This window comes from Miscanthus floridulus, chromosome 10 (assembly GCF_019320115.1).
Source record: "Miscanthus floridulus cultivar M001 chromosome 10, ASM1932011v1, whole genome shotgun sequence".
Classification (NCBI taxonomy): Eukaryota; Viridiplantae; Streptophyta; class Magnoliopsida; order Poales; family Poaceae; genus Miscanthus; species Miscanthus floridulus.
The window spans coordinates 70,989,463-71,061,551 of record NC_089589.1 but is presented as its reverse complement, the minus strand read 5'-3'; the positions used below and the strand labels follow the sequence as shown (position 1 = coordinate 71,061,551).

At 45.7% G+C, this 72,089-nt stretch overlaps 1 protein-coding gene and 1 long non-coding RNA gene across 2 annotated transcripts; both read left to right on the top strand.

Annotated features, from left to right (window-relative positions):
• Positions 1 to 44,952: 44,952 nt before the first annotated feature.
• LOC136484848 (chitinase 2-like) lies at positions 44,953 to 45,984 on the top strand. The gene has a single exon (XM_066481810.1). It carries the CDS (start codon positions 44,976 to 44,978, stop codon positions 45,834 to 45,836), a length of 861 nt encoding a protein of 286 aa, XP_066337907.1. The 5' UTR covers positions 44,953 to 44,975; the 3' UTR covers positions 45,837 to 45,984.
• Positions 45,985 to 47,982: 1,998 nt separating this feature from the next.
• On the top strand, positions 47,983 to 54,722 carry LOC136486718 (uncharacterized). Its single transcript, XR_010766931.1, has 6 exons — positions 47,983 to 49,167; positions 49,261 to 49,297; positions 49,381 to 49,505; positions 50,829 to 50,876; positions 51,023 to 51,116; positions 54,587 to 54,722. It is a non-coding gene; the product is annotated as an uncharacterized lncRNA (long non-coding RNA).
• Positions 54,723 to 72,089: the final 17,367 nt, after the last annotated feature.

Genomic DNA, 72,089 nt, shown 5'->3' with positions numbered 1-72,089 from the left:
TTGATAGCATATGTTTGATTACATCAAAACTAGAAACTATCATGCATTCGGCATTCAACAAATAGTGCCGAAATTTGGTACATGAGTAATACACACACAAGCAAAGTTTTTCTATAGCCGAATACCTTGTTTCCGGGTCTAGCAGCTTTCGGATAAGATAAGCTATGACTCTTTCTTTTCCTTCAAATTCTTGCATAAGGGCCGATCCTATCGTTAGGCTATCGGTCGTCACATATAACTTAAAAGGCTTGTCAAGTTGTGGAGGTACCAGCATAGGTGGTGCCTTCATATATTGCTTGATCTCATCAAAAGCCTTTTGTTGTATGTCACCCCATACAAATTTTTGATCCTTCTTGAGCTTTAATAAAGGAGAAAAGGGTAAAACTCTCTCTGATAGATTGGATATGAATCTTCTTACAAAGTTGATTTTGCCTAACAATGATTGTAATTCTATGAGATTGGTTGGTGGCACAACTTTGTCTATTGCTTCCATGCTCTTTTTCCCAACTTCAATTCCTCCTTTATGAACTAAAAATCCCAAAAACTCACCAGCCAAAACTCCAAAGGCACATTTGTTTGGATTCATCTTCAAGCCATGCTTTCTTGTGCACTCCAGAGTCTTTCTTAAATCGGCTAAATGTCCTTCATGATTTCTAGACTTGACCACTACATCATCGATGTAGATCTCTACAATTTTGCCGATCAGCTCGTGAAAAATATAATTCATAGCTCTTTGATAAGTTGCACCGGTATTCTTTAACCCAAATGTCATGACTATCCATTCAAACAAACCAATATGACCAGGACATCTGAAGGCCGTTTTTGAAATATCTTCTATTGCCATAAAAATTTGATTATAGCCGGCATTACCATCCATAAAACTAATGACTTCATAACCTGCTGCTGCATCTACTAGTAAATCAGCAACTGGCATTGGGTAACCATCCATGGGAGTGGCCTTATTAAGATTTCTGAAATCTTTGCAAACCCTCATTTTTCCATTTTTCTTGTATACCGGTACTATATTTGAAATCCACTCTGCATACTTGCATGGCCGAATGAAGTTTGCTTCTATTAATCTTTCAACCTCCTTCTTCACATCAGCCAATACCTCCTCTTTGTATATCTTCCGTGGAGGTTGTTTGTAAGGATGAAATCCAGGTTTAATGGGTAATCGATGTTCAACAATGGAACGATCCAATCTAGGCATTTCTGTGTAATCCCAAGCAAAACAATCTTTAAACTCTTTCAACAGATCTATCAACTTTGATTTATATTCTAGGTCTAACCTTGCACTAATATACATCGGCCTTGACTTAGAACCATCACCAACATCAATTTCTTCCAACTTATCAGCCGACATAAAACCACGTCCCAACTTTCCTTTGTTGCCATCGACAGGATTTCCCATTAAAAATTACTATGAGAGCCGACTGCTTGGATCGGCTGTTGGCCCTCGCTGAAAACATTTACAGGACCTTCTTTCCACACTTTTCTAGAGAAACAATCGACGCCTTCATATTCCCAGTAGGTAGATTCTGTGGCAGCAACACTTACCGAATCATCAGCATGTACAACTTCAACGTCATCTCCAATCCATTGAATGAGAATTTGATGCATGGTTGAAGGAATGCAGCAATTAGCATGGATCTAATCTCTGCCCAATAGTAGACTATATGCCCCCTTGCCATCAATGACAAAAAAGGTAGTAATCAGAGTTTTCGACCCAATAGTCAGCTCGACATGGATAGCACCTCGTGTATCGGAAGGGTTGCCAGCAAAGTCCCTAAGCACCATGTCAGTTTTCAACAATTCTTCATTAGTCATCCCAAGCTTTCTAAAGGTAGTATAAGGCATGATATTGATAGCAGCCCCTCCATCGACAAACATCTTAGTTAAAGGCTTGCCATTGACATATCCCTTTAAATAGAGTGGTCTCAAGTGACGATTCTTGATTGGTTTGTCAAAAATAGCCTGCTGTGTTAATACAAGCTGAGCCATCAAATCCTGACATTCACTTTCATCAAAATCAGAGTACACCTCTTCTTAGACATCTTGGATTTCGGGAGCTATAAACTCTGATGGGAGGAAGAAAGCCATGCAAGCATCAGCCGAAGGACCACATCCATCAGGCTTCTTCTTAGGACACCACATTTGCTTTGTTTCGGTAACTTCCTGTTCCAACTCCCTATTCCTCAACCGTTGAACTCTTCTTTTCTGACTTTTCCTCAAACCTGGAGGACACCACTGTCCTTTTTGCCATACGTATCTATAGGAATCAGCTCCTTCATTATGCACCCTATCATGAATCCAACCTTGACCTGCAAATCTTTTCCTTTGCTGATTCTCAAAATCATCTATTTCTAAGCGCCGATCATCTTCAGAAACCTTCGTTCCAAGTCTTTCATAGACGGGACGGCGGTTGACCCGAGATTGCCTATACTCAGAGTACTGAGCACTACACTCCGGACAATTATTCCTAGCAGGCAACCTCAAGCCTTCATTCCAACAATGCCTAAAGAATGAACAACCCCAATGAGACTGCTCTTGTTCTGTCATGTATTCTTCTTGCTCCCTTCGGTATACCTCTTCCTCATACCTCCGGTATTCTTCCATAAACCATTGCTTCTTATAGTATTCTTTCTCTTGCTCTCTCTGCCACTTGTTTAGCAAAATACATGATGTAACTTTGGGTTTGGAAGTTTGACCTCTCTCGGTTCGGCTATTTTGAAACCAAACTCGTTGTTGCAGCTCTCTACTGGTGACTTGCTGATCCGGGTCAACAGCACCACTTTCCTTTGCTCTATCAGAAGTCAACACCTTCATCTTGCCTTTACCTTTGAGATCATTGGCAGAGACCATATTCACAGAGAAAGAAATCATATTTTGTGGAAAGGGCTGATCATCAATTCTCATCTTGCCATCAAACTTCAAATGTCCCTCTTGGATAGCTTTCTGGATCCGTATTCTGAACACTCGCCAATCATTGATAGAGTGAGAATTAGTGTTATGGAAGCCACAATACTTTTTGTCTTTCACTCCTTCAGGATGTAGCATGGGATGTCCTTCTGGCAGCTTGATGCGTCCTTCCTTTATCAATAATGCAAAAAGCCTGTCTGCCTTAGTAACATCAAAATCATAGGTTCCCTTTTGTTGTTTCAACCAGTGTTGACTAACTTGAGTAGGCTCCTTTGCCCAATTCAACTCAGCTGCAGCTATCTCATCTTCATCAATATACTCAGTCGCTTCCTCTAGAAAACCTTGATACACCTCATTAGTGGCATTGTTCTTTTGAAAGCGATTATCTCTCTTGAATCCTTGGGCTTGATTACTCATAGCTGCTAAATGCTGTGCAAGTTGGCCAAGATCATCAAACTCCATGCCGAACAGCTTCTCCCTGATATTCGGCAACATTCCTGCTACAGCTATTCCAGGTAGTTGATCATCTGGTAAATTCAGAGAATAACACATATTCTTGGTCTCTCTAAACCTGCGAAGATATTCCAATGGTGTCTCATTTATTCTCATCCTCAGACTCATGAGATTGACCAACTTCTTCTCATTAGTACCCATGTAGAAATATGAATGAAACTTCTGCTCTAGTTCTGCCCACGTACCAATGGAATGAGCTGGTAAAGATGTGAACCACGTGAAAGCTGGTCCTGTAAGAGACAAAGGAAAATATCGAATCCTCCAAGCTTCATCTGAAGTAGCTTCTCCAAGCTGCATTAAGTACCGACTGACGTGCTCTATGGTACTAGTATCATCTTGACCAGAAAACTTGGTCAAATCTGTTGGAGGCTTCACCCTTGGAGGTAACGCCACTCTGTTGTACCACTCTGGATAAGGAGACTTGTATGAATAGGATTGATTTTTTGGCTTCAAGCCGAACTGATTCTGCATCATATCAGCCATCCTGTGCATCAAAACATCAATGTCTGAATCCTGATTTCCTTGTACTTGCACTCCAGAAGGCAATCCTGAAACACTCCTATACCCTGGATTTGGCACAGCATTGATAGCATTGTAATCAGTAAATTCTTGATACCCATCTCCATACATATTCTTCTGCAATCTGTTTGATGCTGGAGAAACTCTATAAGCCGAAGGTGGTACTTCTCCTGTAGTACCAAATGTTACCTGGCCATAGGTGGGATGAGATTGCTTTTCAGTGTGAGTCAATCCACCTATATTTGAAGTCGATGCTATTTCTTTTCCAACAGGCTTATCTTGATGCTTTGGAACATTGAAAAGTGTCGGTCCACTGAGTGGGCCAATATTTTCTTCAAAGTATTTATCAACCATTGGACCAAAAGTACTGATCATGATTGCCCGAAAAGTATTCAGAAAAGCTGTGTGATGGTTTGTCATGGTTTCTCCCATAGCTTTATAAACCAGGGCTGCCATCTTCTGAGCATCCTCCTCTTCAGTGTAATCAGTTTGATGTGGAAGAAGAACCCTTGGCATTGACTGCTTTTGAAACACTTTATTGCTCTTGTTTTTGGAAAAAGACATCAAACACTTCCGTTGGTATTGCTCACATGCTTGTAGCACTAAATCCCTGTAATTATCTGGCAATTCTGCCATGCTCACATCCAGAACATGATTATTGTTGATCTCAGACGACATCTTGAACTAACAAATTGTCCCACCGGGCGTGCCAAAAAATATGTTGACACAAAATGTGATGCACTGTGCCTCACACACAGCAAGCCAGAAAGCGTGGCTTCAATTGGGCCCCCGGGTGCTTCGTGATCCGGAAATGTGCCAGTCAGTTTGACCTGAAAAAAACTAACAAGGGATAAAACAGTTAAATGCCAAACTGGAACATGTCGGGTGAGACCAGACAGTTCCATATATACGGCCCTGAAGCCACTTACAATGACATACAACTATAGGAAGCTGTCTGCCAACAGGTTTATAAACCATTCAGCTAATCGTAAAATGAGCACACGTAAAAATCCGATTGCTGAATGCATATGCATGGGAAGACATGTCTGAACAAGTGAAATTAATTATGAGTTAACGCATAACCAAGCTCAGCAGTCCAGCCGAGTTGGGGTCCATGAAGAAGGAACATGCAAATAAACACAATTAAACTAATCTAAAACCTGCATCTGCTGCACGACACCTAGTTTCGTTAAAGCTTAAACGTAATTAACAGGCATGAACCCACAACATGTGACAATCTAGATTAAAATAATTCAGCCATTATGAGCATGTTATCTATTTGCAAAGGTAATATGAAAAGCAATGATCATTGAAGCGCGAATAAAACCATAAAAAGGGCCGAACAATATTAATCTAGATTGGGCAGAAGTGTGTTACAAATATATAAAATATTTAAAACATGCAACACAGGATAACTTAATAAATCTATTTAGATTTTGCCGTATCTAATAAAGCCGATAACTGTCTTGCTTTCACTAAGCATATTGAGCAAACGCCTACCGCACGGTGTCTACTCATAAACAAAGCATAAGCAAAGACTTCTTGATTGTCAAATAAAGATCCGCCGCACGACCATTGAAAACAAACAAGACTACTTGCATCACGTCTAAATCCACCGCATGATACTAAACATGATAACAAGGTTGTCGGAACTCACGGAGGTCGACAGATCGATGACTCCTCTCGAAGAACTCGACGACACGACAAAAGGACTTGAAGGTTGGCACGGGGCCGGTTGTATTGATTTGGTTGTGAACCCTTATTACAATGGTCGAGGGTCAATATTTATACCCTAGACAAAACACGAGTCCTAGAAGACTACGATTTACAAAGGAACTATTAAACAAACTTGGAAACTACGATTCCTTGCCCTAAACTCTCAGAGTCCTTTATTATTACAACTTTCATCTTTTCGACCGGCTTTGCCTACCATCTTCTGCTTTCCCGAATGGAGTCACCACCTTCTGGAGTAACCGACCGCATAAGTATTTAGCCGACCGCTCGTTTTGTTTGCCGAATATCCTTCTTCCCGCATGTAGGTCCACCTATCATCCTCCAAAGTCGACCAAAATCCAGTGTTAACAAAATCCTTTTGCGATCTCAGAGCGAAATGTCGGACTAGAGGTCATCCACTATGAGGGAGTCGGTGTTGAAGGCCTTCACCACGAAGGGGTTTCTGCCACCGAAGGAGGTGGCGCACAGAGGGCTCTCGGGAGGTGGTTTCCTTTCTTTCCTTCCATGAGCGCGGGTTGGGATACCCCGCGCACTGGTTCCTGCGTGGACTCCTCGACGAGTGGGGTCTAGAGTTGTAACACCTTAATCCAACGGGGGTGTTGCACATCACCAGGTTCATCACCATCTGCGAGGCCTGACGAGGTGGTTTTGGGATGGAGCTGCATGTGGACTTCTTTCGGCGGTTGTTCTCTAGGAGAGCTTTGATGGCGGGGAATCCATCCGAGATCACGCCGGTGGGGGGTTTCGCCGTGCAGAGGAAGCTGAGTGCGGGAGGCTTGTATCCCACATACATCCCCTGTGACTCCAATCGGGGGTGGCACGGGGAGTGGTTTTATATCAGGAATCCAGCGGCGGCGCCATTCCCGGAGTTCACCGATGGGAGGCCAGAGAAGCAGGATAGTTGGTCATGGGGTTGCCCCGTAAGGAGAAGAAGGAGGAGGAGCTCTGGAAATTCATGCAGCGTGGTCTTGATGGGGTGCGGGTGTTCCACACCCTCTACCCCACCGGGTTGCTCCGTTGGCGGAGAGGGCATGCCCGATGTGGAGGTACAGCGGCGCGTCGAACCCTGATCATGTGTCGCCGTAGGAGCTGCCGGACGATGAGGTCTGGAGTCGCCTTGGCCGGGTGCTGCAGCAGAAGCCCAAAGAGAAGGTCGAGGGAAAGCCCATACCTCTCAATGCCTCAGTGGTGTCCAAACGGGTATGCTCCATTTTCTTTACTTCGTGTTCTTTTTGCCCCTTTGTTTTCCTGCTTTTTTTTATCCTGAGCCGCCTGTTGTGTAGGGGCTTGATGCTTACAGGTCCCGGCCACACCTTCCGAAGCGGCCAGAGGGCGTGGCCCGGTAGGCCATCCAAAAGGAGGCGGCAGATGCTAGGAAGAAAAAGAAAGCCGAGGTGGCTCAGTGGAAGTACAAGGAGAAGGAGGTTGCCTGGCATGTGAAGGCCGGGGAGAGAAAGAGAGATGTCGAGTCCAAGCTCGAGTTGGAGGATCCCATAGATGTGGACGACATGATTTTCTCTGAGTAGGAGGAAAGTCCGGAGGTCATTTTGACCACGACAGAGTGTCGCGACCCTGCGGCGACGTCCGCTGGTGATGAGCAGGGGGCGGAGAGGCGCGTGGTGGTTCCCACGCCGTGGAAGCGTGCGGCGAGCACGGGCGCCGTCTATGAATGGGAAGCAAAGCAGGCGCGGTCACCGCACCCCTCAGTGGCATCGCCGGTCCTGTCCTCGCCTACCACGGACATGACCGAGCAAGGCGGGTGGTCCGAGGAGTGGACTAGCACCCGTGCATCGCCGGGACCGGTGTCGGTGCGTGACTTGCAGCCAGAGGATGCCCTGCCTACCGCGGATGTGGTCGAGCAAGCCAGGCGGTCTGAGGAGCGCACTGGCATCCGCATGTCACATGACTCGCAGTCAGAGGATGCCCTACTCGCTGCTCTAGTCAGGGAGTCTTGAGCCGAGGGTCATGGCGACCCACAGGCCAGGCAGGAGCTGGTTGGGATGACTCCACCCCTGGCTGAAGTGAGGGGGCATGGGTCATAGCCTGGGAGCGGTCCTTGCCCTATAGGCCCATTGACATCGGGTCTTGCCTTCAGAGTCATGCCGCTCACCTCCCGGTACGTTTTTCTTTGTTTATTTTTGATCTTTTGCTGTTGAGTCTTTTTGGAGTCTAACTTACCTGCACTTTCTATTAGTGGCAGCGCAATGATGGGGTTGAGCATCGCCCCAACTCCCGTGTAGGAGACTTGGAGGCCTACCCTGCTACGTGTTGCGGTGAGCGATGGGGGGAACAGGGTGGCGGTGGCGAGTCCTTCCCTTCTGGGGGTGGTACCCCCCAGGTCGGTTGCTGGCACGGTGGCAGCGGCGGCATTGGTGTTGGTGGCGATCCTGGTGCTGACGGTGGAGGTCACGTTGGAGGTAACTCTCGCGACCCCTCCTCCTCCAACTACTGCGGAATAGGAGAGGGAGACTGAGCTCCCTATCTCGCCAGGTGGAGGGCTGCATGGCTCACCCTTGTGGTTAGAGCCGAAGGTGCCGGGGAAGACGTGGCCGGGATGGAGTCGGAACGCCCGACGGTGGCCCGTGCAACCAAGGTGGTGGATATCCCATCTGACGATGAGGTGGATGTCATGGAGGAGCTACTGGTATCATTGTGGGAGCTGGTGGTGGTTTGGTCGGAGGCGGGGCCCTCTAGCGAGCTACCGAAGGGTGACCTAGAGTGGCCCTGATCCGAGGACCCGACAAAAGTGCGGTTCATCCTTCGGGATTCCTAGGAGCGTCAGCTCTGGGACATCCTTGGGGAGCAAGGACATGCCGCGGTGTCCAAACTTGCCAACCTATCCGCGAAGCTCAGGGACGCCCAGGAGCAAGTTAAGTCCACCTAGCAGTTAGTCAAGGTCGACCTACATCTCACCGTGGAGGTGAGTTTTCCGTATTTGTCCTTGACCTCTAAATCTTTTGTTGGTTGCCTTAGCATGCTTGTTTTTTGTAGAGTCTGAAGGGGATGTCGTCCCGCAAGTCTTGCTTCCTTCGAATGGAGCATGCCTATATGGCTGAGCTCGAGCGTTAGCTAGAGTTCGCTCGCCGTGAGTCCCAGGACCGGGCGACTGAGGTGACTGCGGCGCGGGCGGAGGGGCAGCGTGTAGTAGAGTGGGCGACTACCGCCAAGCAAGGGCTCGAGGCAGTGAAGGCCTGCTAGGCGGAGACCGAGGCGGGGTTGTGGACATCCCTAGCGTACACTGAGGTGGCGCTCTAAGAGTCCTTGGTGGCCCTTGAGTCAGAGCGGAGTGCCTTGGTGTTGGAGCGAAGCGCCTTGGAGTTAGTGTGGAAGGCCCGAGAGTCAGAGCAAAAGGCCCGGTTGGAAGCAGACTAGGAGGTGCTCGCGCTTCAGGGCTGGGTGATGGGGATGGAGGAGGCGAACACCCGGCTGTGCATGCAGGTGACTCGATAGGCGGAGGAATTCTTCGTCCTTGAGAACTTCCACGTCAGTACGTACCTTTTCTGTTTTTTGTTGTGTTGGTTTTTTTCCTTTAGCCTATTTCTGAGCTTGTCGCCCTTCTTTCAGAGCTGGGTGGAGGGGTGAAGATGCTGGAGCGGGACCTGGAGTCGATCAAGGCGACCTTTAGCTAGAATGCAGAGGAGCTGGCCAAGTCCCGTGAAGAGCAATGTGCTCTCGAGGGGGAACTTGACTAGATCCGCAACGTTGCCTAGCTCGTCGTCTTAGAAGTCTTCGGGTCAGCTCCAAGCACTAGCGCACCTACCGTCTAGCTGGCAGACATCCTGGATGCGGTCTGGGACGTTATCACGAGCGGACTGTTCTATGGGGCATCAGGGGTGCTGACTTTGGTGGCGATGCACCACCCAAACCTGGACTTCGCTACTATCTATAGTGGGTATGCTGAAGGATTGAGCACAGAGGACATCCAATCGATCGGGGAGAGCTTGCCACCGCACGCAAGGTCGGTGGCAAAGCAACTCTCTGCTCAGTGGGTGATGGACATCCGTCATGAAGACATGACTAGAAGCATGCGTGGGGAGGACGTTGCCCAGCCTATGGATGGCACGGAGCCTGGGTCGGAGGTGTATGTCGCCCTGATGAAAGGGTCGAGATGGCGACTAGAGGGGGGGTGAATAGTCCTTTTTAAAACTTAATCACGTTGGCTAACCGAAACAAGTGTGGAATTAAAACTATCGGTCTAGCCAAGACTACACCCCTCTATCTATGTTCACTAGCACCTTGCAAAGATACTAATCAAGCAACAAAGGTGCCAGGCTAGCTAGAGCTCACCTAACCAATTCCAGGAACATGGTCACACAAACCTATGCCACTAGTACTTTAAGCAACAAGGGAGCTCCTACACATGCTAGTAAGCAAAAGCACAAAGCCAACTAAGCTCACTAGCAATGCTCAATAACAAGGCAACCAATGCCAAATTAGAGAGCGCAATTACTTAGCTACACAAACTAAGCAATGTGACTAACAAGGTTACACAAACCAAATTAGTCACGCAAGGGAGCTACTTCTATGCTACACAAGCGAGAAGGTAACTAGCAAGCTACACAAGCTAACTAATTACAAAAGCAACAACACAAGCTCAATGTATATGAATGTAATCGCAAGCTTGTGTAATGGGGATGCAAACCAATGGGAAGAACAAGGTTGACATGATGATTTTTCTCCCGAGGTTCACATGTTTGCCAACACGCTAGTCCCCATTGTGTCGACCGCTCACTTGGTGGTTCGGCGGCTAATTGGCATCACTCGCCAAGCCCACATGTCGGGCACCGCAAGAACCTACCCCAGAAGTGAGGGTAGCTCAATGACACGCTTTACTAAAGTTGCTCTTTGTGGCTCCCGTGGGGTGAGCACAATGCCCCTCACAAGCTCCTCTCTGGAGCGCCGCACAAGCTTCTTGCGGGCTTCGATGGAGACCACCACCAAGCCATCTAGGAGGTGGCAACCTCCAAGAGTAACAAGCATCACCAGCTTGCAACTCGATCACCTAGTGCCACTCGATGCAACCTCACGATGCAATCACACTAGAATTGCTTACTCACACAATTGGATGATCACTATCAAGTATATGTGAGATGGAGGGCTCCTAAGCACTCTCAAGCATGGACACAAAGTCCCCCGAGGTGCTCAGCACCAGCCATGGACGAAGGCCACTTCTATTTATAGCCCCAAGGGCTAAACTAGCCATTACCCCTTCACTGGGCAAATGTCGGCTGGACCTCAGCGTCCGGTCGCCCGATGATAGCCACGTGTCACCTGTGCTCAATGGCATTCTTCCGATCTCAACGGTCATCGTCTAACCGGACACAGCAGCTTCAACTGACCGGACGCTGGACCTCAGCGTCCAGTCATTTACAGTAAGGTACCAACCTTGACCGGACGCGTCTGGTCGCACATGATCAGACACAGCCCAGCGTCCGATCATACACCAGCTCTTGCGTCACCATGTGTCAGCCTGACCGGACATGTCCTGCTAGTGTCCGGTCACTTCTAGTGCCAGCGTCCGGTCGAAGACCGACGCTGCATGCTCTCGGCCACCACTGACCGGATGTGGGACCCTAGCGTCCGGTCACCACGTGACCAGCATCCGATGCACTCTGTGAGACCCTGTCTTTTCTGTGTAGGGCGCCGGTGGCACCGTCGGACTGTCTACACTCTACAGGTGGACACTCCGCCAGTAGAGTTTCTTCACCAAGTTGATCCACATCAACTCCAACTCCATCTCCTTTGTAAATGTGCCAACACTACCAAGTGTACACCACCATGTGTATGTGTGTTAGCTTTTCACAATCATTTCCCAAAGGATGTTAGCCACTCAACTTGCCACGCCACTTGATCCTAGCGACGATGCAAAGTTAGATCACTCGAGTGGCACTAGATGACTGATATGCAAACAAGTTTGCCCCTCTTGATAGTACGGCCATCTATCCTAAACCTGGTCATCAACTTCTCTACACACCTATGACCAGTGAAATGAAATGCCCTAGGTTATACCTTTGCCTTGTGCATTCCATTCCATCTCCTCCAATGTCGATGCAACACATGCACCAACACAATCAACAATGATATGATCCACTTCATATCATCACGTGATCATATTGGTTCATCGATCTTGACTTTACTTGCTCTTTACCGTTGCCATTGTCCATCGGCGCCAAGTCTTGCTCAAGCTTCACCGCCATACGGTCCATCACTCCAAAGCCTCCGACTTGCCCTTCACGCTTGCAACCAGTCCATCAAGCCAAGTCTTTTTTTGATCTTCTCCACCTTGATCACATGACTCAATGTCTTGTCTCATGTGCATTTAAGCTCCTTCATCATCACATGTGTGAGCTTTGCAACATCTCCAAGCCATTTTCACCTTCATGGCATATGTTGCTCACACACATGTACCTATGGACTAATCACTTGTGTATCTCACATAAACACAATAAGTCCACCTAGGTTGTCACTCAATTACCAAAACCAAACAAGGACCTTTCACCCAGCTTCGGTCGAGCCAAATGTCGTGCCGCTGGGGAGTGAGCAGCCCGCGCCTTCGCCGGTCGCACCGACGACAGATGCCGCCGAGCCGGTCCAATAGCTTGATGAAATATAAGTAGTTTAGTGGACATAAAAAAGTTTAAGTTCATGAGGGAGCCCCCGTGTAAATGTACCTTTGTGCTTAATGACTACAGTTGGTTTCATTTTCTGTGATGGAGTTACTCCGTTCGGGGAAGCTTGTTCCCTTTTGTTCCTTAGTTTTCCCTTAGCATAATTTTATTTTTTATTCTTTCTCTCTCGTACTTGCCCATTTGTCTCATAGGCTGCAACCTTGGGAGCCCAGGCCGTGGCCCATGAGGCTTAGCTGCTCGTAACCGTAGGAAAAGGCGGGGTGCGATCGGTCGGAATGTTTTAAAGCAAAGCTACGTAAGGGAAATTAAAGGAACGAACTCCCCTTTTGATTAGGTAGGAAGGAATTCCACCATATGATAGTAAACAAAATAGAGAGGTAGTAGTGCCCCCTAGTGGAGCCCCCGAGCGCCCCGAGCCGAAAAGTGTTCACGTCGGGGTGCTTTTATAGGAGCATACGTTAAGTAAACAATGGTAAGACTGAAACTTAGGGGAAGAAAAATGACATAGTATTCCAAGCGTTCAGAGAGAATGTCGTTGTTGTTGTCCTTCAGTTGGTAGGAGTCCGATCGGATCACTTCAACCTTCAGTCGTCCGGATCCTTGCCCGCTACCCCCCTTTCTTGGTCACTGCTTCTTCACCTTTTTCTTCCTTTGGCCTGCTAGCCTACCACAGAAGGTGCTTGAGGAGCTGGCAGTCCCTATAGAGGTGTTTGACGGGGTAGTTGTGGTTGGTGCACGGGCTCTCTATGAGCTCGTGGAAGTGGCCCAGAGGGTCCTGCTGGGGCTGCGTGCTCACGTGATCAGCCGCGGTGACCAACGCGGAGTTAGCCGATCGGCGGTGATCCTTTCTATTCTTTTTCCCCCTTTGCGTGGAGGGGCCCTCGTCCTGATCCTAGCACTTGGCCTTGCCTTTGCCTCGGCCTCCGTTGGAGCACGACGAGAGCGGCGCTTGCTGGGGGTGTTGGACAAAGGTCCATGGTCCTAGGCCATCAGGGCTGGGACTCCGGTCACCGGCGTGTGTGTCTTGGTTCGGTTCGACCCACGTGTATACAGGCGGTCAGTGCAGAGCGGTCGTCAAGTCAAGATGAGGTGCCAATGTGGCCTCCTGTGCCGTGTGAAAGCTCTAGTTTGGTTTTGGTGAATTGATGAAACCCTAAGTGCTAACCTAGTTTATCAAGTGATCATGAGATAGGTGGAGCATTCCAAGTGGTGAAGCAAATGAAGATCATGACATGATAATGGCGATGCCATGGTGATGATCAAGTGTTTGGACTTGGAAAGAAGAAAGAGAAAAAAAAAGCTCAAGGCAAAGGTATAAATGGTAGGAGCTATTTTGTTTTAGTAATCAAGACACTTAGAGAGTGTGATCACATTTATGTTTGATAGCCGTACTATTAAGAGGGGTGAAACTCGTATCAAAATGCGATTATCAAAGTGCCACTAGATGCTCTAACTCATTGCATATGCATTTATGATCTAGTGGAGTGCTAACACCCTTGAAAATGTTTGTGAAAATATGCTAACACATGTGCACAAGGTGATACACTTGGTGGTTGGCACATTTGAGCAAGGGTACGAAACTTCACCGGCGCCCTAGATAGAAAAGACAGAGGACACTAGAAGTGATCGGATGCTGGGTCACTCAGCTACCGGATGCTAGAAGGCTATGTCCAGTCATGCTGTTAGGCAGTGCATAGAAGAGTTGCTGAGTGACCGGATGCTGGGTGTGTCCGGTCAAGGGCGACCGGACGCGTTCAGTCGAGAAAAATCATTTCTGGAACCTTACTGGAAACGACCGGACGCTAGGGGTTCAGCGTCTGGTCACTTTTGTTGCAATGTCCGATCATCCGATGACTGTTGAGATTGGGCATTCAACATTCAAATAGAGGGGACATGTGGCTCGCATCGTGTGACTAGATGCTGAGGTCCAGCATCCGGTCAATCTGACCGGAGCGTCCGATTGGCCCGTGTTCAGTGTAGTGAGGAGCCCAACGACTCTATTTCATGGGGGCTTCTATTTAAGCCCCATGGCCGGCTCAAGCTCAGCTTTTTAGCCATTTGCATTGACATAGCAACCTTGTGAGCTTAGCCAAAGCCCTCCCACTCATCTCCATCATTGATTCATCATCATTGTGAGATAGGAAGAGAATCCAAGTGCATTGCTTGAGTGTTTGCATCTAGAGGCACTTGGTGTTCATGTTTCGCTGCGGGATTCGCTTATTACTCTTGGTGGTTGCCACCACCTAGATGGCTTGGAGCAGCGAGGATCATCGAGTGGAGGGTGGTGATTGTCTCTAGCTCCGATCGTGGTGATTGTGAGGGGTTCTTGACCTTTCCTCGGTGGAGAGCCAAAAGATATTCTAGTAAATTGCTTGTGGCTTGTGTGATTCTCATCTTATGTTGGTTGTGTGGCACCCTATTGAGGGTTTGGCGTGCGATTCCAATTAGCGCATGAACCTCCAAGTGAGTGAATCGCCACAACGAGGAGTAGCTTGCCGGCAAGCAAGTGAACCTCAGTAAAATCATTGTGTTCATTTGATTCCGAGGTGATTGGTCTTCATTGGTATTCATCCTTGTGATTGATTGGTTCACTCCTCTACACGACGGTATAACTATCTTGCTCACTCTCTTTACATTACCACAAACTAGTTGTCAAGCTCTTTAGTGTAGCTAGTTGTGAGAGCTTGTTAGTTTGGTTAGTGTGGCTCTTTAGTTAGCCTTTGAGAGCACACTAACTTAGTGTAGTGACATAGCTATTGTGTGGATAGAAACTATATAAACTAGAATTGTGGTAGGTGGCTTGCATTTTGAGTAGGCTAGCGCAATACTTGCTTCGCCTCATAATTGTCTAACCATTTTGTTAAGTGTTGTTTTAGAATTTTTATTAGGCTATTCACCCCCCTCTAGCCATTAGGACCTTTCACCGTGCTCAGCGATTATAGCGGCGATCGGGTGGAGCGACCCATCTGCTGCGTCCCCATTCCCCTAGTGGGGAGTGAGGCCATGAGTCGGCGTCGCGATACAGAGCTCTCCACTTGTTGAACGGCAGCAGTCTCCACTAGCATCCGGAGGTTCTGGTGGATCACCTGTTCATGAGGGTCATTCAGCTCGGATAGGCCACGCAGAAGCATTGTCACGGTGGCGATGTTCTGATTGGCCTGAGTGAAATATGGGGGATCATTCCCCCTGTCCATGGTGTTGTGCTGGACCCGATGGGCGTGACCCCAAGCGTCGCTCACCGGTCTATGTGCATGGGGCGCAGCGTGGTGCGCCGAGTGCGCTGGAGCAGTCGGAGGCTGATGCAGCCACTATTGTCATAGTTCCTTCCCATGCTCACATGTGAGCTCAGGGGTCTCCGCATGAGGGTCCAGAGGGGCGTGAGTCTACAAGGACCCCATCACCCCTGGTGGCTGTCCCAGAGCATTCGCCATAGCCCACTCCCAGGACGAACGGTGGCTAGGTGCCACATCGCCGATGCTGGAGCCGTTACTCCCAACATCATCATCCATGTGGTTGAGGAAATAGGTGGGAGCGTAGCTCGCCATCCCCACGAATTCAGACATGAGAGGAGGCGGTGTCGGCATCCTTTGGAGCCCCTAGGTGTACGCGTCCGCAGGAGACACGAGGCCATAGGGGAACCGACCATATGGCGGCCGTGACGGGGACAACAGCATCCCTCTGGGTAATTGGCGAAAGATAGAAAATAGCAAGTAAATAACAACATGTACATTACTCACAGCGGGGTTTGAGCAGAGAGTTTGCTCAGAATGAAGCGTGGGTGCCGCGCCATTGAAGTCGTGCGTCCTAGAGTCGATGGAGGGCACCCTTCCGATGGGTGCCGGAGCGAGTGGATCCTCATGGAGGTGTAGTATGCCGAGCCGATCAGCGATGAAGTCCAGGCTTCCGAAGAGGAAGGCCTAGGATGGCTCAAAGACGGGTGAAACCCACATCCCAATGGGTGAGAGTGTGGGAAACACCAGTGAGCCGAAGCGAATCGTATCGCCTGAGCCCGCCATAGTGAGGGTGGCGGAAAAGTGGGCCATCCGATGACCAAAAAAGTGTTGAACGTACAACGTCTTCCCCATGGACGGCGCCAACTATCGGTGCAGAAAGTGACCAACACATAAATATTTGTAGTTTTGCCGTACGTTGTGATCGGAGGTGGCCCAGCACTCAATGACACAAGGTTTATACTGATTCAGGCAATGTGCCCTACGTCTAGTTTGAGTCGGTCAGTGACTTTATTCCTAAGCCTAGGTGCTCGAAGTTTGCCGTGGGGTTACAAACGAGAAGGAGAAAGATGGGGTGTATGAGAGGTCCAATCGGACTACGGTCGGAAGGGCCGAGAGCGACAGGAGCTCCGCTACGAGCTAAGTGTTCAAGCGTGTGCTTGAGCTTCGAAACCTGGTGGTTCTGTGTTTTTGAGCTAGTGAACCTGGTTGATCTAATGAATCTGGGATCACTTGGAGAGCCTAGATTGACCTTTTTTGGAACTGCCTATGTTGGAGGGAGCGCATCCCCTTTTATAGATGAAGGGGATGGCCTTACAAGTGAGAGGGAGAGAGTTCGTATGTTTCTAAGTCTTGGTGCCTACGACAACGGGTACAGGACGACTATAAACGCCCACAACACTATTGACGTCACTGTTGAATGTTAGATGCATGTGGGAGGTTTGTGTCATCTTCTTTGGGCGCGACAGACATCGGCGCCCACCATACTGTTGATTCCTGGAGGCATGCAAGGGGTTTTACCATGTTCCCGGTATGGTAAAAGTCGGTGCCCAAAACACTATCGATGCCCAGAGGCATGTGGGGGGCCTTACCGTAAGGGAGTCAAATGGCGCCCACAATACTGTAGGGAAAATATCGGTGCCTACAACACTATTTGTGTCAGGGTGGTTGCAGAGTACTATTCCTGCATGTGTATAGGGTACAGTCCCTAGCATCATGGTTTGACTTGTGCGCCTTGCCTCGCTTTCTTCATTCGTTTTCTAGTCCCTTCCGAGCGGGCATCTCCGGTCGGTTGGTCCCGGTCGGCTCTGGCTGCGCCAGTCGTAGAAGAGTAGCGGGCAGGGTTTCAGCGTACCCTGGTTGGAGATGTGGGGTCAGAGTCAGAGGTAGTGTTTTGCCAGGCCTTTCGGTCAGAGAGGCCGTCCGGAGGCGGCTGGAGTCAGAGGGAGTGCTCCGGTCAAAGAGGTGGGCCAGAGTAGGAAAAAACAGGTGTCGCTCCTCCTCGGCCAGACCTTCCAGTCGATGACTGGACTGCCCTTCTGACCTGTCATTCAGATACTTGGGCCGGCCCATGAGTCACCAACTGTCGGTGTAGAAAATGACCAACACCTAAATATTTGTAGTTTTGACGTACGTTGTGATCGGAGGTGGCCTAGCACTCAATGACACAGGGTTTATACTAGTTTAGGCAACATACTCTACGTCCAGTTTGAGTCGATCGATGACTTTATTCCTGAGCCTAGGTGCTCGAAGTTTGCAGCGGGGTTACAAACGAGAAGGAGAAAGATGGGGTGTATGAGAGGTCTGATCGGACTCTAGTCGGAAGGGCCGAGAGCGACAGGAGCTCCGCTACGAGCTAAGTATTCAAGCGTGTGCTTGAGGTCTGAAACCTGGCGGTTCTGTGTTTGTGAGCTAGTGAACCTGGTTGATCTAATGAATCTGGGATGGCTTGGAGAGCCTAGATTGACCTTTTTTGGAACTGCCTATGTTGGAGGGAGTGCATCCCCTTTTATAGATGAAGGGGATGGCCTTACAAGTGAGAGGGAGAGAGTTCGTATGTTTCTAAGTCTTGCTGCCTATGACAGCGGGTACAGGATGACTATAAACGCCCACAACACTGTTGACGTCATTGTTGAATGTCAGATGCATGTGGGAGGTTTGTGTCATCTTCTTTGGGCGCGACAGACGTCGGCGCCCGCCATACTGTTGATTCCTGGAGGCATGCAAGGGGTTTTACCATGTTGCCGCTATGGTAAAAGCCGGTGCCCAAAACACTGTCGATGCCCAGAGGCATGTGGGGGGCCTTACCATAAGGGAGTTAAATGGCGCCCACAATACTATAGGAAAAATGTCGGCGCCTACAACACTTTTTATGTCAGGGCGGTTACAGAGTACTATTCCTATAGGTGTATAGGGTACAGTTCCTGGCATCGTGGTTTGACTTGTGCGCCTTGCCTCGCTTTCTTCGTTCATTTCCTGGTCCCTTCCGAGCGGGCGTCTCCGGTCGGTTGGTCCCGGTCGCCTCTGGCTGCGCCAGTCATAGAAGAGTAGTGGGCATGGTTTTAGCGTACCCCGGTCGGAGACGTGGGGTCAGAGTCGGAGGTAGTGTTTTGCCAGGCCTTCCGGTCGAAGAGGCCGTCCGGAGGCGGCTAGAGTCAGAGCGAGCGCTCCGGTCGGAGAGGTGGGCCAGAGTAGGAAAAAACAGTACCGCTCCTCCTTGGCTAGACCTTCCAGTCGGTGACTGGACTGCCCTTTTGGCCTGTCGTTCAGATACTTGGGCAGGCCCATGAGTCACCAACTGTCGGTGCAAAAAGTGACCAACACCTCAATATTTGTAGTTTTGTCGTACGTTGTGATCGGAGGTGGCCTAGCACTCAATGACACAGGGTTTATACTAGTTCAGGCAACATACTCTATGTCTAGTTTGAGTCGGTCGGTGACTTTATTCCTGAGCCTAGGTGCTCGAAGTTTGCAGTGGGGTTACAAACGAGAAGGAGAAAGATAGGGTGTACAAGAGGTCCGATCGGACTCCAGTCGGAAGGGCCGAGAGCGACAGGAGCTCCGCTACGAGCTAAGTGTTCAAGCATGTGCTTGAGGTCCGAAACCTGGCGGTTCTGTGTTTGTGAGCTAGTGAACCTGGTTGATCTAATGAATCTGGGATGGCTTGGAGAGCCTGGATTGACCTTTTTTGGAACTGCCTATGTTGGAGGGAGTGCATCCCCTTTTATAGATGAAGGCGATGGCCTTACAAGTGAGAGGGAGAGAGTTCGTATGTTTCTAAGTCTTGCTGTCTACGACAGCGGGTACAGGACGACTATAAATGCCCACAACACTGTTGACGTCATTGTTGAATGTCAGATGCATGTGGGAGGTTTGTGTCATCTTCTTTGGGCGCGACAGACGTCGGCGCCCGCCATACTGTTGATTCCTGGAGGCATGCAAGGGGTTTTACCATGTTGCCGCTATGGTAAAAGCCGGTGCCCAAAACACTGTCGATGCCCAGAGGCATGTGGGGGGCCTTACCGTAAGGGAGTTAAATGGCGCCCACAATACTGTAGGGAAAATGTCGGCGCCTACAACACTGTTTGTGTCAGGGCGGTTACAGAGTACTATTCCTATAGGTGTATAGGGTACGGCCCTGGCATCGTGGTTTGACTTGTGCGCCTTGCCTCGCTTTCTTCGTTCGTTTCCTGGTCCCTTCCGAGCGGGCGTCCCCGATCGGTTGGTCCCAGTTGGCTCTGGCTGCGCCAGTCGTAGAAGAGCAGCGGGCAGGGTTTCGGCGTACCCTGGTCAGAGACGTGGGGTCAGAGTCGGAGGTAGTATTTTGCTAGGCCTTCCGGTCAGAGAGGCCGTCCGGAGGCGGCTGGAGTCGGAGCGAGTGCTCCGGTCGGAGAGGTGTGCCGGAGTAGGAAAAACAGGTGCCGCTCCTCCTCGGACAGACCTTCTGGTCGGTGACTGGACCGCCCTTTTGGCCTGTCGTTCAGATACTTGGGCCGGCCCATGAGTCGCGCGCTGTCTGCTTGGGTTGAGCCTTTGTTTGGGAAACCGGCCCGCAAGGGACCCCGGGTTTATGAACCCGACAATATGTGACCTGCAAAACTTATACGTTCGTGGACTGTTGTTTTTTTGCCAAATGGAAAAGTGAAATACAGTATAACTTAGCATAGTACACCCAAAATAATACACGAAAAAAAACTGAAACAAACAAGGCACAATATTCTATCTAAATTCTTCCATCTTTTTCCCTCGTGGCTGATGCAGTCGATGCTTTAGATGAACATAGCCTTATCGAACACGAAGCCATAGTGCAGTCCATATGTTGAATACAATAATCAACCCCAAAACATTGGACAAGCCGCAAGATCCAACGTTCTGGAACCAGCCCAAAATGCATCTGAGTCGATGAAACAATATCAGCAGTTGCATCGTCAAGCACAACATATGACGTAGATTCATCATCTTCAATTCTTGATTTCCTCTCCGTGACCATCGATAATTAGATCGACGATCCAGAGTAATTATCTTTATTGGGAGTGCCTAGAAGTACCCATCCCCTTGCAGATAATGGCCACAAATTGATCGTCTATCGATGAAATCGACGCCTACAAAGTGACATCGTCGTAGGGAAGAGGTGGTAATAATAATTGGGTGGAAATTGTGTTCTTAATAAAAGAAAATAGATCCTCACCATCCATTATAATTTGCCTTTTAATTTTTGCTCAATCCCTCCACACCAAACAGGGGATACGAATTCCCTCTTCAATTCCCTTTCTTATTTCCCTCCACGAACCAAACAAGGGATACAAATTCCTTCCTCACTCCCTTTCTTATTTTCCTCCACGAACTAAACAAGAAATTGAGACCAAAAGTCAATTTCCCACCTTAATTCTCTCTATCAATTAACTTCCATCACTAATTTTCATCCCAAACACACCCTAAAAACTATGGAACAGAGAGATGGTGCACCTCTCCTTTGTCCTCGCTACCAACGGCAGACGCACCTATCGCTAGGCAGCTTTGCCGGCGAGAGAACCAAACAAGCCCGACGTACCACAAGTACATGACAGCCGCATAAGCTGTGATGACCCAATTTTTTACAATTTAGCTCTCTTTTTCTTAAGAAAATTTATGTTGTGCCTCCTGGAAGAAATAAACACATCTTTGACTTTGGGGGTCGGCGCCAGGATTCATGACGCCGAGGTAACACGTCTCGGCGCCACAGATCTTGGCTCCGAGGTGCCTGGCCAAGATCCTAGGTGACGTTGACGTGACCGGTACCTCGGCGCCACATACTCTGACGCCGAGCATGGACGTCTACGGCGTCTGCCACTTTGTCTGGTTTTAATTCAAAAGCTAGCGTGGGTGGATGGATGACTGGATGAGACAGAGGCGCATGACCCAACAGGTTGCGTGCCCCGTTGGAAGGGTGCTTGATCGGCTACAGAAAAAGACTCTACTGCTGCAGTCTTTTTCTCATCTCTCAAATCACTGGTGGTGGCAAGCTACTGCAGCAGAACAAGACGGGTCATACGTCAGCTTGCGCGCCTGCGTCGACGCCTTCGCGTTGTTCGAGGTTGGCCGGAGGCTCTTCAACGGTGTTTGTGTCGACGAATCACGCGAATCATCGTACGCCAATGCTCCAGAGGAAGTTCAACGATAACGAGGACAAAGGACGGCACCAAGTAAGGAGCTAAAATGACGATGACACCGATCGAAGAACTAGTGGACTAGTAGTCGCGGTCGAAGAGCCTCCGGCCAACCTCGAACAACGTGAAGGCGTCGACGCAGACGCGCAAGTTGACGTATGACCCGTCCTGTTTTGCTACAGCAGCTTGCCATCACCAGTGATTTGATAGATGAGAAAAAGGCAGCAGCAACAGAGTCTTTTTTTCTATAGCCGATCACAGCATCCTTCCAACGAGGCACGCAACCTGTTGGGTCATGCGCCTCTGTCTCATCCAGTCATCCATCCACCCACACTAGCTTTTGAATTAAAACCAGACAAAGTGGCAGACATCCATGCTCGGCGCCAGAGTGCATGGCGCCGAGGTCGGCGCCACAGATCTTGGCGTCGACCTCGGCGCCATGTATTATGGCGTCGAGGTACCGTCCACGTCAACGCCACGTAGGATCTCGGCCAGGCACCTCGAAGTCAAAATCTGTGGCGCCGAGACGTGTTCATGGCGCCGACCCCCAGGTCAAAGACTCCGCTGTTCAACGCCCTATATCCGATATTCCGATCCCTAGGCCTAGCGAAGTCGACGATCTTGAAGAAGTCCTCGTGAAGCGAATATACGCCGGGAAAGCTGTTCAACATCGGAGGCTGCCATCAGCTGCGTGGCTTGCGGCGAGAGACGCGTTTCGGTTCGTTGCAAATCTTCTTTGTTAAAATTTCGTCAGCTTCGTGGAAGGGTGCATGCGCATCCCATTCCATGCACGCAAGGACGCGTGTGGCTCTGCTCCTAATATCGCCTTCGACGTGTGTCCCACAGACCACGGTGGCTCTAGTGTCATTTGTCGTGCGTTCAAGGGCATTGCAGATTTGCGGTAGTAGCGGGACTACTACACATGCATGTGTTCTTTTTTCCCCCATTCCATACGCAATATATGTTGAGTCCATTATGACGACGTTGACAAGTAACAGAGCCCATGTGACAACTGGAGATGTATGTACGGTCCTGGTCGATCATGGAAGTTGAAAACTCAACGCTTGTGTAGCGGGACTACACATGCATGTGCACCGTGCACGCATGCATGAATGTCGACCTTGACATATATAGTGGTAGTATACATCCACTAGGCCTGTTCATGGCCTGGGTTTTGGCGGTTTCTGTCCACTGTCTACCAGTGCCGGTCCTGAGATTTTTAGGGCCTAGAGCAAAACTAAATCTCAGGGCCCTATAGTATAAATATCAAAATAATATATTAATATTACTAAACACATGTATAAACAGAATATTACCTATAAACAGTTAAAGAGTATCAAATGCAATATTCATATCAAATAAATTATAATATTAAATTACTTTAAAATTTTCTTCAATGTCTTCTACATGGTTGATTATCTACATTAATAGCAATTATATCTAATTCGTATGGATTTCTTGATGTGCTTATATGACTTTTAAAGAATTTATCATTTGATACTCTCTGTGACTGCAACAATTCATTGACTTGTTTTCTCTTTATTTTCTCACTGCTGAAATTTGGTATGAATAAACTAATTGCAATTGGAAGAAAAGAAACGATGCTGTAATTTTAAAGAGAGAAATGAAACGATTACTAATACAATTAGAAAGGCACAAGCTCTCAGTTTATACCTGCAGTCTTCTTCCTCGTTGAGGGGCCGTTTGCCGGGCCCAAATGGCCAATTGACAATGAATTATAACTAATAACTACTCCCTCCATTCATAAATGTCTGTCGTTTTCGTTTTTCGAGAAACAACTTTAACTAATTATATATTAAAAAATATTAATATTTATAGTACATGATTAGTATCATTGGATATCTATTTGAATCTAGTTTTTTAATAAATTTATTTGGAGATACAAATATTGCACGTATTTTTTATAAATCGAGCTAAACTTATTGGCAAGCAAATCGTGGCGATATATATTTAGGGACAGAGGGAGTAGTAGCTAGCTTCTTAGGTGCTACAACAAATATATACTAGTAACTAATAATACGTACATATACATACTATATACCAAGTATATTACTACCTACATCACTACATGTACTAGTATCGGAGGCCCCTTGGTCCCCGGGGGCTAGAGCGGCTGCCCCGCTCGCCCCCCTCCAGGGCCGGGCCTGCTGTCTACTACTCTTTGCAGCAGAAAAAGGGTTGCTTCGGGACAACATATATATGCCGCACTAATACTCTTGTGTTGTGTTCACTGTTTCAAATTAAAAGGCTATCCGCACTTTGTCGTGTGCCGCCGCTGGCTGTCTGCTCCCACCCGACGGCAAAATCGACCGGCTCAGACGTCCTCTTTCCTATGATGCAAATACATATGTTTAAGTGTTTCAAACGTTTCAGAGATATGTTGCAATCGTTTCATATGGATATTGCAAAAGTAGATCGGGGATGTTTGCACATGTTGCATATGTTGCAGGTGTTTTAGAGACGTGTTGCAAGCGTTTGTACAAAATGTTTTATCTGTTCCAGACTTACGTTGCAAGCGTTCTGATCTGAATGTTGCATATGTTTCACACATATGCTGTAATAGTATGTTTCAGTTGTTTCAGTCTTATGTTGCAGTAAGTGTTTTCTTCTTGCAAGTTGCAAGTGCTTAATCCAGATGTTGCATATGTTTCACACATATATTGCATGTGTATGTTTCAAATGTTAATCTCCTTCAGACGTATGTTGCATTCAAGTGTTTTCATGTCGCAAGTGTTTCATATTTCAGAGATAGAGTCATGGGGGCACGGCCCGAGCTAGGGGATGGGGCACAGTGAGTCAGGGGGCCTGCGGAAGAGGCGTGCTGGGGCCGGGAGATGGAGCGTGCGGCGCCCTGGGGGCTGTGGATGGGGCACGCGGCGAGCCAGGGGCTACGGACGACGTGGGCTGGGGGTCGGCATGCACCACGCTTGTGGACGGGCGTGCTGTGGGAAGAGGAAATCGAGTTTTGTGTGTGGGCCATAACCAAATCGAGTTAGACAGACGAGTTGTTCGGCTGATGGTTTCTGCGGTTGATATAAGTTCAATGAGTTTATAAGTTGCTAGCAGCGGCATGTAATAAATTAGGATTTGATTTTATTACGTAGTAATTACCTTGTCGAGCCGCCACTCTAGAAAGCCAACATGGGTTCTTCGTACTGAAGATTATCCCGCGATCCTTGAATACTATATTTTGTGATGGTTCAAACATTTTTTCGTGGTGATTTCTCCCTCTCACGAAATACTATTTTCCTCTAAGTTTTGAAATTCTCACGAATTAATTTCATGGCGGTGACCTCCATGAAATAACGCCATGAAAAGATCCCTGCAAGCCTGCCTGCGCTCCCTCCCTCCCTCCCCCTCCGTGACCTTCATTGCGACCCCGTGCTCCCCAACGACCTGGCTCCCACTCCCCCACCGGAGACGAGGACGACGGTGACGACAGTGGCTCCAACGAGGTAGGTCGTTCCGTCTCTGTATCTGAGCCCTCCTCCGCCTCCTCCTCCTCTGAATATGAGGAATAAGGTGGTGGCTAGGGTTCCAGCGAGCTCTGGGGTCCTATTCTCTCCTCCCTCCGGCGAGCTCGAAGGTGATGGGCAGGGTTTGGAGCAGTCTGTTTTACTGTTTCTCTTCGTGTTGCAAGGGGATTTTTTATGTTACAACAGATGATTTTCGAATGTTGCAATAGTGTGATTCATGTGTTGCAGAAAGGGTGTTTTAATGTTGGGATTGTATTTTTCCCCTAATGGTGCAACTTGTGAGTTTTAACTTTTTCTACGTGTTGTGGCAAGCGAATTTAATTGTTGAAATCACCTTTTTCAAATGTTGCAGCACTGAAAGGTGTTTTGAGATGTTTCCATTTTCATGTTTCATGGTTGATTTTTGCAATGTTGTAGTACTACTGTTTGAGATGTTGCAGTACATAATTTTTGATGTTGCAGTATATAACTTTCGATGTTTCAGTACATATTTTTCGATGTTGCACTACATAGTTTGCGACGTTGCAGTATTATATTCCGAAGTTGCACTACATAGTTATATATAATTTGCGATGTTGCACTTCAAGTGGTTCATGCTCTTGGGACAGGGGCGCGGTGGGAATGGGGGACATGGGTGCGGTGGGGAACAGGGGTTCAGGGCTTGGACCTAGATGTAGACGCTCTCCTTGGCGCGCGCCTCCTCGCTGAGCACGCGGCCCTTCCCGTCGCTGAGGAGGCGTAGGCTGCCGATCGCCGTGGGGACCGCGGGGGCGCGCAGGCTGCGGGGATGGAGGTCTGCTCGGTCCGCATCGCCATCTCGTGCTCATGTCGGTCGTCGCGGTTGAATTTGCCTGGGACAGAGGCGTGGTGGGGAACGGGGCGCGGTGGGGGACAGGGGCGTGACAGAATGAATACGATATCTAGGACCTGCGTCCGGACACCACTAGGGGCCAGACGTCCGGGCGCTAGGTATGCCGTTATTGGAATCGATCTTTTGATTGGCTGACCAAATAAAATTATTCTCTAATATATTTGGTTGATCGTTGTGGTTGGGGATTCACCTTGTGCAAGTAGTGCTCTGGTCAATACTAAATTAGTTTGGCTCTTCTAGACTACCGAATTATTCTGATACAGTGTAGCTGCAGTGGGGCTCTAGCTCTTAAACTAGTGCTGCTCCTCAGTTGGTAAATTTGCTCAGTTATTAAATATTCTGTTTTTTGAGATTTTTTATTTATTTTTAACACTTTTTGTAAACTAATTTTAAATTTAACAGTGTTTGTTTTTTATTTTCAAAACTAACACTTTTGGCCGCGCCTATTGCCATGGCGCGGCGAAACGCATGTGCCGCGCCATGCATGGTGGCGCGGTGGGACGATGACGTGACGAAGGCCAGGGGCGCTGACCGGTGACGTGGCAGGGCCTGCCGTGCCACAGATCAGGGCGCGGCAGAGCCGCGCCAAGATCGGTGGCGCGGCAGAGGCAGGTACGCCCACCCGCTTCTGCCGGCTGCCGCGTCTGCATGTACGACGAGCTCAGGACCTGACATGAAAAGCGACCGGTGCCAGTTAAGTCCCAAACAGTGGGTGTACGGTGCGCCAGACCTGTCTAGTGCCAGTAGTAGTACCCACACTTTATGCCTCTGACTCTAGCTCGCGTGCTCTCTCCTCTCGCTGTCGTTATGGATGGATGGATGGATGATGTGACGTTAAATAATGGAAACAACACGGATGTCACCTCCAGACTGCCTAGCTAATCTAATCCCCTAGCAAAAGCATCACATGATGATAGGAGTAGCTAGCATCGCACTAGCTCAGCTCTACATCTACACTAGTACATCTACCACTAGTAACATAACCTATTTTTTATTTAGTAATACACCAATTTATCTCAGCATCGCACTAGCTAGTACTAGCTCAGCACTACATCTACATCTACATCTACATCTACACTAGTACGTCTACCACTAGCATCGCACTAGCTCAGCCCTACATCTACACTCGCATTAGCTCGAGTTCGACAGCGGCAAAACGTTCCAGCACAATGCGTGATGGGAGGACATCTGCCACGCCATCCTAGAGGCGCACCACATGACATATATCATCGGATGGTCAGTGTACGATAAGGTGCGGCTTGTGCGCGAACCATCACCGTCGCGGCCATTGCCCAAGGGTGGCGATCTTACGCTTGGCGAGCTGCTCAAGTTCAAGTCGCAGGAGGGTGTCAGAGTGTGCCTGCTTGTGTGGGATGATAAGACTTCGCATGACAAGTTCTTCATCAAGACGGTGAGGTTCCATAATCTTGTTTTCTTTTACCTCCCAGTTTATGTGATGTCGAGTTGTCAGCAGTCGACTTAATAATGGCAAGGAATCCGTGGACGCTGGTCCATGTATATATGAGTTTACTGTGGCATAGTGGACTTGAGTCAACCTATACATTGGGCCAAGTTCAAAATGTTAATCACAAAGAATTGCCAGTTTCAAGTTGGTAACAGAATGTGAAAACACTCTGTTCAATCCATGGACCCTGTTCTCAATTTGCCTTAAACCATGACCATGCATCTTAGACAAATGCAAATTTAATATGTGCTTTCTGAATCTATTGAAACATGCTGTTCCTTCCTTTTGCAAATATGTTCCTTTTGCAAATATTTCCCTGTGGTAGTATATGTAAGAAACCTTCTTGTGCTTTTGCAGGGTGGAGTTATGGCAACTCATGATGAAGAAACTCGGAAGTTTTTCAAACATTCCTCAGTCATCTGTGTTCTGTCTCCTCGATATGCTAGCAATAAGCTGAGCATTTTCAAACAGCGGGCAAGTTTTGGGCAGGAATTTATGGTTCACTTTCTTTGTATGGGTTACATCTACGGCTCGTTTGGATAGGGATATGGATAAGGAATGGGATACAGAAAATTATATCCTAATCATCCATTCTTTACGTCTCATTTAATCCTAGCCGTTCATCCATTTCTCTTTCCCTATCCCACCCCCTATATCCCTGTATCCAAACGCCACCAACAGATATCATTGTGAAACTTAAGTTGGAGATACATTTTCCCTTAGTGAACTCATATATTGCAAAAAATAGTACTGACTAATATGAATGTTCAGATTGGTGGCTGATCCAGAGTCCGCCGGTGGGGGTCGGGGGTTCTGCATTGTCTACGTGGGGGTAGTGGGGTTCAGCCCCCATGCTGGATGTGCCACTGGATGACCACCGAATTCTTGCCACTCATTGGAACACTTTTCAGCTATCCAAAGTTGCACTTCTTTTTGTTGCCACTACTTAGCTGTTTTGCGATCAAGGTGGGTCAGCACTGGATGACCACCAAATTCGCCACCAGACCACCCTTTGTTCCCAGTGGCGGATCTATGATTTTTTTCATGGGGTATGCCGCACTAAAATTTCCATATATGATTCGGTAAAATCCATTTAGTAATTTAGTAATTTGGTGAACACTCATTAAATTTGCCCGGCAACTCGGAATTTAAGTACAAAATAACAAAATAAGTCTTAAATTTGACAAAGAAGTTCCAATAGAAAAAGTTCAAATACCATGCTAATAGTTGGAAATATGTATAAAAAACATAGACACCAAATAAATTTACAACAATTGAACTAATTTTGAGGATAAATTGGTGTATTACCAAATAAAAAATAGGTTAGGTTACTAGTGGTAGACGTACTAGTGTAGATGTAGTGCTGAGCTAATGCGATGCTAGCTACTCCTGTCATCATGTGATGCTTTTGCTAGGGGATTAGATTAGCTATGCAGTTTGGAGGTGACATCCGTGCTGTTTTCATTATTTAACGTCACATCATCCATCCATCCATCCATCCATAATGACAGCGAGAGGAGAGAGCACGTGAGCTAGAGTCAGACAGAAAGTGTGGATACTACTATTGGCACTGGACAGGTCTGGCGCACCGTGCACCCACTGTTTGGGACTTAACTGGCACCGGTCGCTTTTCATGTCAGGTCCTGAGCTCGTCGTATATGCAGGCGCGGTAGCCGGCAGAAGCGGGCGGGCGTACCTGGCAGAAGCCAAAGAAAAATTGTTGCAGCTATTCATTCATATAAAATTTAGAAATTTATATTATAGTTTATCTTGTACCGTGAAAGATGTAGAAAATTATTGTGACAGGGTAGACCTGTCCTTATCACGGCCCCCTTCCTCCTTCAACAGCGGCACGTTGTCCACTGCCCAGGCAACTCGAGCTGGAGGAAGCCATTGGTGCGAAGGATCTACCGCCATACTGAAAAGGATGAGGTAGATCTTTCTAAGCATGGGATGCATGGATTCCATGGAAAGCATGTGGGCCCTTTCTCCTTCACCGACGGCGCGTGTCTTTTTCAGCTGTGGCCTCGACAGTGGGCTCGTTACGGGCTCAAGATTGGCGTGGCGTATTTTTTTTCCCTCAGGTTTTCATGGTTGTGAACCATTGTCTATATTATATTTGATTAACAGAGATGATACCATAGAAGCAGGTTGCGAAAGAGCAAAATTCACCGTCGGCCCGTGATTTGGCCGGTGATGTCATCCAGGTCTCTGAACTTCTAAAGTGATATTTGTGGGTTCCTAAATTTGGCAGACACTGTCATCCAGTTCCCTTAACTTTCAAGGTGACCACTGCAGGTCCCTAAACTTGGCCGACGGTGTTATCTCGGTCCCTGAACTTTCATGATGATCACCGTAGGTCCTTAAACTTAGCAAACGGTGTCATCCCAGTCCAAATGTGGTCTAACCTATACTCCATAAGCTGTCGTGGCACGCTGACGTACGTTATGCGGATCCAACATGTGTCAATTAATCAATCATTATTTATATAATATTTATCATAAAAATATAAATTATATAAAATAATTTACGTCAACAAAAAATAAATTAAAGTATTAAAATAATTTGCAACAACAAATATATTAGGTTTAAACTAAAATAGAAAAATACTAAAATTAATTTAATATTCATGTATGATTAATAGTATTAAAATAATATTAAAATTCCTATAGTATTAAACGTTTTCTCTATTAAAAGTTATTTCTAATTTTAGTATTATTTTAAAAAATTTAATAGTAGTATTACAAAAGTAACTTTTCTCTATTATTAAAACTATAATACTATATTACTTTTAATAGTGGTTTTATAGTATCAGAACTTTTAATAATAGTATTATTGTATTAAAAGTTTTAATAATAGTGTTATAGTATTATAGTATTAATAACATAGAAAAGTTACTTCTATAATACTACTATTAAAACTTTTAAGAGAATACTAAAATTAGGAGTAACTTTTAATAGAGAAAACTTTTAATACTATAGGTAACTTTTAATATCATTTGCCAAGTTTGCCAAGTTTAGAGACATACTATAGGTAACCTTATTATATTTAGACATGGATGATATCGTTTGCCAAATTTAGGGATATGTAGTGATCATTTTGAAAGTTTAGGGACCAGGATGACACCGACGGGAAAGTTTAGAGACATGCGATGATCACCTTGAAAGTTCAGGAACCTTGGTGATACCTTCTTCCAAGTTTAGGGACCCACAGATTTCACTTTAGAAATTCAGGCACCTAGATGACACCGTCGACCAAGCTCAGGGACCGGCGGTGAAATTTTCTCGTTGCAAAAAATCCTTATTGATCATATGGAAAAATACATACCGGGTTTCTCGTATTGCTATATGACGAGAGTCTGAAATAGGGGTATGTTAAGTTCCCGGGAAAAAAGAAGCCGACCGACAGAACCCCCCACCGATCCTATATGAATTGGGTTTGGGGCTATACCCATCGAGTATGCTCGCGCTGTGCCGGAGTAGGAAAAACAGGTGCCGCTCCTCCTCGGACAGACCTTCTGGTCGGTGACTGGACCGCCCTTTTGGCCTGTCGTTCAGATACTTGGGCCGGCCCATGAGTCGCGCGCTGTCTGCTTGGGTTGAGCCTTTGTTTGGGAAACCGGCCCGCAAGGGACCCCGGGTTTATGAACCCGACAATATGTGACCTGCAAAACTTATACGTTCGTGGACTGTTGTTTTTTTGCCAAATGGAAAAGTGAAATACAGTATAACTTAGCATAGTACACCCAAAATAATACACGAAAAAAAACTGAAACAAACAAGGCACAATATTCTATCTAAATTCTTCCATCTTTTTCCCTCGTGGCTGATGCAGTCGATGCTTTAGATGAACATAGCCTTATCGAACACGAAGCCATAGTGCAGTCCATATGTTGAATACAATAATCAACCCCAAAACATTGGACAAGCCGCAAGATCCAACGTTCTGGAACCAGCCCAAAATGCATCTGAGTCGATGAAACAATATCAGCAGTTGCATCGTCAAGCACAACATATGACGTAGATTCATCATCTTCAATTCTTGATTTCCTCTCCGTGACCATCGATAATTAGATCGACGATCCAGAGTAATTATCTTTATTGGGAGTGCCTAGAAGTACCCATCCCCTTGCAGATAATGGCCACAAATTGATCGTCTATCGATGAAATCGACGCCTACAAAGTGACATCGTCGTAGGGAAGAGGTGGTAATAATAATTGGGTGGAAATTGTGTTCTTAATAAAAGAAAATAGATCCTCACCATCCATTATAATTTGCCTTTTAATTTTTGCTCAATCCCTCCACACCAAACAGGGGATACGAATTCCCTCTTCAATTCCCTTTCTTATTTCCCTCCACGAACCAAACAAGGGATACAAATTCCTTCCTCACTCCCTTTCTTATTTTCCTCCACGAACTAAACAAGAAATTGAGACCAAAAGTCAATTTCCCACCTTAATTCTCTCTATCAATTAACTTCCATCACTAATTTTCATCCCAAACACACCCTAAAAACTATGGAACAGAGAGATGGTGCACCTCTCCTTTGTCCTCGCTACCAACGGCAGACGCACCTATCGCTAGGCAGCTTTGCCGGCGAGAGAACCAAACAAGCCCGACGTACCACAAGTACATGACAGCCGCATAAGCTGTGATGACCCAATTTTTTACAATTTAGCTCTCTTTTTCTTAAGAAAATTTATGTTGTGCCTCCTGGAAGAAATAAACACATCTTTGACTTTGGGGGTCGGCGCCAGGATTCATGACGCCGAGGTAACACGTCTCGGCGCCACAGATCTTGGCTCCGAGGTGCCTGGCCAAGATCCTAGGTGACGTTGACGTGACCGGTACCTCGGCGCCACATACTCTGACGCCGAGCATGGACGTCTACGGCGTCTGCCACTTTGTCTGGTTTTAATTCAAAAGCTAGCGTGGGTGGATGGATGACTGGATGAGACAGAGGCGCATGACCCAACAGGTTGCGTGCCCCGTTGGAAGGGTGCTTGATCGGCTACAGAAAAAGACTCTACTGCTGCAGTCTTTTTCTCATCTCTCAAATCACTGGTGGTGGCAAGCTACTGCAGCAGAACAAGACGGGTCATACGTCAGCTTGCGCGCCTGCGTCGACGCCTTCGCGTTGTTCGAGGTTGGCCGGAGGCTCTTCAACGGTGTTTGTGTCGACGAATCACGCGAATCATCGTACGCCAATGCTCCAGAGGAAGTTCAACGATAACGAGGACAAAGGACGGCACCAAGTAAGGAGCTAAAATGACGATGACACCGATCGAAGAACTAGTGGACTAGTAGTCGCGGTCGAAGAGCCTCCGGCCAACCTCGAACAACGTGAAGGCGTCGACGCAGACGCGCAAGTTGACGTATGACCCGTCCTGTTTTGCTACAGCAGCTTGCCATCACCAGTGATTTGATAGATGAGAAAAAGGCAGCAGCAACAGAGTCTTTTTTTCTATAGCCGATCACAGCATCCTTCCAACGAGGCACGCAACCTGTTGGGTCATGCGCCTCTGTCTCATCCAGTCATCCATCCACCCACACTAGCTTTTGAATTAAAACCAGACAAAGTGGCAGACATCCATGCTCGGCGCCAGAGTGCATGGCGCCGAGGTCGGCGCCACAGATCTTGGCGTCGACCTCGGCGCCATGTATTATGGCGTCGAGGTACCGTCCACGTCAACGCCACGTAGGATCTCGGCCAGGCACCTCGAAGTCAAAATCTGTGGCGCCGAGACGTGTTCATGGCGCCGACCCCCAGGTCAAAGACTCCGCTGTTCAACGCCCTATATCCGATATTCCGATCCCTAGGCCTAGCGAAGTCGACGATCTTGAAGAAGTCCTCGTGAAGCGAATATACGCCGGGAAAGCTGTTCAACATCGGAGGCTGCCATCAGCTGCGTGGCTTGCGGCGAGAGACGCGTTTCGGTTCGTTGCAAATCTTCTTTGTTAAAATTTCGTCAGCTTCGTGGAAGGGTGCATGCGCATCCCATTCCATGCACGCAAGGACGCGTGTGGCTCTGCTCCTAATATCGCCTTCGACGTGTGTCCCACAGACCACGGTGGCTCTAGTGTCATTTGTCGTGCGTTCAAGGGCATTGCAGATTTGCGGTAGTAGCGGGACTACTACACATGCATGTGTTCTTTTTTCCCCCATTCCATACGCAATATATGTTGAGTCCATTATGACGACGTTGACAAGTAACAGAGCCCATGTGACAACTGGAGATGTATGTACGGTCCTGGTCGATCATGGAAGTTGAAAACTCAACGCTTGTGTAGCGGGACTACACATGCATGTGCACCGTGCACGCATGCATGAATGTCGACCTTGACATATATAGTGGTAGTATACATCCACTAGGCCTGTTCATGGCCTGGGTTTTGGCGGTTTCTGTCCACTGTCTACCAGTGCCGGTCCTGAGATTTTTAGGGCCTAGAGCAAAACTAAATCTCAGGGCCCTATAGTATAAATATCAAAATAATATATTAATATTACTAAACACATGTATAAACAGAATATTACCTATAAACAGTTAAAGAGTATCAAATGCAATATTCATATCAAATAAATTATAATATTAAATTACTTTAAAATTTTCTTCAATGTCTTCTACATGGTTGATTATCTACATTAATAGCAATTATATCTAATTCGTATGGATTTCTTGATGTGCTTATATGACTTTTAAAGAATTTATCATTTGATACTCTCTGTGACTGCAACAATTCATTGACTTGTTTTCTCTTTATTTTCTCACTGCTGAAATTTGGTATGAATAAACTAATTGCAATTGGAAGAAAAGAAACGATGCTGTAATTTTAAAGAGAGAAATGAAACGATTACTAATACAATTAGAAAGGCACAAGCTCTCAGTTTATACCTGCAGTCTTCTTCCTCGTTGAGGGGCCGTTTGCCGGGCCCAAATGGCCAATTGACAATGAATTATAACTAATAACTACTCCCTCCATTCATAAATGTCTGTCGTTTTCGTTTTTCGAGAAACAACTTTAACTAATTATATATTAAAAAATATTAATATTTATAGTACATGATTAGTATCATTGGATATCTATTTGAATCTAGTTTTTTAATAAATTTATTTGGAGATACAAATATTGCACGTATTTTTTATAAATCGAGCTAAACTTATTGGCAAGCAAATCGTGGCGATATATATTTAGGGACAGAGGGAGTAGTAGCTAGCTTCTTAGGTGCTACAACAAATATATACTAGTAACTAATAATACGTACATATACATACTATATACCAAGTATATTACTACCTACATCACTACATGTACTAGTATCGGAGGCCCCTTGGTCCCCGGGGGCTAGAGCGGCTGCCCCGCTCGCCCCCCTCCAGGGCCGGGCCTGCTGTCTACTACTCTTTGCAGCAGAAAAAGGGTTGCTTCGGGACAACATATATATGCCGCACTAATACTCTTGTGTTGTGTTCACTGTTTCAAATTAAAAGGCTATCCGCACTTTGTCGTGTGCCGCCGCTGGCTGTCTGCTCCCACCCGACGGCAAAATCGACCGGCTCAGACGTCCTCTTTCCTATGATGCAAATACATATGTTTAAGTGTTTCAAACGTTTCAGAGATATGTTGCAATCGTTTCATATGGATATTGCAAAAGTAGATCGGGGATGTTTGCACATGTTGCATATGTTGCAGGTGTTTTAGAGACGTGTTGCAAGCGTTTGTACAAAATGTTTTATCTGTTCCAGACTTACGTTGCAAGCGTTCTGATCTGAATGTTGCATATGTTTCACACATATGCTGTAATAGTATGTTTCAGTTGTTTCAGTCTTATGTTGCAGTAAGTGTTTTCTTCTTGCAAGTTGCAAGTGCTTAATCCAGATGTTGCATATGTTTCACACATATATTGCATGTGTATGTTTCAAATGTTAATCTCCTTCAGACGTATGTTGCATTCAAGTGTTTTCATGTCGCAAGTGTTTCATATTTCAGAGATAGAGTCATGGGGGCACGGCCCGAGCTAGGGGATGGGGCACAGTGAGTCAGGGGGCCTGCGGAAGAGGCGTGCTGGGGCCGGGAGATGGAGCGTGCGGCGCCCTGGGGGCTGTGGATGGGGCACGCGGCGAGCCAGGGGCTACGGACGACGTGGGCTGGGGGTCGGCATGCACCACGCTTGTGGACGGGCGTGCTGTGGGAAGAGGAAATCGAGTTTTGTGTGTGGGCCATAACCAAATCGAGTTAGACAGACGAGTTGTTCGGCTGATGGTTTCTGCGGTTGATATAAGTTCAATGAGTTTATAAGTTGCTAGCAGCGGCATGTAATAAATTAGGATTTGATTTTATTACGTAGTAATTACCTTGTCGAGCCGCCACTCTAGAAAGCCAACATGGGTTCTTCGTACTGAAGATTATCCCGCGATCCTTGAATACTATATTTTGTGATGGTTCAAACATTTTTTCGTGGTGATTTCTCCCTCTCACGAAATACTATTTTCCTCTAAGTTTTGAAATTCTCACGAATTAATTTCATGGCGGTGACCTCCATGAAATAACGCCATGAAAAGATCCCTGCAAGCCTGCCTGCGCTCCCTCCCTCCCTCCCCCTCCGTGACCTTCATTGCGACCCCGTGCTCCCCAACGACCTGGCTCCCACTCCCCCACCGGAGACGAGGACGACGGTGACGACAGTGGCTCCAACGAGGTAGGTCGTTCCGTCTCTGTATCTGAGCCCTCCTCCGCCTCCTCCTCCTCTGAATATGAGGAATAAGGTGGTGGCTAGGGTTCCAGCGAGCTCTGGGGTCCTATTCTCTCCTCCCTCCGGCGAGCTCGAAGGTGATGGGCAGGGTTTGGAGCAGTCTGTTTTACTGTTTCTCTTCGTGTTGCAAGGGGATTTTTTATGTTACAACAGATGATTTTCGAATGTTGCAATAGTGTGATTCATGTGTTGCAGAAAGGGTGTTTTAATGTTGGGATTGTATTTTTCCCCTAATGGTGCAACTTGTGAGTTTTAACTTTTTCTACGTGTTGTGGCAAGCGAATTTAATTGTTGAAATCACCTTTTTCAAATGTTGCAGCACTGAAAGGTGTTTTGAGATGTTTCCATTTTCATGTTTCATGGTTGATTTTTGCAATGTTGTAGTACTACTGTTTGAGATGTTGCAGTACATAATTTTTGATGTTGCAGTATATAACTTTCGATGTTTCAGTACATATTTTTCGATGTTGCACTACATAGTTTGCGACGTTGCAGTATTATATTCCGAAGTTGCACTACATAGTTATATATAATTTGCGATGTTGCACTTCAAGTGGTTCATGCTCTTGGGACAGGGGCGCGGTGGGAATGGGGGACATGGGTGCGGTGGGGAACAGGGGTTCAGGGCTTGGACCTAGATGTAGACGCTCTCCTTGGCGCGCGCCTCCTCGCTGAGCACGCGGCCCTTCCCGTCGCTGAGGAGGCGTAGGCTGCCGATCGCCGTGGGGACCGCGGGGGCGCGCAGGCTGCGGGGATGGAGGTCTGCTCGGTCCGCATCGCCATCTCGTGCTCATGTCGGTCGTCGCGGTTGAATTTGCCTGGGACAGAGGCGTGGTGGGGAACGGGGCGCGGTGGGGGACAGGGGCGTGACAGAATGAATACGATATCTAGGACCTGCGTCCGGACACCACTAGGGGCCAGACGTCCGGGCGCTAGGTATGCCGTTATTGGAATCGATCTTTTGATTGGCTGACCAAATAAAATTATTCTCTAATATATTTGGTTGATCGTTGTGGTTGGGGATTCACCTTGTGCAAGTAGTGCTCTGGTCAATACTAAATTAGTTTGGCTCTTCTAGACTACCGAATTATTCTGATACAGTGTAGCTGCAGTGGGGCTCTAGCTCTTAAACTAGTGCTGCTCCTCAGTTGGTAAATTTGCTCAGTTATTAAATATTCTGTTTTTTGAGATTTTTTATTTATTTTTAACACTTTTTGTAAACTAATTTTAAATTTAACAGTGTTTGTTTTTTATTTTCAAAACTAACACTTTTGGCCGCGCCTATTGCCATGGCGCGGCGAAACGCATGTGCCGCGCCATGCATGGTGGCGCGGTGGGACGATGACGTGACGAAGGCCAGGGGCGCTGACCGGTGACGTGGCAGGGCCTGCCGTGCCACAGATCAGGGCGCGGCAGAGCCGCGCCAAGATCGGTGGCGCGGCAGAGGCAGGTACGCCCACCCGCTTCTGCCGGCTGCCGCGTCTGCATGTACGACGAGCTCAGGACCTGACATGAAAAGCGACCGGTGCCAGTTAAGTCCCAAACAGTGGGTGTACGGTGCGCCAGACCTGTCTAGTGCCAGTAGTAGTACCCACACTTTATGCCTCTGACTCTAGCTCGCGTGCTCTCTCCTCTCGCTGTCGTTATGGATGGATGGATGGATGATGTGACGTTAAATAATGGAAACAACACGGATGTCACCTCCAGACTGCCTAGCTAATCTAATCCCCTAGCAAAAGCATCACATGATGATAGGAGTAGCTAGCATCGCACTAGCTCAGCTCTACATCTACACTAGTACATCTACCACTAGTAACATAACCTATTTTTTATTTAGTAATACACCAATTTATCTCAGCATCGCACTAGCTAGTACTAGCTCAGCACTACATCTACATCTACATCTACATCTACACTAGTACGTCTACCACTAGCATCGCACTAGCTCAGCCCTACATCTACACTCGCATTAGCTCGAGTTCGACAGCGGCAAAACGTTCCAGCACAATGCGTGATGGGAGGACATCTGCCACGCCATCCTAGAGGCGCACCACATGACATATATCATCGGATGGTCAGTGTACGATAAGGTGCGGCTTGTGCGCGAACCATCACCGTCGCGGCCATTGCCCAAGGGTGGCGATCTTACGCTTGGCGAGCTGCTCAAGTTCAAGTCGCAGGAGGGTGTCAGAGTGTGCCTGCTTGTGTGGGATGATAAGACTTCGCATGACAAGTTCTTCATCAAGACGGTGAGGTTCCATAATCTTGTTTTCTTTTACCTCCCAGTTTATGTGATGTCGAGTTGTCAGCAGTCGACTTAATAATGGCAAGGAATCCGTGGACGCTGGTCCATGTATATATGAGTTTACTGTGGCATAGTGGACTTGAGTCAACCTATACATTGGGCCAAGTTCAAAATGTTAATCACAAAGAATTGCCAGTTTCAAGTTGGTAACAGAATGTGAAAACACTCTGTTCAATCCATGGACCCTGTTCTCAATTTGCCTTAAACCATGACCATGCATCTTAGACAAATGCAAATTTAATATGTGCTTTCTGAATCTATTGAAACATGCTGTTCCTTCCTTTTGCAAATATGTTCCTTTTGCAAATATTTCCCTGTGGTAGTATATGTAAGAAACCTTCTTGTGCTTTTGCAGGGTGGAGTTATGGCAACTCATGATGAAGAAACTCGGAAGTTTTTCAAACATTCCTCAGTCATCTGTGTTCTGTCTCCTCGATATGCTAGCAATAAGCTGAGCATTTTCAAACAGCGGGCAAGTTTTGGGCAGGAATTTATGGTTCACTTTCTTTGTATGGGTTACATCTACGGCTCGTTTGGATAGGGATATGGATAAGGAATGGGATACAGAAAATTATATCCTAATCATCCATTCTTTACGTCTCATTTAATCCTAGCCGTTCATCCATTTCTCTTTCCCTATCCCACCCCCTATATCCCTGTATCCAAACGCCACCAACAGATATCATTGTGAAACTTAAGTTGGAGATACATTTTCCCTTAGTGAACTCATATATTGCAAAAAATAGTACTGACTAATATGAATGTTCAGATTGGTGGCTGATCCAGAGTCCGCCGGTGGGGGTCGGGGGTTCTGCATTGTCTACGTGGGGGTAGTGGGGTTCAGCCCCCATGCTGGATGTGCCACTGGATGACCACCGAATTCTTGCCACTCATTGGAACACTTTTCAGCTATCCAAAGTTGCACTTCTTTTTGTTGCCACTACTTAGCTGTTTTGCGATCAAGGTGGGTCAGCACTGGATGACCACCAAATTCGCCACCAGACCACCCTTTGTTCCCAGTGGCGGATCTATGATTTTTTTCATGGGGTATGCCGCACTAAAATTTCCATATATGATTCGGTAAAATCCATTTAGTAATTTAGTAATTTGGTGAACACTCATTAAATTTGCCCGGCAACTCGGAATTTAAGTACAAAATAACAAAATAAGTCTTAAATTTGACAAAGAAGTTCCAATAGAAAAAGTTCAAATACCATGCTAATAGTTGGAAATATGTATAAAAAACATAGACACCAAATAAATTTACAACAATTGAACTAATTTTGAGGATAAATTGGTGTATTACCAAATAAAAAATAGGTTAGGTTACTAGTGGTAGACGTACTAGTGTAGATGTAGTGCTGAGCTAATGCGATGCTAGCTACTCCTGTCATCATGTGATGCTTTTGCTAGGGGATTAGATTAGCTATGCAGTTTGGAGGTGACATCCGTGCTGTTTTCATTATTTAACGTCACATCATCCATCCATCCATCCATCCATAATGACAGCGAGAGGAGAGAGCACGTGAGCTAGAGTCAGACAGAAAGTGTGGATACTACTATTGGCACTGGACAGGTCTGGCGCACCGTGCACCCACTGTTTGGGACTTAACTGGCACCGGTCGCTTTTCATGTCAGGTCCTGAGCTCGTCGTATATGCAGGCGCGGTAGCCGGCAGAAGCGGGCGGGCGTACCTGGCAGAAGCCAAAGAAAAATTGTTGCAGCTATTCATTCATATAAAATTTAGAAATTTATATTATAGTTTATCTTGTACCGTGAAAGATGTAGAAAATTATTGTGACAGGGTAGACCTGTCCTTATCACGGCCCCCTTCCTCCTTCAACAGCGGCACGTTGTCCACTGCCCAGGCAACTCGAGCTGGAGGAAGCCATTGGTGCGAAGGATCTACCGCCATACTGAAAAGGATGAGGTAGATCTTTCTAAGCATGGGATGCATGGATTCCATGGAAAGCATGTGGGCCCTTTCTCCTTCACCGACGGCGCGTGTCTTTTTCAGCTGTGGCCTCGACAGTGGGCTCGTTACGGGCTCAAGATTGGCGTGGCGTATTTTTTTTCCCTCAGGTTTTCATGGTTGTGAACCATTGTCTATATTATATTTGATTAACAGAGATGATACCATAGAAGCAGGTTGCGAAAGAGCAAAATTCACCGTCGGCCCGTGATTTGGCCGGTGATGTCATCCAGGTCTCTGAACTTCTAAAGTGATATTTGTGGGTTCCTAAATTTGGCAGACACTGTCATCCAGTTCCCTTAACTTTCAAGGTGACCACTGCAGGTCCCTAAACTTGGCCGACGGTGTTATCTCGGTCCCTGAACTTTCATGATGATCACCGTAGGTCCTTAAACTTAGCAAACGGTGTCATCCCAGTCCAAATGTGGTCTAACCTATACTCCATAAGCTGTCGTGGCACGCTGACGTACGTTATGCGGATCCAACATGTGTCAATTAATCAATCATTATTTATATAATATTTATCATAAAAATATAAATTATATAAAATAATTTACGTCAACAAAAAATAAATTAAAGTATTAAAATAATTTGCAACAACAAATATATTAGGTTTAAACTAAAATAGAAAAATACTAAAATTAATTTAATATTCATGTATGATTAATAGTATTAAAATAATATTAAAATTCCTATAGTATTAAACGTTTTCTCTATTAAAAGTTATTTCTAATTTTAGTATTATTTTAAAAAATTTAATAGTAGTATTACAAAAGTAACTTTTCTCTATTATTAAAACTATAATACTATATTACTTTTAATAGTGGTTTTATAGTATCAGAACTTTTAATAATAGTATTATTGTATTAAAAGTTTTAATAATAGTGTTATAGTATTATAGTATTAATAACATAGAAAAGTTACTTCTATAATACTACTATTAAAACTTTTAAGAGAATACTAAAATTAGGAGTAACTTTTAATAGAGAAAACTTTTAATACTATAGGTAACTTTTAATATCATTTGCCAAGTTTGCCAAGTTTAGAGACATACTATAGGTAACCTTATTATATTTAGACATGGATGATATCGTTTGCCAAATTTAGGGATATGTAGTGATCATTTTGAAAGTTTAGGGACCAGGATGACACCGACGGGAAAGTTTAGAGACATGCGATGATCACCTTGAAAGTTCAGGAACCTTGGTGATACCTTCTTCCAAGTTTAGGGACCCACAGATTTCACTTTAGAAATTCAGGCACCTAGATGACACCGTCGACCAAGCTCAGGGACCGGCGGTGAAATTTTCTCGTTGCAAAAAATCCTTATTGATCATATGGAAAAATACATACCGGGTTTCTCGTATTGCTATATGACGAGAGTCTGAAATAGGGGTATGTTAAGTTCCCGGGAAAAAAGAAGCCGACCGACAGAACCCCCCACCGATCCTATATGAATTGGGTTTGGGGCTATACCCATCGAGTATGCTCGCGCGTACCCTCCGGAGGAGTCGGGGCGAGCCCAAGCATGCTCGCAACCATCGCTCGGGGCTCGGGGCTTAGCCACTGCCGCAAGCTACCGAACGACGGCAGCCTGAGCCTGACCTCCACCCCGGCGCTACACGGTGCTAGGATTCGAACCTAAGACCTTTGTCCACGCGCATAGCTCCTCTAACCACTCCACCCCTAAGTCTTTTGTGTCTGTATAGCATATCCATTCCCCTAGTATTTAATTTTCAAGATTTAGGACCCTAAACAGCTTTAGATAAAAAAGTAATAAACTAAAAATTTGATGTTCTAATCGAGATCTACAACTTTGATTTTGGTTGTTTCGCCATACAAGGTCATTTGGCAAATTTGAATTTAAAAACATCAAAACTTTAGCCAGACTTTTAGGAGCTCGAATGATTTCAAATGAAAAACTCATCAACTATAAAGTTGTTCTCATCGAGATCTACAACTTTGGTTTTGGTCGATTTTTCATCCAAGGTTGTTTGAAAATTTTGGGTTTTTAAAATTTTAAAACTTTAGGTACAAATTGGTTATATATATTACATCGAGATCTACACCTTTGGTTTTGATTGTTTTTCCATCTAAGGTCGTCTGTACAATTCAAAAAAATTTAATTTCAAAATTTGAGCACTTCAAACTGAATTCTGGGATTGTAAATGGTTTCAAATGAAAAAGTCATCAACTACAAAGTTGTCGATCTCGTCAGGATGTACAACTTTGATATAAAGTTTGTTTTCATCTGACTTTATTTGAAAAAAGTTTTGAATTTTATTATGCTGCAGCATGGTTATCACCGTCGTATCATACAACAAGCCGGCGGTACGTCTTCACCACCGGTTCATATGGCAAGGCTGCAGTGATAAGGAGCACATCATTACCGCAGGTTGGTGGTGCAAACCAGTTGTAATGATGGACTATCACTGGCGGTTGGTAAGACGAAGCGGCGGTGATAGTTATCAATCCGGACGTTCTTACGAACCGACGATGATACTCTCATCACCAATGGTTATTATGAACCGTTGGTGATAGTTGATAACTATCACCAATGGTTTTAATGATACCGGCGGTGATAGAGGCGTTGGTGATCAATCTTTAGTAGTGCGGGCTCAAGAATATGTTAGACACCTAGAGCTGGATAGATAGGAACGGAGATGTTGCACCGTCTACACATTCAATGGTCGTGAGGCCCTGTCAGCCACTCTCTTGGTAGGATCACGCACTGGGCGTGCCACGACATCAGGACAAGGAACTCCCCAAGCTCCAAGGGTGAAGGGCTCTGGGCCCACTCGTCAGCCCCTCTAGGCGGGGGACGCTCCTCGTGCACCAAGGAAGCCTTGAGAACGCTCACCGGTGGGAGGCCGCGTGTCCATAGGCTGCCCCTGATGGCAAGCGCCAGAACGGAGGCAACGGTGCTAGGAGTCGGTTGTAGCACTGTCGCCTCGCCTACATGACAAGACGACGTCCAGTAACACTGTGGCAGAGGACGTGTACGCCCGGCGTATAGACCATATAGATAGAACTAGAGCCGACTTGTACACTGTGCCCTCCGCCCAACTCAGTTCAAGGAGGGACCAGAGAACACACTGAAGAACTCTAGGATAGTACCGCGGGATCCTCTATCACTCTCTCAATTTCTACCATTGTGATCTCTGATTGAGCATTTCTAACACGAAGATCATTACACTGCTAGACGTAGGGGCTCAGAAGTCCGAAACAGGATAAACCGATCTGTGTCCCTCCGTGTTTTGAGTGTCTGAGCCGCCGGAGACCCACACACTGATTTTCAATGAACAATTCCGATGCTTGCCGCGGTTCCAACCCGTGACACTATATTTGATTAACTGTGTGTTGGGGTTGCTGTGGGACTTCAAATTGGGTGATATATAAATTGTGTGATGAAGAGGATCGGAGTAATTACTACTAGAAACAAGTTATTAGCATCTAAAAGCTACGTTTCGGGATTACCCGTAAGTAACAATCAGTGGTCAACGGAAAAGCCGTGGAATTGCATACTCATCTTCAATGGAAGCCGGGTATAGTGAAAGGACTTGTGTATCCTGTTTCGTTCCGCTAATTGCTGGTCTGGTCGGCAACATGGTGCCTGACTGCCTGTTTCGAAATAGGCAGTCATAGTTATTTTTGTGGTGTTGTAGTATTTATATCCCGATGTTTGTACTACATAATTTTTTCATATATTTGTAATGTTGTACTTGAAGTGTTTTGTGCTCTTTTTTGGACATGAGCGTGGTGGGGGAACGGAGTGCGCTGGGGAACGGGGGATATGAGCGCGGTGGGGAGCGGTGGACAGGGGTGGGTTCTGTTCCCCACCCTGGGGGTGTGCGGGTTTCGTTCTATTTCTGCGTGGGGGGTGGGAAGCGGACTGGCGTCCGGACGCACTCGCGTGCCGGACGTCTGGGCGCTAGAATCACCGCTTGTGTATCCTGTTTCGTTCCGCTAATTGATGGTCTAGTCGGCAACATGGTGCCTAACTGCCTGTTTCGAAATAGGTATCTTTTTTCCATGACACCTCTGTAGGAAAGATATGCGCAAGTCGGCAGTGGATACTGTTCTACAATGGATATTATCCAATAACTGGATTTTGCAAACAGTCCACATTATCTCATGAACGGCAAAATGGACCTATTGCTTCCAAATATCATTTTGCCATGCAGATATGCCATAAAGTCGTTGGGGGCAAAATGGACCTATTGCTTCATGATGTGTGGAAATGGTGGTATTGGCAAAGAAAAAGGGTTCCATGAACATGACGTGACCTCTTAATTCTCCGCACGCCTCCGTGCAGATAACAACAACTTGCATAAGAAGGAAACACTACGCTTATAAATATGGTGGCGCTACTTGCTTCAAGACAGAACAAGCAGAAGCAGAGCTCGTCTCAAAATCTCGGTCAGCCATGACCAACGGCTACCTGTTCCGGGAGTACATCGGAGCGCAGTTCACCGGCGTCCAGTTCACCGACGTGCCCATCAACGCCATGCTCAGCTTCCACTTCCTCCTCTCCTTCTGCATCGACTACACGCCGGTGGACCAGCAGCCCACGCCGGCGCCAACCAACGGCGTGTTCAGCCCGTTCTGGGACACGGGCAACCTGTCCCCCACCGCCGTGGCCGCCATCAAGGCCGCGCATCCAAACGTCGCCGTCATGGCGGGGCTCGGCGGCGACAGCGTGCAGGACATCGTGAAGGCCGTCTTCACCCCGAAGTCCATCGACTCGTGGGTGGCCAACGCGGTGACGTCGCTCACGGGCATCATCAACACGTACGGGCTGGATGGCGTGGACGTGGACTACGAGCACTTCGCCGACGGCGTAGACGTGAACACGTTCGTTGAGTGCATCGGCCGCCTCCTGACGCAGCTCAAGACGAAGATGCCGTACATCACCACCTCCATCGCGCCTTTCGAGGACCCCGTGATCCAGAAGTACTACCAGCCGCTGTGGCGCAAATACTCCGGCGTCATCGACTACGTCAACTTCCAGTTCTACGGCTATGGCGACAACACCGACGTGCCCACGTACGTGCAGTTCTACAACAACCAGTCAGCGAACTACCCCGGCGGCAAGGTCCTCGCCAGCTTCATGACCGGCAACACGACCGGCCTGATCTCGCCGGACCTCGGCATCAGCGCGGCCAAGGAGCTGCAGAGGCAGAACAAGCTGCCGGGGCTCTTCATCTGGTCGGCGGACAGCTCCAAGCAGAGCAGTTACGGCTTCAAGTACGAGATCCAGGGGCAGCAGATCATCGCAAACCATTGATCTCTGATCGGACGCTGCCCTCCAGCTGCTCCAACAAGGAATTCGAACGTGTTTACTGTGTCCTTAATAATTATGATATGAACGAATGAATAAATAAACGGAACACAAAGAATCCACCAGTGGACATGTGGTTGTGGTTCCAACACCATAAAACCTCTCGTCATCTCCGTGCCATTTGGATTTGGGATTTTTAAGTTTTTGTCATCGTTACGGATGTCATTCCTCCGTTTGCTGAGCAACTACATATTTACTATACGAAACAGTGAGACTCCTATATATTTGCCATTTTCGTTGATGTGGCATGTCACGTAGTCAGCCAGCGTGGCAGCGCTTCTCAAGACCACCGCTGCTTTTCTTCGTCCACTCGCTGACATGTGGGCCTCACAAGTCAGGTTCATCTTCAACCTCTGGCCAACAAGAAGGAGGCGAGCACGCACCACTTATTGCCATCCGCACGCGCCCAGGCTGCCGCGCGCTAAGGCTGCACGCGCCTAGGCCGCCTAGGGCGCTGCGCGCCATGCCAGGGTCGGCGGTCTCCTTCAACCTCTCCCACTGCCACAACTCGCAGACACGGCCGCGCTGCCGGGTGCCGCCACCAGAAACCACAGCTGCTGCTCGACATTGGCGGGACTCCGCGCGCTGCACAACGTGTTCGCCGCCTATGCCGTGCTCGACTCTGGCGTCGTCAAGCCCACGTGCGCACTGGCCTCCCGCACGCCACCACACCCTTCATCCACATCTGAGCTAGCTCTGGAGCTTCGCGGGCGTGCTGGTGATGGTGGCCGCCGGCGCCGGAGCTTTGTGGCCCCCGCGTCGTCCTCGCCTACAGCCCACCGTGCCGCCCTCCGGCACCGCCCGACGCGTAGGCCTCCTGCACCACCCGACACGTAGCCCGCCGTGCTACCTCCCCTGCGCCTCCCGTGCAGGCTCAACGCGCAAGCACAGAGTCCGCTGCAGTTGTGGAGCCCTTCCCAAGCCCGTCGGAGCGGCTCCACCCTCCCCGCGCCGCCATGCCCGAGTCTACCGTCTCCGCAACCAGCCGCCGCCCATGCTGAAAATTGCACCGAACTCTGCAGCCACCCCATCCTCTGTTCCTGCTCATGTTGAACTCAATCGCACGCACAGATGCACCCCATGGGCCGCACGCACGAACGCCCTTGCCTACACGAGCTTCGCTGCGCCGGCCATGACCGAGGAGGCGTAGAGGGAAGAGCCTTCGTGTTGATGGCTGATGCTGGAGGTTGAAGGAGGACCTGACTGGTGGGGCCCACATGTCACCGAGTGGAGGGAGAGAGAAGCAGCAATGGTCTTGAGAGTGCTGCCACGCTGGTTGACTACGAAGAGTGCCACGTCTGCGAAAGTGGCAAATATTTAGGAGTTTTCCTGTTTTGTGTGGCAAATATGTAGTTGCCCGTATAAAAGTGGCAAACGAATGAGTGCCATCGATGGCAAAAACTTAAAAATCCCTTTGGATTTTTGATGGACACCTCATTTTCTTTAAGGCCCTATTTAGTTCCCACGAATTGAAAGGAATTGAAAAGTAATCTAATAGTAAAATGAGAAGCATTTCAATTCGTATGATCCAAACAAGTCTTAATACCTTTTTGACTTTTGCTATTTATCTGTTGATAGATTTTTTTGTTACTAAATTTGTTAGGTTTCTATACATTTGATTGTGCTTTAGGATTTATGCTACAACTATCACTACTAGGTCATGTTTTAAAAATCTGATAGATTTGACCACATAAAATCTGTCACACATAACTGGACACTTCCTACTTTTTTTTTCACTCACCGAAATGATCAACCCATAAAGCATAGTATTACATATCATAAGACAATCAACACGTAAAACATAGCATTACATCTCTTGTAGTCACTCATACCCAGCGGCGGATCCAGAAAATATTTCAGGGGGCTGAACAACACTGCTACTCGATCCTAAGTCTCAGCCCCCTACACTATAGAACTTTGTCTAAAAATTTATGTATGCTCCACAGAAATTCCACTAGTAGGGGCTTCCCCGCCCCACCGTTGGATCCGCCCCTGCTCACACCTAAAAAAGACTGAACAGTGGATAACTTTTTCGTGCGACAATGGACGTCGCGTCCTCGGTCTGCCGTGCGTGCGATCCCTTCCCGCGCGCTCCCTCGCTCTCCCGCTGGCGCAGTGGGCCTGGTCTTGCGCAGTCCTCGCGGAATCCTCCTTGGTCTCCCCACGCGCCCCTCGGGGAATCCTCCTCTCCCCCGACCCGCGCCGACTCCTCTCCCCCACGATCCGACGGCTTCCTCTCCGCCATGCACCGACGCCCAGCCTGATCCGACCACCGAGGCGACGACGCACGCAGCCGAGCGCGACGCCACCGCCCCGTCCCCGTCCCGCTCCGCGCCGGCCCCTCACACCCTATGCCCGCCGGATCCTCCGTCCACCAGCCGCGGCGCCGTCGAGCGGAGCGGAGATCCATCCATCCGGCCGTCGGTCAGTCTCGTCATCTGTTGTTGGTGAGTGCCCTCCAGCTGCCTTGTTTGCCTGGATAGATAGATTCCCGTTTCGTTCGCAGTCGAATCCGATCTCCCAGTTTTTTTCTCCCTTCATCGGTTCACAATTCTAATTACTTTCCGCTATTGTAGTAAGTCAAGATCCAGCCTTATAGAGAAAATAGTGGCTCCTACAACTCTGAATTTGCTGCAGCGGTACCAGATCCATCATACTATAGTATTAGGCTACAATAGTTCCATCGGACTAAGGGCCCGTTTGGCAACACTGTAGCAAAAGCCGGCTACAGTGTTTTTGTCAGGTAAGCCGGAGCCGCTGCGAGCCGTGTCAAACGGGCCCTACATGTGCAAATTTTGATATGCTTTGTTGACAGCTTGCACATGCATCTTCTGAAAATGGACGTAGACATTGCCTTGAGAATTAACAAATCTGACATTGCTTGATCTAATAAAGGTGATTATGTTCTAATGAATATTTTTTCTAATTATCTAATATACTATTTTTCTCATTAAACTGTCCTCATAATTTGATTGGTAAAAAATGGATGAGTAGACTGACATGGAATGACATAGTCCATCTCTGAATCCCCACCAAGGCCAACGCAACGGCCAGAACCCAAGATCTGCAGTGACAACAATTGCTCTTTCTCATCGGCAGTGGACTCCACCAGCTATCATGTCTCAGGAGTACTTCATAATCTATCCAACATATGTATTCTTGTTTTTTTTGAGATTATATATGTATTCTTGTTGACTGAATATTAGCTTTCACCTAGGATATATTCTTGGCTGAGCTGCTGTGGTTTCAGTCTGTCTGGTTGGTGGACTGATGACAGGTTGTTAAGATATGCTGATATAATAAGCAGTAAAGCAATACTTGAGAAAGCAACTGATGTTATCGCTGATGTGTACATACATCTTATGTTTAGGGAGGTGGCAGACTGGCAGTAATGGGACTATATACTGGTAAGTCATATGTTCAGTTTCTTTGCATAATCCATGATCTCCTAGCAATGAGTATCGACTAAAGGAATTACTTTCTGGAATAGGGATATTATTTAAGCAGGCCACGTGAAAATAGAGTTTTGGTTAGCATAGAGTATCGACTAAAGGAACGATTTGTGCATGGCAAAACTTAAGTACAACATCAGTGGCAGCGATCAGTGAAGCAAAGGTAACTAATAAGTTCCATTGAAGTTATATTATTATATCCTTTATATTGTAGCACTCCAGGGAGGCAAAGATTAACCTCTCTGTGAATCGAACGAAGATGAACAATGTAGTCATGGAGAAAAGAGTCTTTGTGTTTTGCTATAACCTGATAGTGATTTTGAGAATGCGGATTCATGATTTTTTTCAGCAAACTTCACGGCTTTGATTGGGCAGCAAATGCCATACAAGTAATCTTGAGCTTTGCCATTACTAATTTAAATCACTTGCTAAAAAATGCACTTGCTGGTGTCTAAGTAGCTGGACATGAAACCACACTACAATTAGTGACTCAAATTAAAATTTCTCAATTTTGAATTCATGGACGATTTTATATCCAATCTTTATTATAGCTGAATTTTTCTGAGCGCATGAGTGCTTCTCTGTTCTCTCAGGTCTTATTCAATGATTTCTTAGTCACCATAAATTCAGGGCTTTGTGATATATGGCAATAATTAGCCAGTACAATGACCACGGGAACATTTTGTTCCAATAAGCACAGCAACTGTTCACGAAGGTTTGCTTGCTAAAAAATGCACTTACTGGTGTCTAAGTAGCTAGACATGAAACCACACTACAATTAGTTACTCAAATTAAAATTTCTCAATTTTTAATTCATGGACGATTTTATATCCAATCTTTCTGAGTGCATGAGTGCTTCTCTGTTGTCTCAGGTCTTATTCAATGATTTCTTAGTCACCATAAATTCAGGGCTTTGGCTCTGTTCAGCTGGTTGAAAAATGGCTGCTGCTGATGCTGATGCCCATGCGTTGCTACGGAAAAATATTTAAGAATAGCTGTACTTTTAGATTGCATCAAAATTTGATGTTTTCCCTACCTCTTGCATGTGAGATGCTTGATAACATGCGATGCTTTCCCAGTGAGCCTATTCTACATTTCTGTTGCGTTATCCAAATCTGATCTTTGTCATTATTGTGCACTGAAGTGTCTTCATATTTTTTTCTGCATACAGTTGTGCGTGCACTGTTATCTTATAAACTGCACCCACGTGAATATTTGCATCTGTTAAACAGTAGAATGGGAATATGAACAATCATTTTTCTATCTATTTTTATAATTTTCTTTCTCCCTATAAGGATTTTGTTAATATTTTCCTTATCTCAGGGATAACTTTTACACCCCATACCTTTTTATGTCCTGAAGAAAGAAAAAGGCATTAATCATTTTTCTTTGAGACATCTTTGAGTAGTACTCATAGAAGCAAGGAATGAGTCTGATCCTGAATCTCTTCTCTCTGATATGTCTTTCGGCATCCTTGTTTATGAAGAACGTGGCAAGGAATTCAAAGGGAAGCCGTCTCTAGATTGGTTCTGAGGTATGTTAAATGACTTTGTTCTTTTGCTTCTTTTTTTGCTTGTGGAGTAGAGCACAAGAAGCAGATTACTTTTTTGCTTAAATAATTATTTGGGAAAAGAAGTGTCTAACCTTGTTCTATTTCTGGTGCCAACTATTTTTTTGCAGTACCAAAAGTCGGTTGGAGAAAAATTTGAGAAGATATCTGCAGTTTCACATTTTTGCAGCACCAAAACTCGATTGAAGAAATTCTTCAGAAGAGGTATGGCCATGATTTGATTCTCTGCAATTAACTTTCTCCATATGTAGCTTCTTCTGCTACCAAACAAGCCTTAAGTTAACTTTGGCTATCACTATTCTGTTTGAAATTTTTTATACTGAAAATTGCAGCTTTGCCACTGATGATAGCTAACACTTTCTTCCATAAGAGACAGTCCCATTTAGTGACCTTTAGTAGCGACCAGTACTCTAGTCCAATCGACTTTGTCCTTACAAGAAGGAGGGATAAACGAACATGCGTGGAATGTAAGGTGATACCTGGAGAATGTGTGGTCGCTCAACACAAGCTGGTGGTGGCTGACTTCCGCTTTCTAGTGTAAGCTCGTGGGAACAAACAAGCTAGGGTTGCTGGAACGAAGTGGTGGGAATTACAAGGGGAGGCATCAAAGGTCTTTAAGGAAAATGTCATTGAAGAGGGCCCTCGAATGATGAAGACGATGCAAACATCATGTGGGAGAAGATGGCAACATGCGTTCGGAAGGTTGCTTCAGAGGTGGTTGGAGTGACCAAAGGGAGCGGATGCGACTCGAAAGACACTTGGTGGTGGAATGAAGATGTGCAAAAGGCTATTAAGGAAAAGAAGGAGTGCTATAAGCTCTTGTATTATGACAGGTGTGCAAACAATATAGAGAAGTACAAGGTGGCAAAGAAGAGTGCAAAACGAGTGGTGAGTGAGGCAAAGGGGCGGGCCTATGAGGACCTTTATCGATGTTTGAGTACAAAGGAAGGAGAGGAGATTTATAGGATGGCTAGGGCTCGCGATAGGAAGACAAGGGACTTCAACCAAGTCAAGTGCATAAAGGATGAGAGGGAGCAGCTCTTGGTGAAGGAGGATGAAATCAGACATAGATGGCAAGAGTATTTTGATAAATTGTTCAATGGTGAGAACGAGAACATCACCGTTCAGCTGGATGACTCGTTTGATGACACTAACAGGGGCTTTGTGTGGAGGATTCAAGAATTGGAGGTAAGAGAAGCCTTGAAAAGGATGAAAGGGGGGCAAAGTGATGGACCCTCATGGTATTCCAATCAAGGTGTGGAGATGTCCTAGGGATATATTTATAGTATGGCTAACCAAGATGTTCAACAATATCTTTCGATCGAACAAGATGCCTAAGGAGTGGAGAAGAAGCATATTGGTACCGATCTACAAGAACAAGGGAGATATCTAAAGTTGTGCTAATTATTGGGAAATTAAGTTGATGAGCCACACTATGAAGTTATGGGAGAGAGAGTCATCGAGCAGCGTCTACGAGGAATGGCGTAGATATCAATAAACCAATTTGGTTTCATGCTCGAAAGGTCAACCATAGAAGCATTTTTCTTTATAAGACAGGTTATGGAGCGGTTTAGAGAGCAGCAGAAGGACCTCCACTTGGTTTTCATTGACTTGGAGAAGGCTTATGACAAGATACTAGGAAATGTTATGTGGTGGTCTTTGGACAAATATAAAGTCCCATCAAAGTATGTGACCCTTATCAAGGACATGTACAATAATGTTGTGACTAGTGTTTGAACAAACGATGGTAACACAGATTACTTTCTGATTAAAATTGGACTTTATCAAGGGTCAGTCTTAAGCCCGTATCTCTTTGCCTTAGTAATGGATGAGGTTACCAGGAACATACAAGGGGATATCCCTTGGTGTATATTGTTCGCTGATGATGTAGTGTTAGTGGACGAAAGCCAGGCGGGAGTAAATAGAAAACTAGAGTTATGGCGGCAGACCCTTGAGTCTAAAGGTTTTAGATTGAGCAGAACTAAAACCGAATATATGAGATGCGACTTTTGCGGAGTTGTACAAGAGGAGGGAGATGTGAGTTTGGAAGGTCAAGTAGTGCCTAAGAAGGATACCTTTCGGTATTTGAGATCGATGCTACAGAGGGATGGAGATATTGATGCGGATGTTAGCCATAGAATCAAAGCAGGGTGGATCAAGTGGTGACAAGCTTCTGGCATTCTCTATGACAAGAGGGTATCACAAAAGCTAAAGGCAAGTTCTATAGAACGGCGATTAGACTAGCTATGTTGTATGGAGCAAAATGTTGGCCTACAAAGATTCGACATGTTCAACAACTGAATGTTGCAGAAATACGTATGTTGTGATGGATTTGCGGTTACACAAGAATGGACCGAGTTCAGAACGATGATATACGTGATCGCCAAGAGGTAGCACCAATTGAAGAAAAGCTTGTTCAACATCGGTTGAGGTGGTTTAGCCATGTCCAAAGGAGACCTCCAGAGGCACCAGTGCATTATGGAGTCCTAAGTCAAGTTAATAATATGAGGAAAGGTAGAGAAAGACCGAAATTGACATGGGGGAGGCAATAAAAAGAGATTTGAAAGCTTGGGATATACCTAGAGATCTATGTTTGAATAGGAGTACTTGGAAAGCAGCTATTGAAGTACCTGAACCGTGACTTGGGGCTCTTAGTGGGTTTCAACTCTAGCCTACCCTAACTTGCTTGTGACTGAAAGGCTATGTTGTTGTTGCTGCATAGCTTGAGAAAAGTGTACGCTGTTGTAGCTATGCATGGATCAAACAATGTAGGGTCTCATGGATCAAATAATTTGAAGGGAGGTTGTAATGAACTTGACTATCATGACCACTTCCTTTAATTTGAAATCCGTGCTTGTATTATGTGTTTAGTGTCCTTTCTTCAAGCAAGCTTGCGTTGATACTTTCATGTAAAATTGGTGCTTATACATCTAAAATGTGGCTCAAAACAACATGTTGCTAAGATCAAGTATATTATAGTGTTTCATGAGAATATGTAATTTTCTGGGCACCACCTAGAATATGCACATTGCAGTATTGAACATCTTGATCATTTGGTTTGTATGGATCTTTCCCCTTGAAGCTTGAGCTGTGGCTTCGTTGACAGTTTTGTTTTGGTGGTGCTCAACAGACATAACATCAAAGATCAAATATTTTGATGAAGACTAGAAATTTAGCATATCTTATCGTACGATCCGTGTGTTTTTTAGTACAAAAGTTTAGTTGTCATGTAGTAACACATGGGCACGCTACCTAGTATCATAAGAAGGAATAAGTTGATTAACTAATTATACTTTTATTAACTAGGAGATGCATCTCCTTTTTATTTCAACTTCTTGTTTTCACGTGCGACGCATTCCATCAGCGATGAGACTATCTCCAACAAGGAACCCATATGGGCACCCAAACCCAAAATAGGTAGCAAGAGACCTAAAATCAGCCTCCAATAGAGTACCTATACGGAAGACTTATTTTGGGTTGCCTGAGAGGAATAGGTCTTGTATTTTAGGTGTTGTTGTTGGAGATAGCCTGATGGCTCTCCTTTAGGCTATGACCTGGTTTGCAAAACACAATTAATATAATATTTGTTAGCTTATTATCAGACAAGGATACTCCACTGTAGTTTATGAAATGTCAAGCGACTGAAAGAATTTTACCTGATGATGTGGATGCAGAGGTGGATGGCATGCTTCTTTAAGACCCACAATTTTTGCACTGTATATGGCCTTGTCAGCACGTGTAAGTAAGGAGGCAATGCAATCCATATTGCTGCCTGGCATCTTTCTCACCGCGACACAGCAGGCACTACCTGGGGATGGCCTAAAACTAGGCGTTGAGTTCAATGGATCACACTGGGTCAGGATTTGCCTCTTCTGTTCGTTATTACATGGTAAACCGATCACTGGTTGGTGAAAAATTAGTGTCCAGGCTAGAAGGAGAGCTGCTACTTTCCAAGCAAACATCTTATAGTGCTAGTTGTTATGGATTGGGTAAAGGAACAATAGCCCAAACTTACTGTTCTATTTAGGATTCCAGCATATTTGCACATATTTCTAGGAAAGCCTCACCCTTTTTTTTTAAACTTTTAACGATAAGATATCCTATTATTCATAGCAATAGAAGTATATCCATATATGTTCCGGAGCAAGATATGTGCATTCATATATGCAATATATATCTATATCTATATTTGTATATCTATACATGTATATATCTATATCTATATGTTATATTTTCAAACCTCACTACAAGTTTCATCTCAACATGCAAGCGATCCACATCATTTGTCACTAATTATCCACATCATCTCCTACGTATACTAGTGCAACATCAGCCCACTAACTTTAAACATATTAATGCAAGACATCCACATAACCTCCACTAGGTGCAATAAATGGATATATTGTTATTTGTTTTGATGTTCCATCGATCATCTTATAATTCAATCTAATTCTTTTAGGAATTTTGTTGAGTTATTTCATTGTCATGCCCAATTTTGGTATGAATCGATGCAAGAACATGTAGGTTGAACTCATACATGCAACAATTTTATTTTTAAGAAAGTGTCCCACAGCAACATGTGGGGTATCTTACTATTACTAATTAGAGGCCCCAACGGAGCCTCCACGATAATCCTCACCAGTAGCACTAGATTAAAAGATAAATGCTAGAAATTTCCACATTAATCAGAAACATCTATCCATTAGTCAAAAGACTCCAACTATTCTTAAAGTCAGTGTTAACAGCAATAAGTCAGTGAACACCATAAAGGGCTAAGGGTAGCCTTTTTTTGGTGACCCCAAGCTAGGGGACTAAGCCTTTCTCTCGAAGCCTTTCTAAACCCGGTAGTGATGAGGATTGCCCACTGCCGGACCCAAAATCCGGTAGTGATGGGATTTTTTTTGACCCGACAGTGATTATGAAATCTGGCATAGTGTACTAACTCCAAATGCGTTTGAACTTGAATAGAACACCATTAAGCACTTGGTTAGCTTTTTCAAAAAATAATTTTCAAAGCATTTCCACTTTTCCTTGCCACATCACTAGGTATAATGCACATAGTGGCACTAGATAACCTCAATCACATGAGAATTCCCATCTTAATAGTATGACTATGTACCCAAACCCAATCGAATTAAGGCCACCTTTGTTTGGGCTTCCCAACCTACTTTTGCTTCTTAAAAAGTCAAAAGCCAACCAAAGGGGTGGCAACCCATTGCTGCTTGGGCCAAAAGCTGCTTTTCCTCTAGTACAAATCGTACAGCACCTCCTACCTACTTTCACCTATTGTGGAGGTCAGAAACTACGAAAAAATTACCCACCTGCCACTGGTTATGAAAGATCTCGCTTCATTCTTTTCGGGTCATTATGATGCTGACCGAATAAAGAACAATGAGCCCTCACATATAGACTATAATCATCAAGGTATGAGAGGTAAATTGACCATACCATCCTTTTCGGGTCATTATGATGCTGAAGGATACCTTAATTGGGAGATAATGGTAGAACAAAAGTTTAGTGCCCACCTTGTACCTGAGCAATATAGAGTTCGACGAGCTACTAGTGAGTTTAAGGACTTTGCCATTATTTGGTGGTATGGGCTAGTTGTAGAGGATGTTTTACCTGGTACATGGGAAGAACTTAAGATAGCTATGCGTGATCGTTTTATTTCTCCTTCTTATAAACATGAATGGCATAACAAATTGCAGTGCTTAGAGCAGGGCAATATGTCTGTCCAAGAATATTATACAGAGTTTCAAAAGTGTGCAATACGTTGTGGGATAGTAGAGGACATGAAAGATACCATTGTTCGGTTTTTGGTGGTTTGAGGCATGAAATACAAGATATTGTTTTTCATATAGAATTTTATACTCTCAAACGTTTGTTCCAGCTTGCTATGCTTGCAGAAAAAGAATTGCAGGAATGTCAGCAAAAGAACCATACCAACATTGGCGACAACCTCAACCAGATTTTAGCAAGGGTAGAGCAACCATTTGCGAAGGTTGAGACTGCGATAAAAAGGCGAGTGGTTACTTTCGCCACTATAACAACATCTTCACCACCACCACCTCCCACACATACTTTGGAGTCTGGTAAAACTTTAAACCATGCTGAAAATGCACAAACTAATAGAGATAGAGCTGCTAATGAAAGGAAAGAATTGGATGTTAAATCTGAATTGCCTTTGTCAAAAAATAATTATTCTAATAATGCTAGTGATAAAGAAGAGCTGTGTGAAAATGCTTTTATTATACGTATGCCACAACTAGTGAATGAGTATGATGCTTTGGCTTTGGAACCAATTACTTATGCTGAACATAAAAAATTGCTTCCCATTGCTACTGAAAAAGATGAAAAGAAATTATTGTATTCTTCAAATACTTTGGGTTATATTGAGTTTGATACTTTATATGCTCTTAGTAGTTTAGAAGAGAAACTTAAATGTGTTGAATTGTCATGGTTGTCTACTTGTACATATCATTTTATTGGAAAATATAATTGTAAAGGAGAGTATATGGTGCATCGTGTCTATATTTGTTCAAATCTGAAATCTCCTTATATTGTGCAAAAGTATGATCAACCAAAGGATTGCAATTGCTATAATCTTGTCATGTCGAGTTCCCCTAATTTTGTTATAAAGAAACATGTTAAATTTCAAGAAGGGGAGCAATGTTGGCTACTACCAACAACGTTTTCTTCAGCTAATCCCAAACCGAGGACGGTTTGTTGTCAAGAAGAGGAGGATGATGAGGACATGACACCATCGGATACGACCATTGTTTATAAGGTGAGCTCGTTCCTACATTTGCATAGTGATTTTTGGTACAATTCACTTGGTTCCACATGTACATGTCGTTATTTGAATGTAGGTACAAATATGTCTCAATGTGCAAGTTCATCAAAGTTGAATTTTTGGTTCATCGACAGCTCGACAGTGCATCATTGGGAAGGCCATAACTCAGCCATCTGGAGTGCGATCGAGGTCAATGAGCACTTGATGGAAAGCTTGTTTGATAAGATTTCAAATAGATCTGGTCTCATCTCAATATCACATCAGCAAGGCCTCCAAACCATCAAGATATTCTATCACTATTTTTGCTGAGAGCTACACTGTCGTTGTGGGCTTGTTATTCATCCTTGGGACCCTGGCCCAAGTGGGAGCACACCCCAAGGACTTGGAGAACCCACCAAGAAAGCCTTTGGACATGCTCCTCCTTGGCCACCACCTTAGGAGGCCAGCAAAAACGTCCAAGCCAAGCTAGAGGCCTAGTCCAACTTGAGTTCGAATCCATCTCGGGCTTTAGGACCAGCATGTAGTAAAACGGACGTCTAGGTCGCATACGGACTCCGTTTTTTATGATCCATATATGGATGGAAAGATAATTTCATAAGGAAACCAATGAAAGTGGTCCCATATCAAAATTCCATCAGAATAAATGGGCATCGTCGAAACAAGTTGACATCTAGAATCTGTCACGGCGCTGCGTCGTCGTCTTTTGGGCCGTTGGGCCTTGTAACGTGTTGGGACACCTTTAGGACGTGAAGAGGGATCCTTGGACGTCCCTTAGGCTATATAATCAGTAGCCATCACCTACTTTAGGTTTTGGGTTTTGTTTTAGATCAATCTGTCATTGAACAGTCGCCATTATCGGTTTGCAAGACCCCAACTTCGAGTGCTTAATCATTCATATGCAATTGTTACTTCAATTGAGTTGCGTTTTATCTTGGTCTTGCTTGTGTTCTTTGACTCGCAGCAGGGATTAGCCTTCTTGGCAAGGTCAACTGGATTGTTACACGGTTGATAACCAGAGGAGACGTGGTGCTAAGGTTGCAGGGTTCGGGTCTTTGTGATCTGAAACCGGATCGTTGTGTCGCTCTCCGAACAAATCGTTGTTTATCTTGAACTTGACGGAAGATCAGGACCCTCATCCCCATTACCCTACCCCAATGCGCATTTGCGGGCATGGCCCTAGCCCCAGTGCACAATAGCAGGCACCACCCCTACCCTAGAGTGCCATGTGGCCAGTGCCACCGCTGCCCGGTGACCAGCAGTGGGTGCAACAGCCTGCCCCAACGGCAATGTGGGCCAAGCTCTGACCATGGTGGTGGCGCGGGCCCTACTCTAAACCTACGTCGTCGTCTCTGCATCTGGCACTTCTCTACCTAGTGACAGATGTGAGAACATTGGAGACGGTGATGTAGAGAGATTGATAGGTGGGGTGAGCTGATACGTAGGACCTCCTTAACAGCTGCTTTTCTAAGAAGCTAGAGTTGTGTAACCAAACGGCTTTGAGCTTCTTCAAAAGCCCACAAGATACGGTAACTTTTCTAAAGCCCACAACTCATAGTAGCTTTCTCAAAAAGCTACAGCTCAACCAAACAGGCCTTAAAAACCCTAGCGTATACCTTTGCATTTGGGATTGTTTTCATCTCCTTCTCTTCACGAGTGAGCACATGCTTCATATGGTCATGATCTCCATTTGCACCATCTCTTAGCCTTGCTCAACACCATCATATGGACCCAAGCTCAATCACAACTCATTGAACACATTAGTCCACTAGCTTTCATTTAATTACCAAAACCAAACTTAGGGCTTTTACTGAGGCACTCGTGGGTTGGGTTAGGTCAAGTGGCCATCATCAGGTTTAGGTTCGGCCAAACTTGCTTTTGTGACAATCTGACCTTGCGTTGTGCCATGGTCCAATGCTGGCCTTTCCAGGACCTGTTGCCAGAGGATACAAAATTAAGATATTCATGGCTCACACACTCGCACAATAGAATCAAAGTATCTCATGCTCGAATTAGGAGTTAGGGTTTTTGATATTGGAAGAATTTGGGAATGAGTTGGTGTTTTGAAATTCAAGAAAAAATAGGATTTCTTGTTTAGGGTTTGCCATCCACCAATTCATATCCTTAATGCCAATCTCTATCCAATTTGAAGAAATTGGTAAGGAAACTATACACAAAATAACCTAGACCAATGATAGAACTTAGAACAATAGAACCGTTGATATTGTTTGAGCATGATTTAGGCTTAATTAATCTAATCTCAGACTAGTTGTTAATGAAGCATGTCATTTTGATCTAAGTTGTGATTATTCCACTAAAACACCAAACCATTTGCTTGAAAAGGAAAACTTATTCATGAAAATAACCTCAATTATACACTATTTGGTTAATCGTAAGCACTTATTAGGGCTTAATAGATTGATCATTAACTTAGGAATGCATAAAAGATGTAATATTTATGCTAGTAATGGATGACCATGATATGTTTTTTGGACTAACCATAACATGTTTAACAAATCTATCTTAAAACTAATGAAAACAATAGAAACAACTTTAACATAGGCATATGGATTAGCACCATGTTAGATCCAAGTGGGCTATGATACCAAATTATTAAAATTAGCTTTGTCCTCCGTATGATCTTAACTTAGTCTCAACCCTTATAACTTAAACATAATGATAAATTGATTAAGATGAAATGACTAGAGTTTGAGAGTTTCACGTTTGCCTCTATTGTGGATGCCATGGTTATTGTAGATGTACTGGATTTGATCTAATCACTAACATTGGGCATAGTTGACTTTTTTTTGTGAAGATTGCATGATGCAAAGTAGCACCAATCTTCTATGTGTGGGTATGCATCCTTCTTTGACCGACCAATGCTTTGATAGATTGGTTTTGGTGTTTTGACTGTAAAATTGTGACTCCTGGCTGTCACCCCTTTATTTATATGGGCTATAGGCTAAGGAGCCAAATCCTAATAGACTAAGTTAGAGCCACCACAAAGGTTTATCATAACAAAATAGGTATTATTTGTGGAACTTAACATCATGTGCTAAACTAATATGTTGGCCTCCATTAATGCCATCAAACTGTGGCCGCCATCGGGGCCATTGTCATGGCATATCTTGGCATCACTATCATTTAGGAAATCATCAAACCATCTTTGCCCCCAATGTCCATGAACTCATGGGTCTCAAACATTGTGTACTCTCTCATTGACAACATCAACATGTATGTGCTGGATGGCATGGGGCAACCCTTCCTCAGCATGCACATCGGTAAGAATACCAATGCTTATCTTCACTCCCCCACTTTTTCCCCAATAGCATGGGCCTAGTGCAACCATTAATTTCTACTCAACTTTTCCCCTACACACCTATGTACCCCACCTTACCTTTCATATTGATATTTGGGGACATATGTTTGGCAATGCTATAGAAACTCCCCTAATATGCACACATTAAAGGATAAATTATTGCGAGACTGCTGCATCATCTCCCTCAGTTCCAACCGTTCCCCATGGCACTCGATTAGGATTTTAATAGAACACATTTTCCTTGAAAAGATACATATCACAAGAAGGCACAAGTAGATTAATATAATTTTATTTTTATTAACCATCAGGACATATATCTCCTTTCAACTTCATATTTTGACGATGCATTCCTTCAGGGATGGCAGCTATGCTCATTTAAGGCTATGACCTGGTTCACAAAACAAGATTAATATTTGTTAGCTTATCATACAAGGATACTCCACTATAGTTTATGAGCTGTCAAGTGATAGAATGAATTTTACCTATTGATGTGGATGCGAAGGAGCACATGCATCTCTAAAGCCCATAATTTTCCTCACACTATATTTGGCCTTGTCAGCAAGTGAGAGTATTGAGGCAATGCAAAGCATATTCGTGCCTGACACCTTTCTCACCGCCACACAGCAGGCACTTTGTCGGGATGGAGTATAATCGGGTGTTGAATTAAGTGGATCACACTCGCGTAGAATTTCTCTCTTCTGATCATTATTACATGGTAAACGACCAATCACTGGTTGGTAAAAAAGTATTGTCCATGCTAGGAGGATAACTGCTACTTTCCCAGCAAACATTTTATAGTGCTAAAGGTTATGGATTGAGTGAAGGAACAATAGCTCAAACTTGTTAATATTCTATTTAGGCTTCCAGCATACGAGCTCCTATTTATAGGAAAGGACTCGGTATCATTTTTAAATGTTAATGATATGATATCCTATTATTAATAGCAGAAGAAATATATATCCTATATGCGGTGGGGTAAGATATGTTAGCATTTATAAATGTAATATGACTATATTAGCGTATCCAATGTCTATTATAAGTATATCGAAGGATGTCGCTCAACTAATGTTGAAGAATCCTTGTTAGTCAGTCTGTTGAGCTGCAATTAATGAGTGGGTGGAATCAATAAAAAAGGTAGAAAAGAAATAGTAAGACCAAGGATGAATGAATTAATTGCGTCGGCTTGGTTGATTGTTAGGAAAGATCTAGTGGGTGGAACCAATCAAACTCGTGGTAACTTTTGGAAGAGAATTGAATGGTACTATAATGGAAACAAGACATTTGTATTAGATCGCATTGAGAGTTCTTTGATGCATTGATGGTTGGCTATTTTAGAAGATGTAAACAAGTTCTATGGATGTAGGTCCATATTGTGTTTAGGAATCAAAGTGGACATACTATTCAGGATAAGGTCATTGTGAGGAAAATGGACCCAATGGGCCATATTTGATAATCAACAACAAGACCATTTGGACTAATATTTGCTAGTGTTTTTGGATATAGTTCAAATGATGCAAAGTGGACTTGGACTTAGGCATAGTGGTGATCCGGATGATCAACACCTCAAGCATGATAGTAGAAGGCATGTTGAAGAGCTACAAGTATAAGCATAAGCCCAAGACACAATATAGATGAAGTCCGGACAAAGACACGTGAAGTGTCCAGAACTAGTCGATGCTGCGCATTAGCACTAGACTTGTTCGGTGTGCTCAGACGCACACATGTGCACCAGGCAGTGGCTACAGCGTCCCACCGGACACGTCCGATGTAGCACCAGACTGGGGTTCTAGAGAGGTTGCAGCACATGATGGAGAAAGCTAGAAGGCACTAGACGCATCTGGTGATGCACCAGACGAAGCACCGTATTGCAATAGTTCTCTAGCGATCGACAATAGCTAGTCCAATGGCTAGCTATGGGTCTGGTGCCTGTGTAGAAAGTTTTTTTTTTAAAATTTTGCCTGTGTAGAAAGTTGCTGTAATTTCCAACGGTTTGCTTGCAATGGGACCTATAAATACCACCCCATCTGACCATTTGAGGAGTGGAGGAGTTGTGAACATACCAAGGGTCTTGTTACACCTCTTTAGAGCTCTCCACTTGCATAGTACTTAGTGAAACACTCAGTGATTAGTGTAGGAGCTTTGTGAAGCGCTTAGGCTAGTTAGACCACTGCTTATGCGCTTGCTTTTATGTTTAGGCCTAGTGTTTAGTGGGTTTTGCATACCTCTTGCTCATAAGGTGCTTGCGCGCACTGTTGTTGTACACCGGAGGGGCGTGTATTCTTGTGAGACCACACCAACCGCGTTTGTGGTGTGGCTGCCATCGTGTACCAGGGGGAACGAGGCCCATGGCGGTTTGGCTGGAAGCTCGATAGTGAAGATGGTGGGGAGCGGTCTAGGAGGGGCCATCTCGGAGGCCCACTTACATGTTGGGAAGGCCCAGGGGCCATCCATAGAGTTACCCGACCGAGAGCTTAGCCCTTGTGAGGCTCCAATGAGCACTAGGGGGAAGCATGAGCTTCTCGATACCTCGGTTAAAATACTAGAGTTGTCGACATGAGTGTGCATATTTATTGTCCTTTTACCTTTGGCATCTCTATTATGTACCTTGGTCATGTGGTTACTTTCCTAGCTTAGTTTGATAGGCTAGTTGATAGGATTGGAACCTAGGGTGCATAACTCTTTTGCAGTAGAGATAGCAACACACCTAGCAAAACCTTAGTTGCATATATAGATAGATTATTTATTGCATATGTTTTGACTAGGTTGAAATTAGAGGCATTAGTTAGAAGCAATTTTTAAGTTGTCTAATTCACCCCGTCATGGTCCCTACAGTCGAGATGGCAGACTAGTGGGGGTTGATAGTCCTTTCTAAAACTAATTGCTCTGGCTAGCCAATATAAATGCGGAATTAAACTAAACGGTCTAGCCAAGACTACATCCTCTATCTATGTTGTAAGTACCTTACTAAAGATCCTAATCAAGTTATGTGTAAGGTGCTGAGCTAGTGGAAGCTCACCTAAAAAATTCTACTTATCAAGGTCACACAAACCTATGCAACTAGTTAACTAAACACATCAGGAGCACCTACACAAACTAGTGAGCTAAGTGCACAAAGCCTAAGCAACACTAGCACTACAATAGCATTACTCAACTAGCAAAGCAACACAAGCTAAACTAGAGAGCTATGACAACTTAACTACACAAGCTAAGCAAGCACAAGAGAAACAACACAAGCACAATATAAAAACAAGTAACTACAAGCTTATGTGATGAAATTGCAAACCAACAAGAAGATGATGACACAATGATTTTTATCCCAAGGTTTAGTGGTTTACCAACCACTTATTCCCCGATGAGGGAAGCCTAAGGTTGCCGCTTGTCAGATATATGGGCTAGGGGTACCTGCACCGCACGTATATGTGACCATCACTAGGCTATCAGCCCAGCAGCCATCAAGGAGGAGGCTGGCAAGGGCTGACGTGATCGACCAACATGGAGATCAAGGCAAAATAGGGTAGGCGTATCTGGACGATAGCTAGAATCATTCTGTTACGCATATCATGTAACAAACTAGGAAACCAATGTGCTAGCCCAATCGCCCTCTCTGTAACCCTACCTCTCCTACCTATATAAAGGAGGGTAGGGACCTTGGGCTAGGGATCCATCTTCCACCCTTTCGATCTACTATGTAGCTTGGAGCAATAGCCTCAATTATTGAGCATATGAATACAAGAGCAGCCACACCACTAGAGTAGAGTTTAGCACGCTACCGCAGCCCGAACCAGTATAAATCTCTGTGTCTCATGTGCCACCATCTGATTCTGTCTTCGTGATCACGTTGCTAGATATTGCTGGACAAAATAATCCGATAATTGGTGCGCCAGGTACGGGCCTTTTGCGTTCAGGCTAATATTGTGTTTCAGATGGGAGTCATCTTCAACTTCGGTGATGAACCAGAAGAAGTGCCGCTAGGTAAGAAGATCACCTTCGGCAACCTTGACTTCTTTGCCGACCGTTTTGGGGACCTGTGCCTTCAGGAACCCAAACCAACTAAGGAGGGAGAACAATCCCTCTAGATCCATGCTTTCACCGCCAGACTGGAGGAGGCTATGGACGCAGGACCATCGTCCCTCACAAGACACCTAAAGTGCTATGCCCTTCTTTTCGTCGAGGATGGACAAGGAGGTAAGCCTATCGCTACTTTTCATATCAACAAAACCACAGATCTGGCCCCCGCTTCAGACCCGATACCTCATCGTTCTGCTCCTCAATCTCTAGAGAGATCGAGACAAATGATGACAATTCATCACGAGACACTCTCGTAGGCTGTGGAGGAACCCACCGAACCTCCCACGGAGGAAGACCAACCTCCAAATCTGGCCAGCTGCATCAAACTCGACGACACCCCAAATCAACAAGACTAGTGGGATGATGCCGATGTGTCCAGACTTATTGATCTAGAAGCTTTTGATCGCATTCTCTATGGATGCGACCAGCTACTTGAGAATTTAGATTCAGATGGCAACAACAACGAGGTCGCCTCACCCACGGTAGGCTCCAGTACTGGGCCCTCATCGAATGAGCAGTCGAAACTCAGATAATTCTCTCCGTTGAAAGTATGAATCCCTCCCCTTAGTGGGGAAGAATAAGGAAGTCATGTAGCCGAATACTCGGGTGCTAACACCTCATCGGGAGACTCCTGAGTCCGACAACTTGTTTGCGCCGAGAGGCCAATGGCTACGAAAAAACAGGGTGGAAAGGACCCCCAGTGAACAACATTCACAAGCAGATCCATTCAAGGGAAACCCGTGCGACCACTGGTACCTTCCAAACCGATCAAAAAAGTTAGAAACTCTACAAACCAAACTCAAGGTGTAACTGCATGGCTATACTAGTCAATCTATTACGTCCCTCAATCCGATGGGCCGGTGGCTCTTGCCCTACCGATCACTCGGATGGTAATCCTCGAACCAAATGGACCCTCCATCAATGATGGAGGATTCTATCTACACGAAGGAGATGACGAAGGATGTCGGGAGCATGGCCAGTGATGTCACCACCCTCGACTCTGACCCTGTATCCAACTTTCACCCCCGAAGGCACATCCCAGCAGCAAGAGGATGCTAACACATAGAGTGATAGTCGACAATCATTAGTTATATCAATTTCATCTTTACCTCACTATTTTTTCTTGTTACATTGCATTTCATGAGAATATATGCATCAATATCCCTCGAGCACCCCAAGAGGAGCCCCTCTAGACCGCTTGGGGGCTGATTACTTCAAACATCAAACATCAAATGTCTACGGTCAACAATCACCATGGGTTACGCTAACTCATTAACACGAACGCAGACTGTAGAGACAGTCCCATGGACCGCACGATCATGCTTTTCTCTCGTCAACTAAAGTCTCTTAGAATTTGAAATGGCACAAGTAGCCTGACAAGGTCTCGCATCCCCGAGCAGTCAGGGTTTATAGCTTAAACCAGCACCAAACGCTAAGGATGAGAGAAAAACAAGAAAAAATGTCTAAACCATGCCAAACATAAGCTCCCGATGGATGATGCCAGACACCGTCTTGTCCTAGGTAGATTAGACAAAATGTCCCAACTACCAACAAAAAGCCTATTCCCTTGGCTAGGAAGCCGCAAGGCCAAGGCTCAATGTGTCAATGACACTATGCACTATCAAACTCAGGCCAGCCATGATTCAGGCAATGGTCACCTTAGCTGAGGCCATATACCCCTGAAACTCAGAAAGTTGACTACTTGGAATGGTTGAGGAATAAAGCCTCCATTCCATAGGGCAACACCACAAAAGCCCCTGGCCCTTAGTATCTCGCAACAAAGGCGCCCAGGGGTCACTAATGCACAAACATCGGCATAGCTATGCTAACCTATTAACAGGCCACCCCGAGAATGGCTACGACTAGCCAAGCTGTAACACCCTAGTGTTAAGCATGCATTTGGCACTTGCATTTCATGAGCATAAGCATTAGCCAAGCATTCATGAGCATGAGCATGTAGGTGTGTTTCACATCAAGAGAAAGATGAAGGAACAAGAAACCAAACATTTTAGGTTAGATGAAAGAGGTGTGCTATGGTTCAAGGACCGACTTGTGGTACCGAAATACCATGAACCTAGAAATCCAATTTTAGATGAAGCTCGTTCATCCAAGTTGTCTATCCATCCGGGTAGTAGCAAAATGTATCAAGATTTGAAAAACTATTTTTGGTGGACAAAGATGAAGAAGGAAATTGCAGCCTATGTTGCTAGGTGTGATGTCTATAGCCGAGTGAAGGCAGATCATCTGAAACCTATTGGACCATTCCAGTCATTATCCATTCCAGGCTAGAAATGGGAGGAAATAAGTTTGGACTTTATTACAGGCCTCCTGCAGACACAACAAGGTAACGATTCTATATGGGTCATTGTAGATCACCTCACCAAGTTGGCACATTTTGTACCGGTTAACACAAAGTATCACGCTGGGAAGTACGCTGAGCTATATGTTTCCTAGGTCATGAGGCTACATGGGGTACCAAGGACCATAATCTCAGATCGGGGACCACAATTTATAGCTCACTTTTGGGAACACTTGCACAGGAACTAAACTAATCAGAAGTTCAGCATACCATCCACAAACCTCTGGGCAGACTGAGCAAGTGAACCAGATCTTGGAAGATATATCAAGAGCTTGTGTTATATCCTCTAAGGGATTGTGGGAGAAGTGGTTACCTCATGGAATTCTCTTACAATAATAGTTATCAAGAGAGTATCAAGATGGCTTCTTTTGAAGCACTTTATGGCTGAAAATGTAGAACTCCTTTGAACTGGGTTGAGCCCAGGGAAAGTAGGTACTACGGTATTGATTTTGTTAAAGAAGCTAAAGAACAAGTGCGTATTATCCAACAACACATTGAAGCAGCCCAAGCCCAACAAAAGAGTTATGCTGATAATAGAAGAAGACCACTAACCTTTGAATTAGGAGATTATGTGTACTTAAAAGTTTCACCCATAAAGGGTGTGCAGAGATTTCGAGTAAAAAGGAAGCTTGCACCTAGATATGTAGGGCCGTATTAGATTATTGAACGAAAGGGAAAGGTCACCTACAAGTTGCAACTTCCCCAGAGATGAGTACTATTTTCAATGTCTTTCATGTCTCTCAGCTAAGAAAATGTCTTTGCGTACCTGATGAAACCATTGTACCCACCAATATTAAGCTCCAATCAGATTTGACTTATGAAGAGAATCTAATCCGAGTGCTAGAAGAAATGGAAAGAGTAACCCGGAGCAAAGTCATTAAGTTCTACAAGGTGGTGTGGAATAACCACAGTGAACAAGATGTCACATGGGAACGAGAAGATTATCTACGTGAGGTTTATCCCGCCTTTTATGAAAAATGGTAGGTCTTTTAAATCTCGGGACGATATTTCTATAAGGGGGAGGGGCTGTAACACCCTAGTGTTAAGCATGCGTTTGGCACTTGCATTTTATGAGTACAAGCATCATCTAAGCATTCATGAGCATGAACATGTGAAGTTTCATTTCATTCACCTTCTCTTTATCACATGTGATGTTGCTTATATACTTACATATGCTTGTGATAATGTGTGACTAATGCAAGAGATGGTTGTGAGGTCACAAAAACACCATAGACATATCTAGGATGGAAAATGGAACAATGTTTGTATTCATGACCTAGCCCAAATTTGCTTGTGTTGGTTTACTTTGAAATGTCTTTTTCATGATGCTAGTTTGACCAAAGTTGAACAATAGCATAGAGTATTTGGATGGCAGTGCACCCTTAATAAAAGTTGTAGTTCTTGACATGGGTAACAAACTTTGTTTAAGAGTCATGAGCTAATTCAGTGCCTAACATAAGAATCAACCAAATGTTGTTTGAGACTTAAAATTTTTGCTGTCTAGAAGCCGTTTTCAGTTTCAATGTGACCTACTTTGGAGCTTTGCATTTTCAAAACCAGTAAGAATTTGGCAATGCTTCTTAAAGCAAAGTTGTAGTACTCACATAGCTCTACAACTTTCACTAATATAGTTTTTGCTAATTCTACATGGATTAGGAGTAACAGTTGTACGAAGTTGCAATGTCGCCGGCCTGACGGCCGATTTGAATTGGCCCGCCGAGCGTGTCGTGGCCGACCACTGCCAGGCCTCACGCGCCGCATGGCGACTGCTCGCTAGCGTTGGCCCAGCCGGTCTAGCCAGCAGAGGGAGTAAAGGGAGGCGTAGCTGCTGCTCTCTCCCATTCCCACTCTATCGCCCTGCCTCTCTCGCTCTTGCACTCGCCATCGCCGAGCCGCACCGCCGTCGCCACCTCCGTACCACCACCATGCTCGCATGCCGTTCTTGCCACACCACCGACCAATCCATCTCACCCACTGCTACGTTGTCATCTCCTCTACCTCCTCGACCTACCACTACCACTATTCGAGCCTAGGTAAAGCGGCATTTCACGTCGCTGTCGCCGCCATGGCCACGGAGCGCCGCTGAGCTCAGAGCTCGCCGTGGCCAGCCTTATCCAACTCTCCTCCTACCTTTTTCTCCCCTGGTCCATTATCGTCTTAGGTCCCAATAGCTCACGCCATAGCTGGTTTAACTGCTATCGCCGCCACTACGTAGGAACGCGCGACCGCACCACACGCGACCGCCATGGCCATGAGCTCAAGCTCGCCACGGTCGACACCGACTAGGTCCCGTTGTTCCCCTCTAGCACGTGTTTCCGCATCTCCATTAACCCTAGCACCATCACCGAAGATGGAGATCCATCATGGACCGTCGTCTCATCGGAACGACGAGCCTGCCGCCATGCATGGTGCGCCATCATGCCACCATGCACGTGGCCGGAGCTCATCGCTGCTCCACCATGGCCGTGACCCAACCCTAGATCTCCGCTAGGAGCACCTGATGCTGTAGCTACGCTCGCCTGACTATGCCATCGCTGGAGATGGCGAGTCCGCCACCATGCGCCACCATCGAGCCACCATGCTCACTGGTGAGGCAGTTCTAGTGATCCACCGGGCCAACCAATGGTGCCAGTGAGTGCGCGCGGGGGTGGGGAACACGACGGTGAAGACCTCGTCGCCGGTGACCTCGCCGTGGGCGAGTTCTTGCCGGTCAAAGGCCGCTCTCTGCGCTGTGTCGCTGACACATGGGGTTCATTGATCATGGGGCCCAGCTATCGGCGCCTCTGTGGTGCACTGGACCGGGTGCACGTAGCGTTTAATAGGGTTTTGGTGTTTTAGTTTTATTTGTTTTTCAGATTTGAATGCAATCTTGCAAAAATCATATCTTGAGCTAGGTGTATCCAAATGGAGTGAACCAAAATTTGTTAGCTTCATCTTGAAATGTACTATCTAATAAAAATATGAAACTTACTATTTGGAGTAGTTTTCTATGTGAATTAAATTAAGTTGGTTAAGTGCTTTTAAAATGGCCTTTATCTTGTAAAATGCATAACTTGAGTTAGGGAGGTGCTAAAAATGTGATTCCAATTTTGTTGGTCTTGTTGACATACTATAGCTAGGAAAAATGTTGAACCTATAGTAAGCATGCTCAGAATATGGTCTTGCTATTTTAATTTGATTAAATGCTAGTTTTTGGTGAAATTAATTGGGGTAAATATATGTAACCTATGAGCATGAAATTATTTACATAGTGTTCTTGTGCTATGGTAAAAGTAAGAAAAATAAGAAATCTGTTGTTTGACACTTTTCACTAGGCTAAACTATTTTTGCTAAAATAAGCCTATGCAATTTGTCATTTTTGTAGAGGTTGCTATACTTATCCAAAAGGCATGAAAATTTTACAGTAGACTTTTGGAGGCATGTGTAGGCTGCTGCAATTTTCTCAGAATTTATTGTACATTTGAAGTATTTACCCTCTAATTCACCTTGCTATCTAAGAAAATTAATAAATGCATGTAAACAATTTATTTGAGCTTAACCATGATGTTTTCTATGGTATTTGTGATGCATATGATCTGTTGATATTAGTGGTGGTGTCCAGATTTGATGGGTTATAGGCAACTATTTAATTACGGCTCCATAATTCAATTGGATGACTTCATGTATAGTGTCGGGGACCAATATTAGGGTACTCGAAGAGGAGGAGCTAATGATCGTCGAACGTTGATTCATCCATGCGATCAAGAGCATGACTACACCGCTTGCCGGGACACTCCTCGTCCGTCCACCGAGACCATGGGCCCTGCCCCACCCAACCCCGGGTGCTGGCTTCGCCTCGCCCGATGTCCGGGGGTTGGCTCCACCTCGCCCAATGTCTGGGAGCAGACTCTACCTCGCCCGACGTCCGGGGGCTGGCTCCGCCTCGCTCGACATCTAGGAGCAGACTTCGCCTCGCCCGATGTTTGGAGGCTGGCTCTGCCTCACCCGACCCCTAGGGGCTAGCTCCGCATCACCCGACGTCCGAGGGTAAACTCCGCCTCTCCCGACCCCTAGGGGCTAGCTCCGCCTCTCCCAACGTCTTAGGGCAGACTCTGTCTCGCCCAACGTTTGAGGGCTGGCTCCGCCTCGCCCGACGTCTGGGAGCAGACTCCGCCTTGCCCAACGTCCAAGGGCTGGCTTCGCCTCGCTTGATGTCTAGGAGCAGACTCTGCCTCGCCCGATGTCCAGGGGCTGGCTTCACCTCGCCCAATGTCTACGCACTGCTCCTTCATAGCTACGTGCGTAGATGAGGTAGGGCACTCAAGTCAACCGTAATACCGAGGACCATACCCTACACGCCTGTAGGAAAGTACAAAAAGGATATGACAAGACGAGTGCTTTAAGGCCCTTCTAGGCATGTTAGAGCCCAAACAGTGTTGTGGGCGTCGACATTTGTTTTACAGTGTTGTGGGCGCCGCAATTGGCCCTTGGGCGCGGATCCTGATGGAACCATACGACAACCACTATGGTCTAGGAGGAGACTCACATCCTCTATAGTGACGGACATGCGGTCACTGCGCTGTCCGCTCCCCGTAGGGTCGTGGATCAACACCCTGGTCCATCGCACCGCCCGCTAGGGCGAGATTGGACGTGACCACTTGC

Coding starts and splice junctions, on each gene's coding strand:
- LOC136484848 (XM_066481810.1), top strand. CDS start 44,976: ATGACCAACGGCTACCTGTTCCGGGAGTACATCGGAGCGCAGTTCACC.